The sequence below is a fragment of the Wyeomyia smithii genome, chromosome 1, assembly GCF_029784165.1.
Source record: "Wyeomyia smithii strain HCP4-BCI-WySm-NY-G18 chromosome 1, ASM2978416v1, whole genome shotgun sequence".
NCBI classification, from domain to species: domain Eukaryota; kingdom Metazoa; phylum Arthropoda; class Insecta; order Diptera; family Culicidae; genus Wyeomyia; species Wyeomyia smithii.
The window spans coordinates 17643038-17715126 of NC_073694.1; positions in this window are offsets into that span (position 1 = coordinate 17643038).

Here is a 72089-nt window from a genome sequence, read left to right on the forward strand (position 1 = left end):
GTCTAGTCTATTTACCTGAAATTCACGTAGATTCCATCTGAATAACACGTAAAAAGTACGTGAAAATCATGTGGGGTTTATGCATTCTGTTTATGGTTTCGCCTAAATATCACGTAAAAAGGTGCGTGAAAATCAGGTTATAATTACCTGACCAACACGTAGACGATTGACACTGAAGTTGACACTAACACACTAACACATGAACGGCTTTCGAGAAATCGGCCAAAGTTACGTGAAAAAAAGGTGGATGAGAATCAGTCACTTTTCCCGGTAAATTTTACGTGCATTTTTTTTCAGAGTGTACGGATACGATAGTATTAGAGATACTCAGAGCAGAGCCTATGTTTATAATAAGAGTCCCGGAAAGATGAAACCAAAGGAACCAAATCAGTGTCAAACGAGGGTACCAATCGAGCAATGTAAATAAACAAGGTGATAATGTTGGGAGTGGATGAAAAGTGTTGTAATTGAGCGTAATAAAGAATATGTGTTTTTCTGAAGTTTTACTTGCACATTTTAATCCAACATTAAACCTGTACACTGGTTCACTTAAATTTAACAAAACATTACCGGTGTAACCTTTCAAAACAGTGTACCTTGTGAAGAATTTCAAAAAATGCGATTCGCTTATGTATGGTGAAAAACAGAACTGTATAGTTCTTGGCAACAAACGGCACAAAGACTGTGTTGCCGAAACGATAGATTTTCTCTTTGCGCGACTCCATATACACATAGACTCTGACTCAGAGAGAGAGAGAGAGAGAGAGAGAGAGAGAGAGAGAGAGATAAGCGATGAAAAAAACCGTCAATTTGGCAACTAGGTTTCACATGTCAGTGGTGCCAGATCTCTTCCCAAAGCGCAATGTTGACTAACTTTTACAATCGACTCTTATAACTGATGGTGACGGTGAAAATCCTGGAGAATCATAAAGTGCATCACAAAAACCGTAAAGGTGTTAAATTCTATGTCTATTTTTAATTTTATATGTTTTCACCATAATTGATCATCATTTTGTTGATCATACAAAAAGTTTGTGAACCACCAGTTAAAATCACTGTGATAAACCAATTCTGGAGCATTCTCAATTCATTTTTCAGCAATAAAACATGAAAAACGTGTGAAAATAAATACATCCTTTATTGTACTTGTTTGCAACTAAGACAAGACGCGACAGCTGGTCACCGTTACATTCAACCAATTTGAACCGGCTGCCGATTGGCTGAATCCGATAACGCAATCGTCACGTAGAAAATACAACGAGGTTACTTTTCACTGTAAAGCAGTGATGCTGGAGAGTCATAATTTAGCTATTATAATTGTTCATAAATAATGATGCAAAAGTATGCAAGGTACATGATATTACCGAGTAATATATTTCACTGTTATAACTTTAAAAATGCATTGATTAATCGTTTATTACTATTTCGGTTGCAGTCCAAGAAACTTAGAAAGAAAAAATTTGGGTACCAAGAAACTTAGGAAGAAAAAATTTGATAATAGAAGTATGCTTTATTGAACATAAGATAATAAATAAGAATTGAGTATTATTCGCCTATATAATGCAATTTTAATTTGTTTTATTTTCATTGACCTGCAGAAATTGTTAAAAATAATCATTCTTGCATCAACGGTATGGAACGTTCAAAAACATTTCGACGGGGATGACGGCCGTTACGAAAAGAAAAATAAGAAGCCAGCTGTCGCGTCTTGTCTTAGGTATACACGCTCGTGAAAAGTAACACAGCGAATGAATTAGTTTTAATTCAATTTCATAAGTTGCATGGAAACGTCAAAAAATGAATACCGCATTTGGTGATTCTGTGTAATTTTTACACTGATTTTAGATTAATCTAGAATAACTTATTTTTGAATTTACCATTACAACTCATTTTGAGTAGCAAGCATGAAAAAACGACACCATTATTTGACACGAGTGAAAAGGCGGCACCATGATTCAACATTTGTGCGCCATTATTTAGCCTTTGCGGCCGTGTTATCTATTCTTGTGGTTGTTTGAGTGATTCCAAAAAATGAGAAAATCGCTGGGAAGGTGGTCACGGACATTTTAAAAAGCTTTAAGGTACTTATATAAACTTTTTTCATTATTCATTCTAAAGAACCAAAAGTTTTCAGGTTGTTCGTGTCATCAGGAAAATTGTGGGAGAGTAAAATATCAAGTGATGCATCACAAAAAAAGAGCAAAATATACTTAAAAAATAAATATAATTAGACACCGTTCAGATTTTGTTTGTTTTGTTCTGACTGTTACCGGCACAAACCTCCCTCTCTACGCTAACATCGCAATTCAAAGTGAGTGGTTTTCAATTCTTAAACTGAGTACTTTTAAATTCTGAAAATGGTTAGTTTTAAATTCAAAAATGAATATTTTTCTATTCAAAAATTTGATAGTTTCAAAATCTAAATCTGTGTAGGTTTCAATTTTAAAACTGAGTAGTTTTAAATTCAATAAATGGATAATTTTGTACACATAAACTGATATTTTTTAAGAACTAAATGAGTTTTATTAAACACAAAATATGAGTTCAATTGTATACATCATTCTGAATAATAAATACACAGTATTTGCCCATACTATGGTTACACAATTTTGAATAACAACAGAGTTACTCAATTTTCGTGTTGTTCCACTTTTTATGAAAATGAATTGTTTTCTAATCATTTTTGAATTCATTTTAGGGAGCGTGTAGACCATTTTACGAACTGACAGGTGTCACGGATCCTGCTGATATTGATGCTGCTTTTACGTGCGTTATGTCCAAGTATGATGACAGTTCTACAAGGTATGCTACATTTTTGTCTATCCACGCACACAAACAAATCTCGTTATGAAAAATTTCGCGTTTTGTATGGAATTCAGAACATTTTTGGAAATTTCTCGTTTTATGTTGTTTTATATCTGATTTTTTTAGTTGGAGAGTGAATCTCCAGTTGAAACACACTAGAAATTGATATTAATTTAGATTAAGTGTGAAAAATTGCGACAATATGTCGAAATAAAATTTATAAAAATGCTTTATTTCTAATAGTTGGAGAATAATCTTAGTCATTGTCATAGCTCGTGACTTTTGTTACTGTATGAAACATAAGCGACTCTATTTAGAAGCGCTATTAGAGTACAAGAATGTTGAAGGAATGTTCAATAAGTTTAGTTTAAAATGCAAAATCAATTCAAATTTCATACAAAATTGGAAAAAGTTCATAACGATCACTAATACTAATGCATCGACGTGAATAGCATACCTTGTAGAACTGTCATCATACTTGGGCGTTATGTCCAGGGGGGATCTATCTGTCAAAAATCGTGTAACCAACATATTCGGCAACATGGTGTTTGTTTTGGTTTTTGTTCCTTTTGGTCATGAAATTGATCGATGTGAAATATTATAGAATTGGAATGTTTTTCATCAAAACTCGAGAAACCGCGGAAAACTTTCATGAATGTTGTTTAGCTATTCACATTTTTCTCCCATTATTGTTCATAGTTACAAACATCATGGACCAACAAACGTCATGGACCAGAGTTGATCTGCGATAACACACACATATATGAAATTTGACAGCAGTGAATCCCCTCTGGTTATGTCAGCGGTTCCGAGCTTTCTGTCAAAATTTCATTCATGAATTGAGTTCACAAACGTCTCGTAAAATGGTCTATATCATGCTCGTGGAGTGCATAATTTTAATTATATCCTTGCTGCTACCGACCAGTATGCATGGCAAACTAGACTGCTTAGACGCACTGACGTCACTTTTTATGCAAAACGTTGAAATGGTTTTGCTATTTTGCAGGAGAAGTGACGTTAGCGTTAGATCTCAATGCGTTTACATAAATGAACGTTTCAAAGCAATGGGATACGTTTTTCAACATATTTACTTACATTCTATCAGATCAGATTGCGTAATAAAGCGCTTCTGTTAATTTGCGACCGATTTAGACAAAATCGCTTCTGGAGCGGTTTTGTGCTTCTGGCGCTTACGTCAAAATCATAGCTCACGGCCGGCTGTTTTCGTCTAGTGACAACCTGCCATAGCAAACTGTTTCGCGTCTACTTTTCGGTCAAACCGTCTTACCATGCATCATATATTACGAGCCTATGGTCATAGCACAGACTAACAGACGTAACACTGGAACCAAGCTCCATCGCCGCAAAAAACGTTCATTTCAAATTTTCAATCGAATAACAGTCATCGCGCGAAAACGTCGTTTGAGGCGCTGGCATGCAATCTCATATATATATTGTAGTTCCCCACTTGATACATGCAGTAACGCTGGCGCTGATGTCGAAATACATGACGCAGCGCGAACACGACAGCAGATGGTGCTAGTGTTACTAACGTAAAGTACTGTAATCATCCAAACGATGATTTTATTGAAAATTTGTTCGACGTGTTATGTCTGTTAGTCTGTGGTCATAGTTTTTGCAAAAATAAACTGAATCTGCTATCAAATATGATTAAAGAATATAGTAATTGGAATATGTATCAAGTGTTCGGAAAAAAGTCTGAACACTTAAGTGTTATTATTGAAGCTTGAATGCTTTTCATAACCAAAATCATGCTAAACCATCACATGGAAAAGCGAGAAGAACCATTTCCCTCAGTTAGCACGAATAACAAGCTAATTCAAAATGTTCAATCTTTGTGCTGCCATTCTCCTTGCTAGCGCTCGGAAGACACTTCCAAGGATTCGGTGTGAAGTCTCATTTTTCCGACGTTTGTTTTCGCATTCCTGGCCCGGGTAAGCACGGAATTGTGTTGCCGTTTTGTGTCGTCAAGTGAGGTACCTATTTATTGTACTGTAATTCTTTTATTGCTGCACTGCGGCGCTGACTGTCACACTCGACTCGAGCAGTAAGAGAGAAAAAGCTTCAAGACGTGATCCTTGTTTACGACACATCCGCACCGAGACTGTTTTGTGGTTCAGGATAAAAGGTATCTTCCCTTTCCAAAAGCGACACAATCCAACCTTGTGACAGCTTTTACGGTCGTACCAGCCACAGAAGACGGAGACAAAAGCCATCCAGCGCGATCCATCGCTCAATCTCACAACCGGGCACACAATCGTTACTGTGAGTGAAAGAAAAACAGCGAAAGCGGAAGAAAAATAAGCGAAAATTGATCTAATTTTCCGGGATGAATGGAAAAACGATTCCGCTGGGTGCCATGCAGCGGGGGGAGAAAGAACAAAAGGACCAAAACGTGGAACTTAAAACGCGACACAATTATTTCTTTTGTTAATCCAATTATTTCACCGCCAACTGAGCTTCTCCTGGAATACTTTCGAAACCAAACAAAAGTTTACGACACTGTCAAACGGAATCGAGAGGGGTTCTCGCATGATTAGCATTCGCTGATGCCCGTTAAGACGGCGGCGGCGGCGTGTAATGAAATAATTAATATACTTAAATTTATTGCCGGTTTTCAACCCCGACTGCCGGACAAATCGGAAACAATTCCGAGTTTCCCCTAGGAGGAGTTCTCGTAAAAATCCGTGTAATGAAGTCGCGCCGAGGTTTTAATCTGCGGCCACCCTGAACAGGAAAAAAAACTAAATGTAGATGATTTGGAGAAAAAAATAGCTAGGGGAACACTGCGTGATAAACGTCTCGCGAACACGGTGGCATAATAATTAGCCTGTTTTTTGGGTACACTTTATTAGTTTTGGAACAATTAATTTGTGTAATTTTACGATCCCGAATTTGACGGATTAAAATGAATTTTACGGACTGCTTGCGTTTTAATCTGTGGCTGGTTTTTCAGGGGGGACTATCGTAAATAATCTGTGCATGATTTTCCAAGCTTTACCGTTCGTTTTTACAGGTCTCTTACGCAAGTGTAGTATAAAATGATGGATTAAATTTTTGTTAGTAAATGTTCTATATTGTCTGTGAAACTTGCTAGAACTGTTTCTTCGTGGTCATTGCCCAATAGTCACACGGCTATTCACTCGACTTCATCAAGCAGCAGATTAATAGAAATCGATTAAAAGCTTCAATTTATTCACCCCTCGTTAGTTACAGGCCCAGCATTTGGATACCACTTGAGGTGAAGCCCAATCGTCATTTGTTCAATTCTACTCGTCCGAATCTTGACCACGGCGGCGGCGACGGTGGCAGGAGGTGGTGATTAATAGCTAATTGGATTCTATTTTCCAGTCGATTTTTCCTGACCAGCTTCATCGACTCAATCCTAAACTCGATTGATCTCTTAATCAGTAACAGAGAAGCAAAAGTGGCAGCAACGCAAACGCCGGCTTGCCATCGGGTTGGTCGGATTGCAGCGGCCAAAGCAAAACAAAAGATAATTTACCCGGTTCGAGCCGTGGAGGGGGAAATAAATAACCCACAGTGACACGCACGCATCCGGGTCCGGCCGGATTGGATCGTTTCGTCCGGCAAATACCAACAGAACGTTCCTTAAAGAGCAACGATTTATTTGGCCTGTTCTATATTAATGGATTAAGTGTTTTTCCATCAATTCCCCCCTCTGGCGTCCAATGTGAGACAGCGATAATAAATATGTTCTAGTTTATCTCCCTGGCGTGAAACAAATCATTCGATTTGCTTTCGCTCGGTCTCTGTTTACCACGTTCCGGGTGTCACACCGGAAGGCATCATCCTGTGCTGCGTTGTCGACCATTCCGGCGCAAATCACATAATGAAAATGATGACAAAACATAATTCCGACTTTCCTCACTCTGGAGCAGCGGAGCTGCCTGGTATTAGGCATCGATTTATGACCCCCTTCCGCTACAGAACACACAGTAGCGAAACGAGAACGGAACGGGCGTTAAATGGTAAAAAATGAGGTTAATTCCCGTCGGCCGTTCTATCCTTGTTGTGTCCTCCTAAGAATCTGCCGGAATCCGCCTGGTTAAGATTTACGACGTGATATGTGTGCGCTCATTAGGAAGTGTCACCAAAGATTCATTCGGATGCCATCGAGAATTGGGAAGCGGGTTAAGATGAAGTAGCAGGCTGTGACTGGTGCTTTATTTTCCTATTTTGCGGGGTCGTTCCTTAATCACCTGATTATTTGAAAAGTTACGTTGTCTTCTGTAAAATCCATTTTACAGGATTCAAGTGAACTTTTGAGTCCTTCGTCCCTGTATTTTTTGCAAAGAATATTTCATAACGTCAGTTTGGTCATTTTCAGGAAATATTTTTCAACAAAAAATAGTTTCTAATATATAAGCAAAGTTCGATTTTCACTTGTTCTACAAATTTTGGTACACGATTTGGTCAACATCACAAAAGATAAACTGTTTTGGAATGTTAAGCTAAGAGCAAAAATATAGGAAAAAAGAAAGTACAAGGTAGAACAAAAAGCATGAATAATAGAAGTCAGAAAACAAAATTTTTTAAAACCACAAAATAAATAGAAGAACAACAATAAAACAAAAAATTAAAAGAAACAGAGGAAATACAAACGTGTATAACATTATCACAAAAAACTGCACCAGATGGAAGAAATACAATCAACATGAAAAACGTAAACCAACAACAAATCATGAAAGACTAATCAACAACGAAGAGAAAAAAAACTTGGAAATTTGAACCAAATAAGAAATAGGTTTAAGAAATGGCAAACAAGAAGCAAAAGAATCAGCAATTCCTTGCAAAAAGGTCCTCTACGTCATTTCTTGGCTCGGATCATGCTCAAAATCGCTATAATTGGTCTATATTGACAAATTTTAGAGACGTATTTTTTTGTTTGATCCTTAGAGTAACACTTCCTGAAATTGGATGGCCAAAAAAAAACGATTTTTTCCAAAATTCGTAATTTAAAAAATTGTGTAACTTTTATACCGTTTGACCGGTTTTAAATATTTTGGCCTTAAATCGGATGCAATCAGTGCGCATTTCAAGGGGAAAAACAAACTGTACTTCAAAGTACAATAACTATGCGAAAATCATGATAAAAATCGTAATTTGCCTCTTTGTTGGGTTGTAAACCAGGCAGACCCTATCGTTTATTTTTTTATTACTTAGGAAATTTTACATAAAAACATCAAATTTTAATGAAGAATTTTTTTTTCTCATTCTGAAGATTAAAGTTTTTCAATCTTTATATCCACTATCACCACCAAGCGTCGCCATTAGAAGAGGCTTCCTCAATGCAAAAACGATAAAGTCTCCAGGATCTTGAACACTCTAAAACGGTAAAATAGGGTTTGTATCATGATGCATTGCAATAACTTTTTTCAAGAGAGACGCATGGTGGTGTTGGTGAATATTGAAGATTAAAAAAATAGCCTTTGAGAACATAGAAAACGCAAAACAAGCAACCACAAATTTGGAAATGGATGAACTCGGAACAGAAAAAAACATAAAAAATAAAAACTTGAATTTGCAAAACATGAAACATAAATAGTCGGAAATAATAAATATTCAGCAAAATAGTACGTACCAAAGGAAGGGGAGCAAGAGAAAATATCTAACATTAGGACAAAAAGCAAAAATGCAATAATAAAAACTAAGAAATTAATAAAAATTAACTAAAAAACAACGCGTTTTATCCATACAATGCACCAAATTAATATACCCTGCTATCTGCTTCTACCGACACGAACAGAATTTTGTTGTCCCCGGCGGGGCGCAGCGTATTTTGCGGCACCCGAATAGTCATATTAAATTCTCATATTTGCTACTATACGAAACAAGATGAAGAAGGAGACAATTCGAACGACAATTCTATGGTGTTATAGATCGCAAAACGACACCCACGCGCTAACCCAACACGCCTCACTATGCGTCGACAGCGGCAATGTAGTCTTCATTTGGCATGGCTGCACACAAATGAATATCGAGTTCTTCTGCACTGATAAACGACGAGTGACCAGCGCTCTATTCATACATTGTTCGGTGCAGTTCTGTTGCCTGTGCCAGCATGTTTTCCTTCAAGACATCAATTTTAATAACATTTTGACAGCAGAACGTAAAACTGTCTGATAGTGGAGGTGGTTACGAACTTTCCGAAAAAGCTTTACCTTCAAGACATCGGAATAGTCTAGGCTCATGAAAGCAAACATTAGTTGACCTATTGAGACGGGGAGACTCTGTCATTTTTTTTTACCATTGCTATATGAAATATCACAGCAGGCAGTTGGAGTCTACTCATGGAGTTTGTGCCAGGTGTGCTCGCATGTGATTGGTACATTGTTCGTGAAAATTCGACCTTGAAACTTTTATAAATTTTTCACTGTTTATAATGATAACTGAGGAATCACAAAATTGTCCATCATTTTATCAATCCAACGACATATTGATTATTGTGATCCATCATGTGGTTACATCAGTATTACCGTTTGAAATCTTCCATTTCAACGTTACACCTTGGTTTTAGTTTCCACAGAATGTATCTCAATATATTGTGGTAAGACGTAGCCCTACGTCAAAACAAATTAAAAGAGTTTCACATCAAGAAAAAATACAAAAGTTTAATATCAGCAGATGAAAAAAAAAAATACATGAAAAAACATTACAGCAACAATAGATTAAAATGGAGAAATGATCATCAAAAAAACTTACTACATGTTGTTAGAATAACTAAAAAGAAGCCTGTTTTTATTGGTAGAACGGATATACTGGGTAATACTGGATCAAGTCTGGCAGATGCCATTGGAGATTGAACTACATCGAGTAGGATTTTCCACGGTAGTTGCTGCGTCTCTCGAAGTGTCGTTATCGTGGCGCGGTCGCATTTGGTTGATATACGAACTCTTAAGCTTCGGTTGTCCAATCGTGTCCAGTGCAACGATAGAGTTTACCGAGCTTTTTCGTTCGATAAGTCAGCCAGGAACCGAATACTTGGCGAGTGGTTGTTGCTTAAGCTTAACTACGCCACATCGTTATCGACATTGAGCATTAAGTTGACATCCGGACCATTACAGGGTGTTCACGATGTGCCTGATGAATAATCTGCATGCGAAAATTCGCTGGCACGACTATCCGATTACCGAAGTCAACACACTCATGGACGACTTGAAAGATATCGAGAATTGCTTTCTACAGGAGCATCAGCGTTCTAAATTTGCCCGTCGTGTTGGGAAACAGTGAAACAACCCCCACTGCAAACTACACTGGAAATAAAAAAACAAAAATAAACAAATTCACGTCAACGATATACAGCCAGCGCACAGTGGTGAGTTGTCATTCTCAGGTTGTCATGTAGCTCATAGGGGAAACTGCTAACAAAAATTGACTCAAAAACTGGCCCTTTTTGAAACCTGAGGCCTGTACTCGGAAATATGGTAAAACGTAGCCCCCGTAGACCCCTCATTACATTTTGTGCAATGTTGGAGCAGACCTTGTTGGTCACTTTCATCGATTCTTTCCTTAACTCCCACTCGTTCTTAAACACCTTGAACAATTATCGAACTTTGGCCTTTATTAAGACTCGAAATATTTCCACCGGACGAATCACTGGTGTATTTAAGGGGTTGACTGTTTTTTCGGTACCAAAAGGGCGTCACTGTCTCAGTACCAATCCAATGTCAACCGCGCGTAATGGCACGATGCCTGGTGCGGCCAAAATAATGTCTCGCCTTCGCAACAGACGCTTCTAGAGGCACTCGGTGCGGTAAATTTCGCTGTTGATGGTACCCGTTGTGATGTAGTTTACCGCATTGGCATATGGCCTTCCAAAGCAAGTATTTTTTGACGAATTTACCCACTCTCTACTTCCATATGTTTTCCGCAACATCAAACCGTGATTTGGCAACGTAAATGGCCGGAAGATGCGTAGAGCGCTCTACACAATCTCCCTTAACGACTTCTAAACGGCGAATCGACATGAAGGAAGACCCGATGTTGAAACGGAAGCCTTCTACGCACAGCTGGAGGACATCTACGACAGCTGCTCACAGCGCGACATCAAGATCGTCATCGGAGATATGAACGCTCAAATTGGAAGGGAAGACCTGTATAAACCGGTGATCGGAGACGAAAGTCTTGTCGAAGAGACGAATTTCCCGAGGATTGGTAGCCCGAAGTACATTCTTCCCCTGCAAGGACATCACCGGACCAACAAACAACAATCAACAAATCAAATTGATGATGTGCTCATCAAAGGACGGTTTTCCTCGGACATCACCCACATACGCACCTACCGAGGTGCAAACATTGACTCGGACCACTACTTAGTGGCGGTTTGTATGCGCTCAAAACTGTCGACTGTCAATCAGTCACGGTAGAGCCGATCCTCGCGACTTAACAACAAGCAGCTCAACAGAATCCGCAAGCTGGCGAAGTATACGCGCAACACCTTGAAGCGACATTACCCACGGTAGAGAAGTTCGGCATATCCACATGGCTATCAGCGAATCCGCGACGACGACACTAGGAACAGAGGCATCGAGTGGCAGAAACGACTGGTACAATGGGGAATGCGAGGCAGCGGTAACAGAGAAAAGCCGGACCTGAGTGAATTATCTCAGGGTAAGGACGAGAGAGAACCTGGTGAAGTACAGACAGCAAGGAACGACATGACCACGGTCCTGAGACGTAAAAAGAGCCAGCAGGAAGACCGTGACCATGATGAGCTAGAAGAGCTATTCACTGCTAATGGTACACGGAAGCTCTACGAAAAGATAAACCAATCCCGTAAAGGCTATGTACCGTGAACCGATGTAAAAAAGTGGTGCATGGATGTGGAAGATAATCTCATCACGAACGATAGCGAGGTGGTCGACAGATACAAGCAGCACTTCGATGAACAACTGAATGGCGATGCAACAAACAGAAGCAGTAGATGGCCGGGTATCAGTCCCCGACCTCCACGAAATTCTGAGGGAGATTGGGAGGCTGAAGAACAACAAAACCACCAGCAAAGACAGGGTGAGCTCTACAAAGATGGTAAAGAAACACTAGCTAGAGAGCTGCACTGAGTCATTCCTAAGATCTGAGAAGAGGAAAAACTGCCGGAAGAGTGGATGGAGGAAGTCGTCTGCTCTATATGTAGGAAGGGCGACAAGCTGGAGTGCTGAAACTATAGCATAACACTCATCAACGCTGCTTATAAAATACCCGCTCTCCCAAGTTATATTCCAACGGCTAACACCTTTAACCAGGACAGGGTAACGAAAAGGTTTCCAATGCTAAATTCTCTGATTTTCTCTGATATTTTTCAGCATTCGGCACAAAAAAGTGCAACGTAGACCAACGCAACTCTGAAATCCCAGTGAAAAAAGTATTCAATCGGATACCCGAACCGAATCCGAATTAGCCTTTTATACTAAAAAAAATCAGGTTTGCGCTAGAGAGTCGTGTCTCGGATAAAAAATTTTCCCTGAATATTTTTCAGTTTTTTCTGACATTCCTTGATTTCTCTGATCGCCACCCTGCAAGACGTTCGTGGGGCAGAACCAGGCAGATTTTATGGGAGCTCGTGCAACCACGGACCGGATATTTTCAATCCGACTGATTTTACAATAATGTCGTGAGTACAACGTGTCCACGCCATGCTTGTCATTCTCCTCAGTATGTGAAAGGAGAGGAGAAAAAATTCACCGCGCACTTCCCTTCCAGTATATGCCTGCGTGTAGCAAATGCTTTCACCACACTGCTTCATTCTCCACGCCAAAGCTTACAGAAAGATAAACACACTTCTAGCTCCCCCCCCCTCCACATCTGATAGAAACAAGAGGGGTGAATCACTCTACAGAGAAAACGCAGGAGTACACAACCACTGTCACTGGCGAGTAGTCCGGAAGGTGAAAAAAACCTACCGGTCAAAAGTGTAGTCCTCTTGTAGCTACACTGCGAAAACGAATTCCACCAGAGTAAATTCGACCGGCACGAGCAACGCAGTCTATTTTTTTTTCTCCCAATCTCTTTTCCTCTTCTGCCATGCTCAAGAAACCAACTGTGAAACGCACCGCAGATAGCTCTGCAGTGTAATTTTAGTGCGTGATGTCCACACGTGTGAGAAAGTACTCCTTAGTTCATTGTCTCGCATCATCGTCAGAGGTAAAGATGACGCAACTCTGTCGAGCGGAATGCAAACGGCTCTGAATACCACCATGTCATGGTGTTTACAGGAGGGTCTAAACATAAACCCCTTAAAAACAGTCCTAATTCCATTCGGCAGACGAAGGAAGATCTCCATCACTCCTCCAATACTGAATGGAGTTAGACTGGGTTTCAGCAATGAAGTTAAATATCTCGGAATTATTCTGGACAAGAAACTGAACTGGTCTGCACAACTGGATCATGCCGCTAAGAAAGCGATCTCAGCGATCTGGGCCTGCAGAACTCTGTTCGGTAAGACCTGGGGACTGAAATCAGATTTGGCACTCTGGTCTTACAAGACCATTGCCCGACCAAGAATCACCTATGCTGCCCTAGTGTGGTGGCCTAAGGTGAACGAAGTGACTGCGCAAGCCACACTCAAAAAAGTTCAAAGACTTGCATGTCTTTCGGTTACCAGCGCTATGCGAACAACTCCAACTGCAGCCATGGAAGCTATGCTTTGCCTACTACCTCTACATCTTCATGTGAAAAAGGAAGCAGAGCTTGGCGCTCTAAGGTTGCAAAGGAGGGAAACTACACTTGAAGGAGACCAAATCGGCCACCTTCGCATACTTAGGGAGTTCAAACTAACTCCGCTATTAACCACAGTCTCCGACTGGATGGACGTTAGGACCAACATGAATATTCCATATAGTGTGATTGAAACGAACCGCTCTATGTGGAACAATGGAGGGCCTAATCTTCCACCTGGCATCATCAGTTTTTATACGGACGGCTCGAAAATGGGATCCCTAACGGGATCTGGTATATACGGACCCGGTAACAGGGAAACGTTTTTCCTGGGAAAATGGCCCACCGTTTTTCAAGCAGAGGTATATGCCATATATATCTGCGCAAAAATATATCTGCAATGCAACTACAGACATGCGAAAATCGGTATATTCTCGGACAGTCAAGCAGCACTACTAGCACTTGAGTCCGTCAAATGCGCTTCCAAACTTGTTTGGGAATGCATTGAAACTCTACGGGAACTTTCCCGACAGAATTCAGTTTTTCTGTTTTGGATGCCCGGACACTGCGGAATCGAGGGTAATGATTACGCTGACTACCTAGCAAGACAGGGATCAGCTCAGCGGTTTATTGGCCCCGAGCCGTTTCTGGGTACGTCCATTTCCGCTATCAAAAGCAAAGAGTTCAGAGCATTTGCTTTGCTCTTGCGAAGCTCTTGCTTCCTCTAGGTACAACTTCTTAGGCAGTTACATTTTAACTCCATACCAAGCGTGGAGCTCTAATCCCGAACAGGTAATTAGTTTCATCAACTATGTTGTACCTAATTGGGGTACAGGTTTTCAACAAAACAGTTCTACTCCATCAATGAGTACGAGCAATCCGTAACCTGTGCACAGCAATCGGGGCCCGCCACAAAAGACAATCAGCAAGAATGTCGCAGTGGCATTTCAGTACCCAGTGCCCTTCAGGCATACAGAGAGATAAAAGCGGGAAGTCGTTGTTACTTTGCACTTCATAAGACGCTAAGATACAACCGAGTGCACCGCCTGTACGAAACTGAAGCTGTAAAAACACTAGTTAGACCGGGGGGCCTCTATGGGCTAGAGACGACAACACTGCGCTCAGAGAACCTCAGCGTCCTTGGATTTTGCAAACTGAAGACGGAGAATGGCGTAGTCGCATGAACCTCGAGCATGCGCTGCTAGGAGAGACCCCGATTGCACATCTGTTTAAAGTTAACAGATTGCGATGGGCCGGACACGTCGCAAGGATGCCGGACGACAACTCGGTTACAACGATTCTTTTCAGTAATCTCTCCGGCACCAGAAACAGAGGAGCGTAGCGTGCACGATGGCTTGATCAAATTGAAAGTGACCTACGAGTAGTGATGGGAAACTTATCGATACTTATCGATAATATCGATAAATGCTGGTCATCGATATTATCGCTATTTTTTTGACGTTAACGATAATTATCGATATTTAAGGGTGAGCACAAGTCAGTGCGGTAGGCTACTGGAGGAGACCCAAAAGAAGGAGACCTCACCTACCCTACCCCAGGAGTTGCTTTTGCCGCTAGGTCAGGGGCGACTCGTCCATAGGTGCAACCTGTGCAATGCACATGGGGACTTCAGGCGAAAAATGAATCTAAAATCCAAATTCATGCTCTTATTTTCTTATTTTTTAGTTTTATTTTTGAATAATAACAAAGGGAATTACTTGCTTTTATTCGCGGATAAAATTGTAATTACTTCCCCAAACTCTGATTTTCAGAATTTATAGTTGAACAGGTAGGTTCAGCAGCCTCGAGTCGCCCCTGCGCTAGGTATTTGTTGAGTGCTGCTATTCGACAAGATTTAGCATTGTTGGGGGTGGTGTAAAGGTTCACCCCGGGTGTCACTGAGTTTCTGAGAAATAATGGTAACTAAAAAAAATCACAGGAGGGTTGTGTGCAAGGCCACGACCGCAAGGTTTAAGTAGAATACTTTTACACAGCTCCACTTACGGCTGTAAATTAACCATCGGCCGGCGTATCGGTTCGCGCCGCTTATCGCGTTTAGCCTGGCAGAGGCCCAATGCGCACGGCCAACACCATAGAAAGGTGTTTTCACATTGAAAATTAGACACTGCTTTACTGGAGTAAGTGAAATGCATCTACCGCTAATACCGCCGCTATCGTACGAAAAATGACGCGCGTCTAAGAACACCAGAACTGTTTCGCCGTGCCGCTTCCATTTACTTCCTTATTACATCGGCCTTAGGGAAGTACCGGCTGCACCTACCGCTGAGGCTGTTACCATACTGCTACTGGTACCCAAAGCTATTAACTCTTCAAATTAAGTGTTTTATTTGTCCTCAAAAGAACAATTGTTCAATTCCATATCGGATATAATGCAATCGCATCTCTGTAATATTACCGACAGTAATATTCTTCTAAACAAAATGATCCTACTTTTCCATTAGAGAAAGTGCCGGCTGATGTACCGCAAAAATCTCGCCCGATCGCTCGCGTTGGCTTTCAGCCTGGCAGAGGCCTGAGACGTGGTGACCAACCACAGGGCAAGTGATTTGTTTAAGTTGAAGGCAGCCACAGGCGCGACCCGCTGCTATGGTCTGTTCCTGCTGAGTGCCGATATATGCTGCTACTGCTGTCAACGTTGTGGACGGTCCATCCAGTTCACCTTCCGACTAATGAATGTAGCTAGTTTTCCCAGAAACACTCTTTTATATCCGAAGGGTGCTACGTAATAGGCCACGCCTTTCAGTTCAGGTTTACCATTTCCTTATGTTCTTTAGACGAGTTATTCCACAATTCGCATTTGATTTTTGTATCCAGCGAATAAACACCGATGGTGCTCTCACACACGCAACGGTTTTAACCCGTATCTTATTGCGGTTTGTAACATCAAGCGATTTCGTTTGCTCGCTGTTGCGTGTTGCATCATGTTGCAACTTGGCAGCTGGGAGACGACGAAATTCTGTTTATGCTGATTGATTGAATCGACTTCATATTAGCTCTGCATAGTCGAACTAACTGCTTTTGTGAATGCGTTCTAACAGGGCAGTTTATTATTCAATGTCGGTTATGCTGTTCGCAGCCTTTGCGCTGCCCCTACAGTGGGGGGTTTACTAAATAAAGTGAAAATTTGACAACTACAACAGAATTTGATTGCATCCCGCACAGAATGTCTGCTTGTGTTGATGCCAGAAAATTGTTAACCTTCAATTATTTTTTTATTTGCCTTGAAAAAAGCATGTTTCGGTTCAAAATCGGTTGCTAATTACAACCTTTGAGCTGCCCTAACATTGGGGGAGTTAAGATACACGGACAACATGCTCTGTGGAAGCTATTTCACATTCAGTAAATTAGACGGGTGCGACAAATTTAAATTGCTAGGATGCAACACAGAATGCTTGCTTGCGTTGACAAAAATTATTAACTTTCAATGACTTCAAATCTAGAAAATCTATAACGAGCGTCTTAGCAGAGTGATTGACATCAATCAAAGAAATAGTTATCGGTTTCCGTTATACTCTACTAAATTTTTTGGAAATAAATATTGAAATTCAGTCCGCAAATATACTTCGACTGTGACGTACAGTCTTCCTCAGTGCTTATGTGGACTGGTCCTGGTCCACATAAGCACTGAGGAAGACTGTACGTCACAGTCGAAATATATATTTGCGGACTGAATTTCAATATTTATTTCCAAAAAAATTAGTAGAGTATAACGGAAACCGATAACTATTTCTTTGATTGATTTCAATGACTTGTTTATTTGCCTTGAAAAAGGCATTTTGATTTCCGAAATTGGATTTCCTGATGGCAATCTTCATGCTGCCCCAACACGGGGGGAATAATGGCTGTCTGGCGACACACGCTGAGAAATACCGCGCTACTCCTGAGACGTGGTGAGCAACCACAGGGCTAGTGCTGCTGCTAAGGAAGGACGACTGCTGTTGTCGCTGTCTAGAACTATTATGAGCGGCTCCGGCTGAAACACGCTTTTATATAGGCCAAATAGCATGTTTTCAATTGCAAGGTATATGATCCTGTCGACCGTGCTTGGGAAGCAATCATATAACGACCAATCAGAGGTCGAATTTTTCGTTTTGACAAGGCTTGACTATTTTCAATAGTACAATAGTGTGAATGATAAAATTACAATTATATTATTTTGGGAAGAATCTTAGAAGATTTTCCAATCTATTGCTGCAAGAACGAAGGAAATCCATCGAATACTAACCGATTTATTAGCATTTGAAATTGGACATATTTTTCACTTTTTTCGGTTTTAGATTTTCATTTCACATCCCTATGTAGCCGAACTTCCTGAGAGAAGTATTCTACTTCAAAAGTATTTATAGTTTTTAGTTTCCTAAGAACAGATGAGTTCGACAACTCAGTACTGGAGTACTTTGAAAAAATATCCAAACTTTTTGCAACATCTCATAAAAAGCAATGATACGAAATTGTAATAAAATGCATTTTCTTTGGCTTGCCAACTCTTATAATGTGATGGACATGCATGTGTTTGTGTGTTTTCGCTCTCAAGTTTTGGCCATTTAAAAATTGACAGAGTTTTGCCTGCATCAATTATTTCCCTTATTATACAACCTTCAAAATGAACTTCGGCTTGAAACTACTTGTAGAAAGCACTCCTGGCGTAAAACCCGAAGACTTTCCAAAACAAACTGTTTAACTCGTACGGTTGCTTGAATTTTCATTTGCAGTACCGTAAGATTTGTCATTCAAGGCCTTAACACAATGGATACGTTGCGGCTGCGTTTGCGGCAATTTGACAGTTAGCCCATACATTTACTGTCACATTGACGTCAACGCAACGCAAACGTATCCATTCTGTTTGGGCCATCACGGTCTCTGTTTTTAACAAATTTATATAGCAAAATTGCATTTGTCGAATAACGTTTGCGGTAAAAAAGTTGACAAAAATTGCCGATTTTTCATGGGTTTTCCTTTAATCGCATTGACGAAACTAGCAGTTAGCAAAAAAAAAAAAAATTGTCAAACTCTAACTGGGATGGCGAAAAAAGTGAAGTGTGCGCGTTCGAAGAATGGTACCCCGCCGCGTCAAAAACGGACATCGTGCGGCACTTTGTGAACGCTGGGTATGCCGGTTCTGGCATCTACAACATCTTGACACTATTGGACAACGATCAGAGCATCGAAAGAAAGCCCGGTTCCGGGCGGCCAACGACCCTGAGCGACAAAAAGCTTCAATGGATGCTGAAGAGGAAGACCGAGGGAAAGGTGGCTAAATTGCTGCGTGCACTTGGCCGAGAGGTTGGTGCTTGCTCTAAAACAGTGAAAAAGCATCTGGAGAACATGGATATACATGCAGGAAGCGGCAGTCCCGTTCACTGGTCTCGGAGCGGCAGGCAATGACGCAGCGACAGCGGTTGAATAAGATGGTCAAGTCGATTTTCCCGGCAAATCGCGAGGTGGCAGTGGTATTGGACGACTAGACCTATCTCACCCTGGATGGCAACGACTAGCAAGGTTCTTCGTATTTTACCTCCCCCACGAAGGAAGTGAGCACCGAGGTAAAGTTGATTTCACAGACCAAGTTCCCCAAGAAGGTGCGGCTGTGGCTAACAATCAGCGAAAAAGGGATGTCAAAGTTGCTCTTTTTTCGCTCCGGTCTGGCCGTGAACGGAAAAGTTTATAGTACGAGTGCCTGACAGAAGTTGCGTCGTTCATCAAGAAATACCATAAGCGCGAAGACAAGTGTTCTGGCCAGATTTTACGTCGGCCAACTACTCGAAGCGATCGGTGGAGGAGATGGAGCGGCTGAATATCGATGTGGTACCGAAATCGGCGAATCCGCCCAATGTCCCCACCTGCTTCCCATCGAGAATTTCTGGGCAAACTTGAAGCGCAAGATCTATTCCAACAATTTTGTCACGAAAACGGAGGAGGAATTAATAAAAAAAACGAAGAAAGAGCTTAACAACATGGCTGCACGCATGTTTTCGTCCGCCATGGCGAATGTTCCGGTTAACTGCCGGAAGGCTGCACGCAAGGACCTAATATTTTTTTGTGAGGAAGCTAACATGATAACCTTCCATGGGAAATTTATCCAACTCAATTATCCGTCCTAAATAGTTTTTTTTTTCATCACCATCTGAAAAAAAATTTTTTTAACGCAAACTTTAGCTTTCAAATTATCGATATTTATCGATAATATCGATAATAGCCCCGGAATTATCGATTGTTATCGATGTCCGTTTTGGGCGATATTTCCCATCACTACCTACGAGTGATAAGACGCCTGGGAGTATGGCCTAGAACCGAATGGAATGGAGACGACTTCTTGATACAGTACGAGCCGCGCAGGTTCGGTGCCTTCCGGATCTTGAATATACGAAGCCCAGCTCGTTTCATGGTTCACTGAACGAATCAGGCGAGAGCCGCGTCGTGAATCGAAAGGTTCGGATTACGCTTGAAAAACCCAACACCTTCCAAGGCCTTCACAGAATCAGCTGTCTTCGATTTCCTTCCACTTCCAGCCTGCCGCTTGGTCGTCTGGGACTCCTTGTACAATTTCACTACCCGAGACACAGCTGTATGGGTTATTCCCAGTTGTCTTTTGATCCATCTAATGGTCGCAGTCGGATTTTCAATGATGGTGCGCAAAACTCTCTGGTGATTTTCTTCTTGTTTCGATGAGATCTCTATAACCGTCGAACCGAAAAACATTATGAAATTTATAAAAACCAGTTATGATTCCCTGGAGAAGTTTCAGTGGGCGTCATTGTGGCCAGTTTTATTATAAGAGCGACTTATGTTTGTAAAAAAGTAGTCACATCAAGGTATTCTACAGTTCAGCGTGAAGATGTACTATTCATATTAAAGCACAATACAAAAATTACAGGTTTTTGTTGTTGCTGAATTGCTGCTGGTTTTATTGTTTCAGTTGGCGTTTAATATGAGTGAAAATGAACAAATCTTACGAAAACATTTTCATTTGCAATAATAATTGTGGTAAATTTTATTATAACGTAAAACTTTAAAGAATTCCCAAACCCAAGAATTAAGCGAAATCAAAGCCCGTGTGGCACAAACAACGGACCCGCAGATCCCGCAAAGTTAAAGCGCAGAAGGCTGTCGGTGCTAGCGTAGGGCAGCGTAGTTCCGCACACTCAACCGCTCAAGTGGCCGAGGATTAGCGAAAAGGGAAAATAAATTTAGCGAAACCGTGCTGGTAGCAAAAACAAACCGGTCGTCGTAATTCGTTTGAGAAGTCGGTCGGCACTCGGCACTAGGCAGCCAGCAGTAGGCTGGAATCTATACATATAAAAATGCAGCTCTGTCTGTCTGTCTGTTCCATATAGGCTTGGAAACTACTGAACCGATCGGCGTGAAATTTTGTATATAGGGGTTTTAGGAGCCGAGAAAGGTGACTAAGATAGTTCGAGACCCCTCCCTCTTCTGGAAGGGAGGGGTCACATACAAATGAAACACAAATTCATGCACATCTCGAAAACTAAGAGAGCAAATGGAACCACATTTGGCAGGTGGATGTTTTTGGGGCTAACAAATATATCTATAATAGTTCGATACCTGTTGGGAATAAAAACTTCTCTGCAGCGACTTTGTGGAAATACGCTCAAAGCTAGAATATATTACGAAATAAAGGTTTCTTAATCTAGATGACATTTTTAAGGTTATATGAAATGGGACTTACAATTTTAGTTTCCTCCCAATAATTCAGCTTTCGCTGGTACAATAAATTTTCGCGTCAACTGTTTGCGTATGGCAACGTATTTCTTGCTCCTAATCCTAACAATTGATAGAATATAATTCGAGTTTCATTTTAATAAAGATTTACCATACCGTTAGTTTGCTACCTATTACTAATCGTCACGTTTGCCAATGATATGATGAGTCATCGTTTAACTGACATCTACTTATAATAAGTGACATAATTAGAGGGCCTGTCAGTTGACCGTTTACGAGTTACGTCGGTTGAATGCAGGGGGTAGTCAAGTGGAGTTTCTTGGCGGATCGAACAATACCCCTCCCTCTTCTGGAAGGGAGGGGTCCCATACAAATGAAATACAAATTCATGTACATCTCGCAAACTAACCAAGCAAATGGAACAAATTTGGCAGGTGGATGTTTTTAGGGGTAACAAATATAACCATTATGGTTTGACACCCCTTCCTCTACGGAAAGGGAGGGGTTCCATACAAATGAAACACTAATTTCTGCACATCTCAAGAACTAACCAAGTAAATGGAACCAAATTTGGCAGGTGGATGTTTTTAGGGGTATCAAATGTATCCATAACAGTTTCACACCCCTCCCTCTTTTAAAACGGAGGGGTCCCATACAAAAGAAACACTCGCACAGCTCGAGAACCAATCCACCAAATAGAACCAAATTTGGCATGTAAATGTTTTTAGAGGTAATAAGTATGCATATAATGGTTCGTCACCCCTCCCTCTTATGTGAGGGAGGGGTTCCAAACAAATGAAACACAAATTTCTGCACATCTCGAGAACTAACCAAATAAATGGAACCAAATTCGGCAGGTGAATATTTTTAAAGGTAACAAAGATGTCTATAATGTTTCGACACCCCTCCTTCTTCTGAAAGAAGGGGTTCCACACAAATTTTTGCACATCTCGAGGAATAATCAAGCAAATGGTACCAAATTTGATATGTTGAGGTTTTTGAGAGCAAGAACAATTTTTGACTCCAGACGCCATTGTTAAATTTAAGATGGAAACTTCCGGTTTCTATCTGGAAAATGTCTCCAAATATCATTTTAAAATCCAAGATGGCGACTTCCGGTTTCTGAAAAACAGCGGTAAATGTCCAAATATGGGTGTTTCAGGGATTGTTATGATGCGTTGAAGCCACAAACCGACCTCAGACAACATTTTGAATTGTAAGATGGCGACTTCCGGTGACTGGAAAAAAGACGAAAATGACCAAATACCACCCAATATGGGTGTTTCTTTAAGCAGAATGACGCCCAGAGGCCAGAAATTGTCTCTGAATACCATTTTGAAATCCAAGATGGCGACTTCCGGTTTGTGAAAAACAGCGAGATATGACCAAATACCACCCAATATGGGTATTTCCGAAATCGTGATGATGCACTGAAACCACAAATCGACCTCCGACAACATTTTGAGTTGTAAAATGGCGACTTCCGGTGACTGGCAAACTGCCGAAAATGACCAAATACCACCTAATATGGGTGTTTTTTTTTTAACCAGAATGACGTTCAAAGGCCAGAAATTGTCTCCAAATGCCATTTTGAAATCCAATATGGCGACTTCCGGTTCCAAAACAACAGTGGCAAATGACCAAATAACACTCAATATAGGTATTTCCGGGATTGTTATGATGCACTGAAGCCACAAATCGACAACAATGTTGTTCATTCAAGCAACATTGTGAATTGTAAGATGACGACTTCCGGTGAATGGGAAACTGCCGAGAACGACCAAATACCACCCATTATGGGTGTTTCTTCAACAAGAATGACGCTCAGAGGCCAGGAATTGTCTCCAAATACAATTTTCTCCGGTTTCTGAAAAACAGCCAAAAATGGCCGATTTTCATCCAATAGGATATGTTTCGATACCAGAATGATACACAGGAGTTAGAATCGACCACAGACACCATTTTGAATTCTAAGAAGGTGACATCCGGATTCTGGAAAACAGCCGAAAATGACTTAATAACAACTATTATGGGTGTTTCTTGAACCAGAAATACGCTCAGGGGCCAGAAATTGTCTCCAAATGCCATTTTAAAATCCAGGGTGGTGACTTCCGGTTTTTGGAAAATAGCCTAAAGGGACCAAATACCACCCAATATGAATGTTCCTTTAACCAGAATGAAGCATGGAGCTAAAAATTTACCTCAGACACCATTTTGAATTGTAAGTTGGCAACTTCTGGGAAACAGCCGAATACTACTGCATATGAATATTTCCGTAATCGAAATAATGTATAGAAGCCAAGCATTGACCCTGGACACCATCTTGAATTCGAAGATGACCACTTTCAGTTTCTGGAAAACAACGAAAATAACTGAATACCACCCAATATAAGTATTTCCGGAATAGAGGCGATGTACTGAAGGCAAGGCTCCAAATAGAATGAAAAAATCACAGGAGAGTTGTGTGCAAAGCCACGACCGCAAGGTTGAAGTAGAATACTTTTACGGGTAAGATAACCCGGCTGCTTGCGTGTCAGTCATTTTTTCTAGTAAATAAACGTTGACTAATCAGATCAATCGAATTTTGCGCTTCAATAAGGATCGGCCATTTTCAATAATATAGTAAGTTGCTTGTCATGATTGGGGCTTGACAATTTTTATGCAGATAATGAAAATTTTTTTGATATCGTGCTCATGACTGAGGGAAAAGATAATTCAGTACGTTCTGAGACACGGAGATAAAGTAAAATTTATAACTTTTACAAATTTAAAAATGTAAATTAACTCAAGAGAAAATATTAACACTTCAATCATCACGTTTTTATTTTATTCTGAAAAGGACAATTTGTTATTCAATTCAATATCGGATAATATACCGATCGCATCTTGGCGTTATCACTGACAGTGCGAATAAAGTATTCCTTGTGATAAAATAAACAGTTAAGAGCTGATTTAACACTCAAAACTAGACGGCTCACGTGTTGTCAAAATGAGTCAACTTTTCATTGAAGGCATTTACTGTTGCAAGGTATATGATTCTGTCGACCGTGCTTGGGAAGCAATCATATTACGACCAATCAGAGGTCGAATTTTTCGTTTTGACAAGGCTTGACTGATTTCAATAGTACAATAGTTTGATTAATAAAATTACAATAATCTTCATTTGGGAAGAATCTTAGCAGATTTTCCAATCTATTGCTGCAAAAACGAAGGAAATCCATCGAATACTAACCGATTTATTAGCATTTGAAATTGGACATATTTTTCACTTTTTTCAGTTTTAAATTTTCATTTCACATCCCTATGTAGCCGAACTTCCTGAGAGGAGTATTCTACTTCAAAAGACAATTTCTACGTGTTGTAACGTGCTGGAGCACGAAATCTATGTTTGTGATAGGGAACGTTCACGAGGCATGACTGGAGAAACGCGTCTGATAATGCGGTAAAATTTTTAATGTCTTTTTGTGCAAATTATTGTACTCAGACAAAAACCTGTTTTAAATTGGATTAATTTTTTTGTGAATAAACGTTAACCGTTCATTGACAGTCTTGTATGGTATCTATATAGAAGATGAAGTGCTATCGAATTGTAATATGGTGATACCTACATTACTGAACAGGAATGGAACAAACACTATGCGGAGCAAACAGTCAGAGTGTGCATGCAAGGGGTGAAAATTATCTATCGATTATAGCGCAAAACAAGAAAAATTAAATCTTCCTTAATTCATTTGTTGTCCTTATAAGGACAATTGTTTAATTTATCATGGGATGTAGTGTTTATCTTACATCTCTGTGCTACCTCGACAGCGAGGACTAAGGCATCTGCCAGACTAAACGTGAAAACCCGCGCGAACCGATTCACCCGGCCGTAGGTTAATATACAGCTTTACTAACAGCTGTACATTAACATACGGCCGGGCGAATCGGTTTGCGCCGCTTTTCGCGTTTAGCCTGGCAGAGGCTCAATGCGCACGGCCAACACAATAGAAAGGTGTTTTCACATTGTCTACGCTGCTATTGTCTGTTAGTTTTCCCAAAAACACTCTTTCATAGCTGAAGAGCGCTACGAAATAGGCCACGCCTTTCTGTTCAGTTTTACCATTTCCTAATGTTCTTTAGACGAATTTTTCCAAAATTCGCATTTGATTTTTGTATCTATCGAATAAACCGATGGTGCTCTCACACACGCAACGATTTTACCCCTAACCGTATTGCGGCTTGTAACATCAAGCGATTTCGTTTGCTCGCTGTTGCGTATTGCATCATGTTGCAACTTGGCAGCTGGGAGACTACGAAATTCTGTTAATGCTGATTGATTGAATCGACTTCATATTAGCTCTGCATAGTCGAACTAACTGTCTTTGTGAATGCGTTCCAACAGGGTAGTTTGTTATTCGAAGTCGGTTACGCAGCCTTTGCGCTGCCCCTACAGTGGGGGGTACTAAATAAAGTAAAAATTATACAACTACAACAGAAACAACACAACAGAATTTAATTAGCGGGGGCCTAGTGTGGTTGGTAACGTCTCCGCCAACCACGCTCGACGCCTGGGTTCGAATCCCACCGCCGACATAGATGTCGATGGTTGTGAGGTGGCGTGATCCACTCACAACCAACCCAACTGGTCTAGATTCAATCCTAGCCGACACCGGGAGATTTTCCGAGGCGAAAAATCTCTGAGATCACGCCTTCCATCGCATGAGGAAGAAAAGCCGTTGGCGCCGGTCCGTTAATAAGCGGGTCGTGAGTTAGGGTCCTGGGTGTGGAGTCGCCTCCCTGGGCGTCGGTGATTGGCCACAACAGTGGCGGAAATAGACCGACGGAAAATAAGCGAGAATAAAAAAAAAACAGAATTTAATTGCATCCCGCACAGAATGTCTGCTTGTGTTGATACCAGAAAATTATTAACCTTCAATTATTTGTTTATTTGCCTTGAAAAAGGCATTTTGCAGTTCAAAATCGTTTGCCGATCACAACCTTTGACCTGCCCTAACAGTGGGGGAATTAAGATACACGGACAACATGCACTGTGGAAGCTATTTCACATTCAGTAAATTAGACGGGTGCGACAAATTTAAATTGCTAGGATCCAACACATAATCTTGTTTGCGTTGTCAAAAGTTATTAACTTTCAATGACTTGTTTATTTGCCTTGAAAAAGGCATTTTGATTTCCAAAATTAGATTTCCTGATGGCAATCTTCATGCTGCCCCAACACGGGGGGAATACTGGCAGTCTGGCGACACACGCTGAGAAAAACCGCGCTGCTCCTGAAACGTGGTGACCAACCACAGTGCTGCTGCTAAGGAAGGACGACTGCTGAGTGCTGTTGTCGCTGTCTAGAACTATTATGAGCAGCTTCGGCTGAAACAGGCTCTTATTCAGGCCAAATATCATATTTTCAATTGCAAGGTATATGATTCTGTCGACAGTGCTCGGGAAACAATCATATAACGACCAATCAGAGGTCGAATTTTTCGTTTTGACAAGTCTTGACTATTTTCAATAGTTCAATAGTGTGAATAATAAAATTACAATTATCTTATTTTGGGAAGAATCTTAGAAAATTTTCCAATCTATTGCTGCAAGAACGAAGGAAATCCATCGAATACTAACCGATTTATTAGCATTTGAAATTGGACATGTTTTTCACTTTTTTCGGTTTTAGATTTTCATTTCACATCCCTATGTAGCCGAACTTCCTGAGAGAAGTATTCTACTTCAAAAAAACTTGGTTCTGGCTTTCTGCTATCAAGTTTCTTTTTTTTTTGCATATGACGATTCCCCACCCTAATAAACACATCGCAAGAAAAGAAGTCATTGAATTTGGAATATTTGAAATATTTGAAATTATTCAATTAAACACAAGAATGGGCGGGACGAAGTTTGCCGGGTCAGCTAGTGCGAAATAAATAAAAAAAAAGTTTGGAATGAGTGGAATCAGGACAAGCAAACAAGGACAAATATTTGGACCGCTTTGCAAACATCAGCATCAGGAAGCAAGCGAGTGTGGGATCGTACGGTTCTGAAGCGATTTGCCCCCTCATCCTTTGCTGATTATTCTTTTACTCTCGCTGTTCAACACTCGCTCGGTGATGTAATGTGAGAAAGGACAACGTCAGGCTCGTAACAAAAAAGTGGCCAACCGTACGAGATATGGTTCAAACCGAACGGACGGAAATGTGGGTGTGTGTGCCTCGCCGAGATTGCTAATCTGGAAATTTTTAATTACAATGTTAATCCTTTTCCACTGGCAGCTAGGCGGGAATGATTTTTTTCGTTTGCTGGTTTACGATTTCGTGAATTTTTCAAACGACGACTGCGATAGCCAGCTTTTGACATTTCAACCTCCGAAGGAGCGCACGGCTTCCCCGTCTGTTTCGTTCGTTTTTTACGTTCCAAAAATTACCTTCAATTTGAATAAAGCGCCATTTAGCTACCGCAAAACGACTTAAATTGGATCTTTTTCGGCTGTTTTACGTCCCCGCCCCTTGGCATGGTAACATGATAAGGATTTCCACGTAGCATTCCGAGGATGGGCACACACATATATCTTCCGGGTGAAAACAAGGAAAAAACAAGTGTAACAGTTTCTTTTTCTACACCTTTTTCCTTCCCCCCGATTACATGTGTGCTCTTACTTACACGAATAGGTAGGATGAAGCCGAGAAAAATCCCTTTATTGACTGAACTCTCCTCGTTTCGCTTGCCGCACGGACGTGGGTGATGAAGCGATAAAATTGGAACATATACGCGGAACCTGGGAAGTCTTTCCTGGATTCCGTTTTATCACTGTGGAAAAGTGCCGAAAGCACCATAAAAGGCACGTAATCGAAGTTGGCGCTGTCAGTGTAATAGACTGTAAAAATGATTGATGTAACTCGAGCGGGACGGATCGGGCGGGGAGCTGTGGAGGAATGAATAGGAAAAAAAGAACGAGCTCCGTCCCAGTAGGTGATGAAATATTTTCACGTGAAAGAGCAAATTTTTCTCCTCAACGGAGGTATTGTGTCTTTATTATCAATGCATGAAGAAAGAGGTTAATTTATTTTTCAACACCTTACTGCGGAGTACAATTTGGCGTTGTTAGCAAATCAAAAGTCCAAAATGCTCGTTAACTTTTTCTTTCTTTTCGTTTCCCTATCCGGAAAGACAGGAAATGCAACCCAATAACCATTAACATTTATTCGAAGTCCATTGTTCTTCATCTTCTAATCATAAAAAGGAGAACAAAACATCGGGGCTGATGATAACCGCGATTCCGGACGACTGTTATTATCTTTTCGCCATTCCGAACTTTCCTTTTCCCCGGTTGGTGAAAGCGAAAAGGCTAATGTGTCCCTAGTGGAATATCAACCGAAATTAACAATGTTAATATTATGCTTCCGTTGCTTCTGCCAGAAGGAATCGCCGGCTGGATTTTGTTCGACACAGCTCTGTTAAACAAAGATAGATTTCACAAGCTTTGCTTGGGAAGCGATTTGGGCTTGGCGAGAAACTAGAAGTAAAAGTTTAAAATTGGCAATCGAAACATAAAAATCGAAAATTACGAGTCTGAATTCAAACATAAAAATGGTAATTCAAATTCTAATATGTAGAGCAAGTGCAAAACGCTAGAACTGAAAATTACGATTCAGAAAACAAAATGGAATAGGTTATAAACTAATTAAATACAAGAAAATGATCGCCTACTTCAAAAGTCAAAAAAATGAGGTTAGGTCGCTCCGTGCAATTATCCAGGAATTATTTTACTGATAAGTAAAAGATAACTTCATAACCTCAAAGCCGTTTTGCTCAGGCAAAATCATTTCCACTAAAGTACGAAGAAAAAATAAAACAGATAATCGAACGCCAAAGGCTATTATCAGAAGCTATTTTCCATCCAGCGCTTTAGTCCCATTTGATTTACGATTATTTCCGCAAACAAACCGTTTTTTTTTCTATTATTTGCTGTGTTTTGTTGCGTGATACTGCAACAGCATGGTTTGTTGTTTGATTCTCTTTACACTTTTTCGTTTGTCTCTGCCCTCTCTTCGTTTTCCGAATCGAATGATTCGACGCAAAAAAATCCCGTAGCCAAACAGCGTCCCGCTGAAAGGGATAAACCATCCTCCGGAACTGAATGAAGTTAAATTGTCGTCAAAGCTAGAAAAAAAGACCATCATCATCATCACCATAGTCGTCCTCGTCGTCGTCGTCGTCGTCGCAGTAATCGTTCGACGTATGACCGGAGAAACAGGGAAAGAGAGTGAGAAAGCAACGACACTCATTTAACATTCAGCGTATCCCCAGCTCAGCTCCATCTGTCCTCTAGGTTGGGAAGGAACGAAATTGACAACGCAAACAAAAACAATCCTCCAGAGTGGCAATGGCGGGAGAACGGTCAACAACGGCGGACACGGAAAATCTCGGTGTGATGTTACTGAACCGAGTCAAAATAAACAAATCAGTGAACCAGTAGTGTCGCATCCCCTTCGCCTCTTCCCTACATGCTGAAGATCCATCGACAGCGGAGGCTATTAGCCGGAATAAATTCTGGCCTCCGGAATGGACCGGTTGGACACACATACACACGGTCCGGCAAAAGAGTCGAGCGAAGGACGAATCAATTTATGGCCGGGAGCTTTAAATTAGACCGGAGGGCTATCGTCTCACTTGCAGCCTGTACGCGAGCTGGGGTTTTTTGGTCATCGATCCAGTAAATTGTGGCAAACCGGCGTTCAACACAGGTTTGTATGGAAAGGGTGGAAAAGGGGAGACACGGAAAGGACCTCCATCGGGCGCATTTAGCCTATAAACAAATAAGCATCGAGATGTGCGCTTGGTCGCTCGTTCGGAACCATCCGTCGGTCGTCGGAACCTAGTGGTCTAGTGATGAAATGCTTCTTTCCGGCACGGACTGGACTGGACTGGACAGGAGACTGGAAGCAGGTCTGCGGTACGATGTCACCAGATGGTGTAACAGAATTTTAAGTATTAAGTGATGATTTATTTCAATTTCCTCCTCGTGTTGCAATGTGATGTTTACACTCGGTGCCTGTCCGAACCGGAAAGCCGTCTGCGAGCAGACACTGTCCGAGAACGCGACATGTCTGGACAACTAAATGAAGCCTTGTTTGATGGATGTTGTGCATCCTTTCATCTCGAAAGGTTGCTGATTTTACGATCAGAGCTGAAGCCTTCATGGCAACACTGCACTACTTTTCAAAGGAAAAAATCAGTTTGATAAATTGCTAAAGTGAGAAAGCACTGGACTTAGCCGAAAGGGAATAGGCCTGAAATGTCTGAAACATCACGCACGCACAGACTATGTAACTGATAGCGTTGTTTTGGTTTGTAATTAAAATTTGCTTTGCTTCCATATCGCCCGGTTGCTACGATCGAAACGCGTCTACCAGCAGCACTGCAGCAGTACAGTAATAACGAAGCTACACTGCTAACAAGCAAGAGATAATTGAAATTTGCTTTGAAGATGGCTGCAGTGGTTCGTGGTCTAATTGTTACACATATACAAAGTGGTGCTATACTCGTACATTCCTTTCGCAGATCAAATCCCTATTTGAGGCGTGTTTTGTTGTTGTCGTTTAACAGTTTATTGCAAGCAAGCTGCGCAAAACTAGTAGAGAAAAATGTTTGATCTTCAATCATTCTTTTAGCTGCTCTGGGATAAGAACAGTTTTCACTACTGCTGAGATGTGGCCGTCTTTCGCACCATCCGCTAGTAAAATGATGTTTGTCCCGAAAGCATACGCTTTTCAGCCCCCCCAAGTCTACTTTAGAGAAAATAACCACAACTCTCTCGAAGTATTATTGGTTGGGATAATTGATGTCACTAGATATGTTTCGGTTTTTACTGGACACCGAAAAATATCAATAAAAACGATACACATCTTTCAGTATATTGTTTGGTTGTCCTGAGAAGGACAGTTTTTTGTTTCATCTGACATCGGATACGTTAATTGGCAATTTCTGCTAAGACGTACCGATCCGTGGCATCATCTCTGCACCAACGCACAGTGGTCTAAACTCGAAAAATCGTGATCGTTTAAGATTTGACTGTGGAATATTGATTTGATGTACCCAGTGTCTTCAGCAAGTTTGTTTCATATAACAAGGCCTTTTTTTTGGCGTTTTCGGTTTTTTGATCAATCCCCCTAGTAGTTAGATATAAAGAATATTTTTTCTAATTTTTAAAATACTCGATTGCTTTCTTCAGAAAAGTTGTGGAAAAATCTATAATAAAAAGAATTGATGAACATTGTAATCTTCTATCTGTACGTCTGATATGACGAAATAGAGTTTTACGAGGAACAGTCCTCAAAATTAGTATTTTGTCCATAACTTTTTCTGTAATAGTCGAAACAGTTCAAGGTGTTCTAAGATTCCGTTCATTCTGCCAAGCCTCGCATTTTTGTAGAATATATTGGTTTAATATTTTCATTTGTTCTAGTTTTTTGCTGAAAATAGCCATATTTCGAGTCCATATTTCTCCGAAGGTTGCAGATAGTAGCAAACCAAACTGTATGCATTTGAAGGTTTGTCAAAAGAACTGCATTACTTATAAGAGTTCAACTGTTTCCAGTTGTATCCAACCGAGTACTGAATGAAAGGAAAACACCCCTCAAAATGAGTTTTTTGTCCATAACTTTTTCTGTAATCGTCGAAACAATTCAAGATGTTCTAAGATTTTGTTCATTCTGCTAAACCTCGCATTTGTGTGGAATATATTGGTTTGATATTTTAATTTGTTGTAAAGATATTTATAGTTTTTTGCTGAAAATAGCCATATTTCGAGTCCATATTTCTTCGAAGATTGCAAATTATTTGCTTGCATTTATAATCCTGTATTTTTTCCACAGGACTTGATATAAATGTACTGAAGCGTTGTGGAGCCATCCTACAAGCGGTTGCCTTTGGTAGAAAGTTGAACACTGAAAAATTCGATAAATATTGCATCGCACGGTGCGAAAATTAGTGGAGTTATATCCATTGTACTATCTACCTGCGTCAGTACACAAAATACTGATTCACGGTTCACAGATTGCTGACCACTTTCTGGTTCCAATAGGACAGCTCTCGGAAAAAGCACAGGAAGCATTGAACAAAATTATACGGGAAACACGTGAACATCATTCTCGTAAAATTTCGCGGGTGGCTACAAACACCGATATTCTTCACCGCTTGCTGTAGTTATCGGATCCACTTATTTCTAGCAAACGTAGCATCATTTGTAAAACTGAGCGAAGTTTATCAACTGATGCTTTATATTTGTTAAATTTAACTAAAACAGAAAAAGATTTGGAATCATCGGAAGCATCTGACGTAGAGTAAATCATTAAAAACTGACAACATAAAGTATAAAATAGTTTTTTTTTACTAAATACTTCAACTTTATATGTCATAGCTGTTGAATATGACTGTTACGAGGGGTTGTTTTCCTTTCATTCTGTACTCGGTTGGATACAACTAGAAACAGTGGAACACGTTTGAATAATGCAATTCTTTCGACAAACTTTCAAATGCATAAAGTCTGGTTTGCTACTATTTGCAACCTTCGGAGAAATATGGACTCAAAATATGGCTATTTTCAGCAAAAAACTAGAAATATCTTTAGAACAAATGAAAATATCAAACCAATATATTCTACAAAAATGCGAGGTTTAGCAGAATGAACGAAATCTTAGAACATCTTGAACTGTTTCGACTATTACAGAAAAAGTTATGGACAAAAAACTAATTTTGAGGACTGTTCCTCCTAAAACTCTATTTCGTCATACCAGACGTACAGATAGAAGATTACAGTGTTCAGCAATTCTTTTTATTATAGATTTTCCTAAAACTTTGCTGAAGAAGCAAACGAGTATTTTGAAAATTAGAAAAAATAATTTTTATATCTAACTACTAGGGGGATTGATCAAAAAACCGAAAACGCCAAAAGAAGGCCTTGTTACATAAAACAAACTTGCTGAAGACACTGGGTACATAAAATGAATATTTCACAGTCAAATCTAAAACGATCACGATTTTTCGAGTTTAGACCACTGTGCAACGCCACAAACGCTCCAATCATATACTTTGTGTTGCCCCAGTTGATGATAAGTCCCAACCTCGCTGCGCCTCTTGTAGAAGGCCTTTTTTCGGTGTTCGTTTTTAATTTTTATTCTGAAATTTTACCTTCACCATTCCTTCTGGCATCATTGTTCCATTTATGGCACTTCCGGCATGTTTGGGACATGTTCGAAATGAGCGAAAATAATCAATGTCCAATTTTTTTTTTGCTTCTCAAGGTTTTACCTCTTTTCGCCTCAGAAATATTTTTTGGTTACGCCACTCATCCAAGTAAAATGAAAAAAGAAAAGAATTACACAGTGCAATAATTTTTTTGCCTTGACTTCTATGTATGATTTTTTGATGAAGTTTGATGCGGAAATAAATTTCCCGATGTTTTAACATATTTCAACAAAGGCGCCATTTTTAATTTTTGAGAAACTGGAAATTTTTGATGTTTTTTCGACGCCATTTTGTTTTTAGACCAAATATCAAAATTCTAAGAGTTTGCCCACATATTAGCATCTTTTTACTCATCTTTTGAAAAAAAAAAAGTAGGAGGGTGGTATTCAAGACACGACCGCATGACGTCTACCGTATTCTTATAAAAAAAAAAATATTCCATTGAAGCAAATAGTAGAGGGAATTGCAACGCTTCTTTTACAAAACTTCTGTAACAAAATTTCGAGGCACCAAAAGGTACCAGTTGCCGATTATTCTCGTTTACTGGTTAGTCCGTCCAGAATTCCAGCCGTTTTAGTATTTTGCAGTAGCCATTTATTACTAACAGCCACCAGCATAACGGGTGAAACCGGCACGAGATGACCGGTACTATTTTGTCTTTCCTCCTTTCAGCTGCTAACACCTAGCGCTGTCGTGAAATTAACATCAACACAAACATGCATTTTTGCAAGGTTTTTTCCGCTAGCAGCAGCATTTTGTAAAACATAAAATTCAACTAACCGCTTCTATTATAAAACTGCGAGGCACCAAAAGGTACCAGTTGCTGATTATTCTCGTTTACTGGTAGTCCGTCCAGAATTCCAGCCATTTTAGTATTTTGCAGTAGCTATTTATTGCTAACAGCCACCAGCATCACGGGTGAAACCGGCACGAGATGAGCGGTACTATTTTGTTTTTCCTCCTTTTAGCTGCTAACACCGAGTGTCCGTATGTATTCGGTACGGTTTAATAATGAAACTGATGGGGTGAAATGTTCGAACGATACGTTTTATACCAAGGCTTCGTCAGATAATTAGAAAGAAGGAGGGGCTACATAGATTATGGAATGGTAGAGACAAATGTTTCTTGAAAGCTGCGCCGGCCGCTGTCGTAATATTAACACCAACACAAACATGCATTTTTGCAAGGTTTTTTCCGCTAACAGCAGCATTTGGTAAAACAGAAAATTCAATTAGCCGCTTCTGTACCAAAATTTCGAGGCACCAAAAGGTGCCAGTTGCCGATTATAGTTTCCTGGTTAGTCCGTCCAGAATTCCAGTCATTCAAGTGTTTTGCAGTAGCCATTTACTACTAAAGCCACCAGCATCACGGGTGAAACCGGCACGAGATGACCGGTACTATTTTGTCTTTCCTCCTTTCAGCTGCTAACACCTAGCGCTGTCGTGAAATTAACATCAACATAAACATGCGTTTTTGGAAGGTTTTTTTCCGCCAACAGCAGCATTTGTAAAACATAAAATTCAACTAACCGCTTCTATTATAAAACTGCGAGGCACCAAAAGGTGCCAGTTGCCGACTTCTTGTTTACTGGTTTCCGTCCAGAATTCCAGCCATTTTAGTATTTTGCAGTAGCCACCAGCATTACGGGTCAAACCGGCACGAGATGACCGTTACTATTTTGTTTTTCCTCCTTTTAGCTGCTAACACCGAGCGTCCGTATGTATCCGGTACGGTTTAGTAGTGAAACTGATGGGGTGAAATGTTCGAACGATACGTTTTATACCAAGGCTTCGTCAGATAATTAGAAAGAAGGTGGGGCTACATAGATGATGGAATGGTAGAGACAAATGTTTCTTGAAAGCTGCGCCGGCCGCTGTCGTAATATTAACACCAACACAAACATGCATTTTTGCAAGGTTTTTTCCGCTAGCAGCAGCATTTGGTAAAACAGAAAATTCAATTAGCCGCTTCTGTACCAAAATTTCGAGGCAACAAAAGGTGCCAGTTGCCGATTATAGTTTCCTGGTTAGTCCGTCCAGAATTCCAGCCATTTAAGTGTTTTGCAGTAGCCATTTACTACTAAAGCCACCAGCATAATGGGTGAAACCGGCACGAGATGACCGGTACTATTTTGTATTTCCTCCTTTCAGCTGCTATCACCTAGCGTCCACATGTCACTGGTGCGGTTTTGGAATCAGAATGATGGGGCTCCGGCCGCTGTCGTAATAGTAACACCAACAAAAAAATGCATATTTGCAAGGTTTTTCCGCTAGCAGCAGCATAAACATCGGAAACAGAAAGTGACAACAACAATAACAACAAAGTCAGATCGATTGTATCCGTTAGTGTCGACTGTGCTTGGGAAGAGAGGTAGTGATTGGCTGCGCGGTATGATTTAGACAATCGATATTAATTACCAATTTTTCAATAGTGTATCTCAAACAAAAGTTTGTTTTTGTTACATAAATTTAACCGTAGAAAGAATTTCTGATCGATTGATGCCAAAACCTCGAAAACCTGATTATAGATGACTGCAAAATAAGCGCTCAAAACCTGACCACTTTTCTCTGGTTTTCCCCTGTTGAATTACTAGATTTTCAAATTCAGGGGCCTAACTTCGATATAGACGTTAGTCAACGTCAAAAAAAAAAAACGGATCGCTAGACACCGCACTCTGTTTGCATAAAACAACCCTTTTGATGTTTGTTGTCGTAATTTTAATAATGTTTCGAACTATTATGATTTTAACTTGTCCAAATCTACTTTTAAACTTAGAGTAAGTTGTCATTAGAACAGTCTGTAAGATTTTTTTTTTCGAAGACTTATGAATAAATAAATCGGACAAAAACTGAGCTCAAAACGGTGATTCTACGAAACCGGTTTTGGCATAGTTTTAGTGTATTTCACAAAGCAAAATAATATCGATTATTTCTGAGCATGAACGGTAATTCGCTAATATCTTAAAGTGGTAGTCAAATTATATCTTATCTTGAGTAAAAAGGTCTCAGAAATCGAATGATAGGTGTTTGATCTACGTAAAATGTCAATTTTGCCCCAATTCCCCTACAATACAAAAATAGGTTTATCTGCTGACATATAACGTAGATCAGACCACTCTATCACCGTTTTGAGCTCAGTTTTTGTCCGATTTAAGATCTGTTTTTTTTTTTTCAAAAGATGGGTAAAAAGATGCTAATATGTGGACAAACTCTTAGGAGTTTGATATTTGGTCTTAAAACAAAATGGCGTCGAAAAAACATCAAAAATTACCGGTGCCTCAAAAATTCAAAATAGCGCCATTGTTGCCCCTTAAATTGAAATATGTCCAAACTCGGGGAAATTTAGTTTTGCATAAAAATACACAAAAAATTATATATAGAAACCAAGGCAGAAAAAAAAGACAAATTTTGTTGCACTGACGCAATTTGAGGTTTTTTCTGTGATTCGATTATCTCGATTATCCAGAATGAAATTTTTTTGATGTTCCGGATAATCGAGTCCGACCGAGTATCTGCAGTCGACTTTTCTTGTAGAATCGACAAATGAGGCCTTCCAACATATGTTTTTCCAGCATACGGTTCTTTTTGGATATCTCCAGGCGCGCTTCCGAAAATTCAAACATGCAGCTTTTTTAAGAACTCGTCCTCGACATCGTTGGGTTTATCGTTTGTGAAAATCGTACCCCGCATGTTGAACGCAATGTTATTCACGGCACTTTCATAGCATCTGCCGCAAAGTTAAGTGCTGGTACATCGTTGACCGGCTTTCTACGAATCCAGCTTGATAACCCCCCACGAATTCATTTACTAATGGCGACAGAGGTTGGAAGATGAATTGAGAAAACATTTTGTAGGTGGCATTCAGGATGGTGATCGCACGATAGTTCTCACGGCCCAATTTATAGCCTTCTTGTACATAGGCCAGATAATTGCATCCTTCCACTCATCCGGCAGTAGTTCGGTATACGGTTCGGATAAGTTTCGCTCAGAGAGAATTTTGGCTAACGTTTGCGGTAAAAAATGGACTTTTTCAGATGGTGATGAAAAAAAAAACTAAGACAGATAGTTGAATTCGATAAATGTCCCATGGAAGGTAATCATGTTAGCTTCCTCGCAAAAAAATTTTACGTCCTTGGGTGCGGCCTTCCGACAGTTAACCGGAACATTCGCCATGGCGGACGAAAACATGCGTGTGGGCATGTTTTTAAGCTCTTTCTTCGTTTTTTTTTATTAATCCTACCTCCGGTCGCTTCTAGTTTGCCCAGAAATTCTCGAAGGGACGCAGTTTGGGGACGTTGAGCGGATTCGCCGACTTCGGTACCATATCGATATTCAGCCGCTCCATCTCTCCAACGATCGCTTCGAGTAGTGGGCCGACGCCAAATCTGGCCAGAATACCGTGTCTTCGCCCTTATGGTATTTCTAGATGAACGACGCAACTTCTGGCAGGCACTTCGTACTATCATTTTCACCGTTCACGGCCAGCCCGGAGCGAAAGAAGCGCAACTTTGGCATCCCTTTCTCGCTGATTGTCAGCCAAAGCTGCACCTTCTTGGGGAACTTGGTCTGTAAAATGAACTTCACCTCGCACAGTAGTCGGAAAGGACTGAAATCAGAACGAAATTAATAACTACTTAGGGGTGCCTCTTAAATGAACGATGTCTTCTCGAATATTGATCCTGAAACTATTGGCCAACTTTTGATGATGGCTAGGCAGTTCAAAATTCCACCGCTAGGTCGGCGCTGTCGCCAATTTCTCAAGGAAGCATAATAGAAGGATAATGTCTGAAGGAAGTTGGTAGAGAATAGTATTTTGAGAAACTCGTACTTGGATATAAAATTAGTACATGATGTATTTTTTGAGAAATTTAGCAATTAAGCTTAAAAAAACATGATTTACGGCTACCTATAGCATGTCAAAGAAGGAAACCCCGAAAAATCTCGAATTTTACGAGTTAGATATATCAAATAGAGTTTAGGTATGCGTAACGGCTATTAATATGTAGGTAGTTTAAGTTTTAATTCTATGAGTGGCGCTCCAAACTAACTTTGCTTGCTAAAAAATGGCCGCTTGCGCGTCGCACGGTCGGTTTTGTTTTTGATATTGTGAATGTTTAGCTGATAATTGCCCAGAAAACTTTTTTGTTCCTGTCTCTATGAACACGAGGGAACATTGTAGTTTTTTAATGAGCGCAGGTATCGGCGGGGATACCGTTTCAAACTCTACATAAAGTTGGAGTGACAAGTATTTTATTATACTCATTTTCATGAAACAGCTATAAATAGGATATCGGAAGTTGCTTGAATGCTAGAGTAAGGCCATATAATCATTTAGACACTATTGTAACATTCATTACTACATCTTCATTCTGTAATAAATCACCTGGGTAAACAACGTGAAAATGGAGAAGTCTTGAGTGCAGAAGAAGCCTACTTTTTCGACTCAGTTAAATGTATGACAACATTAATAATCCGAACATTCTGATGATTTTTCACTAGCCTTGACTCTGCAGAAATGATTCCCGAAGAGGGCTTGCTCCATGCATTAAGTTGAAAAATTGAATTTTTTCCGACTTTATGCAGTTTCCGACCACTGTGCCTTGGTGCTCACTTCCTTCGTGGAGGAGGTAAAATACGAAGTGCCCTGCCAATCGTTGCCATCCATCCGGGACTGCCGCTTCCTGACATGTATGTCCATGTTCTCCAGATACTTTTTTACTGTTTTATCGCATGCACCAACGGGCTTACTTTCGATGCTCTGATCATTGTCCAATAGTGTCTAGATGTTGTAGATGCCGGAACGGGCATACCTGGCGTCCACAAAGTGCCTCACGATGTCCGTTTTTGACGCGGCGGGGTACCGTTCCTTGAACGCGCACACTCCTGAACGGAGAAGCTTCACTTTTTTCGCCATCACAGTTTGCGGTTGACTGATAGAGCTGTCAATTTTGTTTTTGCTTACTCATGGTGTTACCAAGGAAGCAAAGGAACTGGCAACTTTGCTCGCCGTTAATAAACGGCTAGTGCCGTAATCGCTGATCGAGGATCAGCTCATCTTCTTGGTCTTTGAGAAGACAACGTCAGATGTGAAAGTAGAGTAGGTTAGCTTAGAGAATTTGTTCGAGATTTCGTTGAGTGAAATATATTTGAATAACTTAGAATTTATGCTGCAGGTAAATGAATGATTAGGTTACCATCCTTATTAATAAATAACATATATTTCCATAAAGTCAAAAAGTCATATAAAATCAATACAGTTTTTCGGATACACGTGTGTAACGCTCACTGCTTTGTAACTACTCACTTTCACTCGACTCAGTACACAACATTTATAAATTTATATTTATAGCTTTGAAGCTTTTTCTACTAGTAAACTGCTATTAAACATCATTGCGGGCTCTTACTCTACGATCCGAAATAACACATGGGTTACTATGATTGATGATGCATGAGTAGTTTCGTCAGTGCGATTAAAAGTAAACCCATGAAAAATCGGCAATTTTTGTCCATTCTTTTACCACAAACGTTAATTTGTTGTTCTTCGGTCGCTTGATGGCATCCTTAACTTTGCCTATCGTTGGAAGTGGCACGTTTTTGTACTCTGCTGCATCGACGATTTTATTTCCAACGCCGTCTTGGTCCTCCTGCTTTGCGCCATTCAAGTGTTGATCGAAGTGCTGCTTCCACCTTTCGGTCACCTCACGATCGTCCACCAGAATACTTCCTTCTTTATTTCTTTAAACCAAACTTCTCCTCTTCTGGCGGCGCTTCTTCTCCAGGAATATTCGGTTTTACTGTCGCCTTTACTGTCTATATCGTTCCAATTTCTGACGGGTAGCTCGACACAACATTAGTACCCGCGGGTCGAACCACTCATTTCGTCGGTTTCGTTCCACATACTCATGGTACTTCAAAAGTCCTCGAGAGGGGCTTTAACCAACTCGCCCTCTTCCGGCAGCAATATTTCGAGCAACTGCGCGTAGTTTTCGACGACGTCTACTTACTTCAGTCCCGGAGATTATAGAGTGTTGTTCTCAATGGAGAATTTTGAGCGCATCTGTTGATCGATGTTTACACCACGGCAGACTCTGACGTCGGTGAAATCCGAGAATTGCGAACCATCTATCGATTTGCGATTCTGCCAGATTTGGTAACCTTCAGGTACACTGATGTGGGAAGTTCTGTAGGAAAAAGGTACTACTTGCGGCCATTATCTTGGAGGCGGCGGAGTCGATGAATCTTAGGCCGTTTTCATTGGTCAGCTGGGGCACGATGAATTTTCCTATTAGCAGTTTAAACTCCTCCTGGCCGACCTGAGCGGTATAATCCCCGATGATGATCTGGATATCATGTGCTGGGCAACGGTTGTATTCGCGCTCCAACTGTGAATTCATCCTTATCTTCCGAGGTGATGGCTGTGCAGATTGATGAAACTGACATTGAAGAACTGTCCTTTGATCCTTAACCGGCTTATTCGGAGTGTGATCGTTCACCACCCAATCACCCGAATTTGCATCTCGCCCGTATATTTTTCCAAATCTGTATCATATTTCCAGTTCGCTTATTTTTCGCTTTCCCTACTGCACACATTGTCTGCTTAATGAACTTGAATGTTAGCGAGCAAAAGCCGTTGTTAAAAAATATAAATTTAGTTCGAAAAGTGACAGCCTAGTTTGCTCATTTTGAAGATGTCCTGTTGGCTTGGCTTGCGCTGTTGACAGCCTGCTGATCGGCTGTGGCTGTCATCGACTCGCATTTTTTCGTTTCTCCTTTTTCATAGGCCGGTGGCATATTGAATACAAAGAAAACCGTTTCATGGGTGTTTCCATTGTTGATGTTATTCCCCACGTGAGAAAAAACGTGCTTCGCACCATCTCGATTCACGACTCGTGAATCACAGGCACCTGACATCCCGCTCGGATTCGTGCCGAAGGATGTCGAAGATTATAGGCTAAATGAAACATAACAGCCCATTTGGCATTGCATGACGGCCGAATCAGTAAAAAACTTGCTATCATGGATATGCAGTCTTTTTCATAAGCTTGAGCAGGGCGTAGTATCACTGTTTTAAGTCCCGAATACCACCAGGACTTTGGTGTTTAGAGTCATAGGCGCACTAACAAGACGGCAGTTCAACCGCTCCTAACATGGAGAACAACCGCTGTTTCCAACATCCTCTTCTACGTTCAAATTAGTGTCAGAAGTGTTATACTTCTCTAATTTTAAAAGACATAATAAACTAACAGTTCTATACTTACGCTAAGCTGGTAAAAAATTGTAAGAGTCGACCAGTCTCAGCTGCGAGCGCTAAATGAACTCCCTTAACCAAAACCTCAGGGTCGGTACACTAAGCTCGAATTTTCACGGATTCAAGGAAATGGAAAGGAATTGTCGCAAATGCAACGAGAAAGACAGTTTCCGATTCAATAACGTTTTATTTAGGTTACTCTAGTATACGGTAACGCAATTCAAATTAGCGTACGTAATGTATCGTACCAAATTGGCGTTAAAAAATTCCTACCGGAGAAACAATCACGGTATAGCATGAGTATCAGGTTAAGTATATATCTAGTTTACATTTTTATATAGTTTACATCGGTTATTATAGTATTAAGTGTATATAATGCATGGTTAAGAATAGTGAGGCTATAATAAGTGTATATAGTGCATGAATAACAATTAGTTCAGAAAACTCACGTTTAGTGTCCTTTCGTGTACCTATATCAAGCCAATCGGTAGTGGCGATACTACTAGCACTCTTAGGCAGCAGCGTAACGCTATAATTTAGAACTATATTAGATTTTGCTTACTTTTATAAATACCGCATGTTCCAACCGTACTTTAGTTCGTAAGTTCCAACCGTACTTTAATTCATAAGTTCAATTCACAATGAAATCAATGCGCTCACAATTTTATCTGTTTTCACTTAGTTTTAGTTAGGGTAATACAATTTCCAAATAGTTTTAAGTAGAAACAGGTTTTCTTATATATAAATATTGTAAGTTTTAATAAGCTTTGGTCGCCGCACGTTTTACTTAGCACCTTCAATCGTCAGTACCTTTTTTTTTCTCTCTCCCGTCCTTCCGTTTCACTGACGTTTTGTTGCCCGGTCATTGGCGTGCGAACAGCTGGGGGCACTTCGTGCCGCCAAAGCAAATAGAGTTAAGGTACCTACCGTCGCTGTGCTTGGTTGAGTTGACGCGTCGCAAATAATGGTTGCGACAGGAATCGTCAATGGAAAGACTGCATTGCACTACGTAATTCAAAGCTTTGATTTCACCTTCACCTTCTCCTACTTTCTTAAACCTATCTAAACTTTTTTGCTACTCGTTGGATTTTCCTACGGGATCCCGTTTTCTGCAGCTGCTTAGGGTCTGTTCTGCTCTACTTGCCCTCGAACTGTAGGTGTGCTGAGAGTACCATACTAACAAAAACCAACCATTTTATTCTTAAAAAACCTAAATTAATCCACCTAGCGGTCAGACCCAGCCTTTCTCATTCAATTTTTTATTTGTAAAAATAGATTTACATGAACGCTTCAATCCAATAAATGTATATTCACTCTTTAGGTTCTAAAATATCGATGTTGTAATCTTTACATATAAAAATGCAGTCAAGTCTGTCTGTATGTCTGATCCATATAGGCCCGAAAACTACCGAACCGATCGACGTGAAAATTTGTATGTAGGGGTTTTTGGTGTCGATAAAGGTTCCTATGATAGTTTGAGACCCCTCCCTCTTCTGGAAGGGAGGAGTCCCATACAAATGAAACATAAATTTCTGCACAACTCAAGAACAAACCAAGCAAATGAAACCGAATTTGGCATGTGGATGTTTTAAGGGGTAACTAATATGTCCATAATAGTTGGATGAAACACAAATTTGTGCACATCTCGAGAACTAATCAACCAAATGAAACAAAATTTGGCAGGTAAATGTTTTTAGTGGTAACAAATATGTACATAATGGTTTGAAACCCGACTCCCTCTTCTATAAGGGAGAGATCCCATGAAAATGAAACACAAATTTCGCACAGCTCAAGAACCAATCAAGAAAATACAACCAAATTTGGTATGTGAATGTTTTTAGAGGTAACAAATATGTCTATAATGGTTTGACACCTCTCCCTCTTCTGGAAGTACATGTTTCTTCACAAATTTCCGCACATCTCGCGAACTAATCAACTAAATGGAACCATATTGGCAGGTGAATGTTTTTAGTGGTTACAAATATGTTCCATAATCGACCTCAGACAACATTTTGGATTGTAAGATGGCAACTTCCGGTTTCTGGAAAACAGCCGAAAATGGCCGATTTCCACCCAATATAATAATATCCGGATCTAGAATAATACACAGGAGCTAAAATCGACCACAGATAGCATTTTAAATTCTAAGATAGCGACTTCCGGTTTCTGAAAACAGCAGAAAATGACCAAATACCACCCAATATGAGTTTTTCTTTAACCAGTATGCCGTTCAAAATCCAGAAATTTTCTCCAAATGCCATTATGAAATCCAAATTGGCGACTTCCGGTGTCGGAAAAACAGCGGCAAATGACCAAATACCACCCAATATGGGTATTTCCGGAACCGTAATGATGCACTGGAGCCACAATTCGACTTCAGACAACATTTTGGATTGTAAGATGGCAACTTCCGGTTTCTGGAAAACAGCCTGAAATGGACGATTCCTATCTTAGTATTTCTGGAACCAGAAAGATGCACAGAAGCTAAAAATTGATCACAGACACAATCTTGAGTTTTAAGATGGTGACTCCCGGTGTCTGGCAAACAGCCGGAAATGACCAAATACCATTCAATATGAATGTTTTCGGAACCAGAGTTACGCCCAGATGACAGAAATTGATTTCACTGGCAATTTTAAAGTCCAAAATGACGACTTTCGGCTTCTGAAAAACAGTCCAAAGTGACCAAACATCACCCAATATGAGTTTTTCTTTAACCAGTATCCTAAATACCATTTTGAAATCCAAGATGGCGACTACCGGTTTGTGAAAAACAGCCTAAAATAAACAAATACTATCCAATATGAGTATCTCTGGAACCAGAATGATGCAAGGAGCTAACAATTGACCTCAGGCACCAGTTTGAATTGCTAAATGGCAACTTATAGGCAACAGTCGGAAATGACCGAATAATGACCGAAATAGAAACCAAACATTGACCCTGGACACTATTTTGAATTTGAAGACGACCACTTTTAGTTTCTGGCAAACAACCAAAAATATCTCCCAATATGGGTATTTCCGGTGTCAGATTTATGCCAGAAAGTCTGCTGATAATGACAGAATACCACCCAATATGAATATATTCAGAATTAAGGCGATGTACAGAAGCCAAAAGACGAGGATGTTGTCATTTCGATAAAACCAATCATTTCAAACGATTTGTTATTTGACTTTGATCATATCCTATTCGTCGTGCATTTGCAGACTTCAAACAAACCGCAAGGAATCAATGAACTTGGAACGTTCAAATAGTACGACACCACATTTAAATTATGTTGAGGCCACATATATCGATCAAAGCAGGTATAGTTTTAAATAGTCTTTGAATTCCTCTTCTTTCCATAACTTTTGAGCCACATATCAAATTGTTATGAAGTTTGTTATTTGTAAGTTTGAGAGATGACTCGTTCGTATGACACTAGTTATGTTCAACTAAGTCATGTAATCATTGAGATAATAGACGTTGTTTTATTAAATTTTATTAGATTTTATTAAAAATCTGCACATACACACACACACATACAGAAAATGCTCAGCTCGTCGAGCTGAGTCGAGTGATCTATGCCAATCGGCCCTTTGGAGCACTTTTATACTTTCGGTTTTGCAAGTGATTGCTATACCTTTCTAGGAGAAAGGCAAAAACACGTGATAATTACAAAATACAAAAAATATCCATAAAACCTTCGTAACGGAGATTATAGCAACGCTTACAAATAGCAACTTTTTTGACCTGTGAAAGGATCTTTATTAATGAATGATTATGACTATACATACACAAGATTTTTTCCCTCCTGTGAATTTTGAGTCGCATTTAAAGACAATTTTTCGTTTGACTTCTTGAACCAATTTTTAGAAGCATTTTTTCCTCGTATTAGAGGATCGTTGGCTTTCTCACGCAAACTAACTCATCTTGGAAATGCTTCATGAAATACTTAACCTGCAATTATTTATTACTAAACTGCAACTAAAGCACCAAAGCGTCTTATATTTTCGGATTGCACTTTTGAATTGATTGCAAAGCCTTAAACTCTACTAAGTTGTCTCAGCACTGATTTTTTTCCTCCAGCTGTCGTTTACAACTTTACGCTGGTGATCACTGGCATATTTTCACAAGTACGGATAAATACGAGTCACATAACAACTCAATGTCTGTATACTTATATTTCTACACTAACAAACATCGCGATCGTGATTAATTTCTACGAAAATCGATCAAAACCGTCCAAAATTTGCCTCAAAAATGTAGCGCGTCGCAAACTAACGGTTTTTTGTTTTTTTTAATCTATTTTCGTGGGTCAAGTTGTGCGTAAATGTTGTCAGCAATGCCAGTACAGTCAAATTTCGCTCGTTGGGCTATGTTTAGTTGGGCTACGTTTTAGTTGGGCTCCCGCTCGTTGGGCTATAGCCCAACTAAATCGGAGTCAAACATCATTTCTGACAACACTGATTTTCGTTTGAGGGGTTTGTGGATACATTTTTTGAACGCAGAAAGAAGAGTTTATTCGAATAAGAAAATTAAATGAAGCTGAATATAAATTTATGAAAACAATATTTGAATAAATTGTTTGAGAAACAGTATAAGTTTATCTGGCGTAATAATGCAACGTAGAGCTTTGCCTGTTTTTGAGAGTATTTGAGAACACGTTATTGTTGAGCACTTCTCTGGCTTGAAATAATCACACAGGCTTAAGCCAAGCAAATTTTGAATTTGGCCTTATGCTGAACTTTCCGTATTCCTTTGTAGATTTCGACCTCTTGAACCTTTTAAACGAATCTATATTAATATGGAAAACAATCATTTATGAACAAAACTCAGAAAACGTAGGAGAGAAATTAGTATAAGCAGTAACATTCTTAAAGAATGGTTTTGCAGTTTGTCAACCAGCTATAACGATTTTGCAAAACTTTGCTGCGTTTCCAGTAACAACTCCAACAACAAGAAACAATCGGTGTGCTCCTTGATCGATTTGCAACTTTGACAGCTCAGCCCAACGACTGAAATTCTTTCACTGGATGGGCTACGGATTTAGTGACACGAGCGAAATTCGACTGTAGTTGCGTGCACGAACGTTCATAGCAAAAAATTCTGAATAAGATCAGGCTTGAATATTGGTTATGATCCGTACTTCAAAATAAGTTGTGAATGTAATATCATTTCGCTCAAAATTTTGTATAACTTGACAAATCGACCAAACAAATATTCATGTGATCTCAAATATTAATCATCCGTCATTTATCAGTGAAAACGATTGTGCAAACAGGTTAAGGTAAGCATAAAAACGTCTAAAATAAATAACCAGCCAGTTTAGTAAAACTCTTACTAGCCATCAAGTTTGACATTTAAAACCAACGCCGTCAGACGGAGTTAGAATGACAAGCGTTTTGCGGTAGGTGGATATTTATTGTAGATGAAATTAAACTGAAAAAGAACTCTCTGACAGTCTCACTACCATTTATGCTCGTGAAACTATTGAACAACATCGCTGTGCAGAAAACGATAATAGCATTTGACACTGCCTGCCTGTTAAAGGGTAAACCCCAAGGCATACCTACTTTTACCTAGTGATTGATAGCTCGTACGAGGAGCTAGAGGAGGGCATTTCAACCGACTGCAAAGTCAGTTCGAAGTAGGCCATGACGGTTCAGGACGAAGAAATCGAATTAAAAGTTTGTTTGCCTTTTCCAGTTAGCACAAATCGAAACCAAACTGGTTCACAGAAAGATAAATGGCCATAAACAATGGCGTTACCATTGGCAGTCCGAGAACAAAACCCGAAAACTCACCCGTAAAATGTCTAATTTCCGCTATAAATCACACGTCCCAGCAGCAGAGACGTGGCCTAGCCTGGGCTGACCGGGCTGGACGGACGGAGTGTAACAGTTGTTTGTAATTTCCCATTCTCCTCTGTCGGAGCCAAAAACTTGTTTCGAGCTCTCGACCGCGTCAAGTTTGAAATGCTGCTGCTTTTTTGGGACGCAAAACTTCTTATCACACGGCAACACTATTCGGTTACTTTCGCTTCGGCAACCCTTCCGCTTAGAGCGGCAGGACATTTGCCACAAATTATTATGTGTGAGACATCGAGACCAGAGCAACAAAAGCCTTCCCCCGAAAAAGGGATTATCAAAAAACATAAAATTTAACTTCTCAACCGACTTCTACATGGGCTTTTGATGGTGCGGTGCTGCAGGAAGCTCCCACTTGATTAAGTTATAAAATCCCTCTTGGACTATCTTCCGCTCCTGGGGGTTGTTGGTTTGCCGCAGGACGAAAGCCAAGATAACAGCAGTCGGCTTCTTCCAGAATGCTCACATGGCAGCTATTCAGCTCCAGCGAATCTGCCCATACCGGAAGAGGGATGCGAGGTACTTATAAAATCTCCTTCCCCTCGCTTCACCGGCACTAAGCGCGATAATATATGGCCAGGGCACTTTGTTCAAACACAAATTGTGCCCCATCCTAAAATCGCGTGGCCATACGTGTGGGCTTCCGGTTGGCCATGATGTACTCGGCCTGGCCTGGATAATCGGATGGAAACTTACGGACACAGTCTGTCCGGGCTCGGAAAGTCTTTCGGTCGTTTGCTAGAAAAAGATTAAGATAAATTACTTTAACAAACTAATTATTAAGCCGTTCTATCAAAATTACCGCAGCTGGAAAAGGGTAAACACCCCGCTTGACTTCACTGGGGAGGGATTTTACGCTAACTCCAGTAAAGTTTCTCTGAAATCTGAGAAAGCCCGCCAACAACGATTGAGTGAACTGGCGCGAAATCCCTCCCCTGCTGCTACGGTTGCTCTGATGTTGGGTTCCGTTTTTGATGTTGCTCTTTTCGCACCCTTCGTGGTGCTTGCAAATTCCTTCCGCGGATGAAGTCGGAGGGAGATTGCCCTAATGGTCAGAGAAAACAGCCATAAAGATAATTTTGAGGTTTGATACAAGCTCGGGAATGGGAGAACGGAAACCCTTTTTCCGGTTTTACTTTTCGGTTGCCGGCGATTGACTGTGGACCATCGAGAAATGTTTACGTAAATTTCGATTGTCGTTAAACAATTGGTCACCCTGTAAACGAAACAATAACATTTGTTCAGTTTGGCATGGTAGCAGCTAACTTGATTGACATTTATGCCACCCATCGGGACAGAAAATGTCAAACCGTTCTACTTGTCTTTTACTGTGTTCCATCTCCATCCGGTTTTTAGCTACACATTAAGTTTACGTACCTACCGAACGTCCCATCTTTCTTGAAAACTAATTGAATATTTATGTACCCTTTCTCAAATGGGATAGCGGGGGTAGGAGACTTCCCTTCAGGTATTCACGTGTCCTCCCATAAAACACTTTCAATGTCATTATAAATCTTCTTAAGATTTTCCAGATCTTGGCTACCGTCACTAAACCGTTTCGCAACGTCAAGCTCCCACCACACGGAAAGCGATTCCGTGTTCATGTGCGTTCATTCAAATCGCGCGACCTTTGGAGCGAGTCGAGAAAACCGGTTGCAGGAGGGAGGGGAGGGTTTTGTTTTGTTTCAAAATTCGATGACGCCTGCTTGCTCGCATGGCTTGCTTTTTGTCTTCGCGGCAATATTTTAGCAATTATACATCAAGTGGTTTCGGGCGGGAGAGGAATGATTTTCTAAAGGATAATTCAATTGTGTCGCAAGTATAATGGAATTATCACGCGACGGATGAATCCTAGGCGGTACAATATGGAGGTTACATATACGGCAATACTTTGCGTTGCCTGCGATTGATACTGACGGGCAAGGCGACTAGTTTCAAGACTTCTTCGATGCAACACGCGAGACGCTGACATAAAACCAAAAACCAGATCAGAAACAACCATAGGCTATAGTAGAGACCAGAATAGAATGGATTTTGCCTCGTGAGCGCTCAAAAACGCCAATCAGCCGATAAAGTGTTGAACAGTATTATCGTACATTTTTGAATTGTTTGGACGATGGAATCAAGGTAAAACGACCGCTTATAGATAACTAGAAATCCTCAGAGGGAGAGATATGCGAAGAGAGTATTGTGAGCCAAACGAACATGTCAAAATTCGAGACAAACGAACAAGAAAGGTAACACATTGAAAGGTATTGCAATAAGGTTCTATTAAGAATATATTTATATTTACACGTTTTTGATGTTCTATTGCTAAAACATGAATTGAGAATGTTCCAAAGTTGCTTCATCACAGTGATTTTTAACTGATGGTTCACAAACCCTTTGTATGGTCTACAGAATAATGATGAAAGTATATAAAATTAAACATAAACATAAAATTTAACACCTTCACGGTTTTTGTGATGCACTTTATTATTCCCCAGGACTTCCACCGTCACCATCAGCTATACGAGCCGAATTAAAAAGTTAGTCAACATTGCGCTTTGAGAAGAGATCTGGCACCTCTGATATGTGAAACCTAGTTGCCAAATCAGCGGTTTTCTTCATCGCTTATCTCTCCCTCTGAGGATCTCTATAGATAACAGCAGTTGGCTTTTTTTTAAGGGGGGGATTTGTTAGTAGCTTAAGTATTTATGATAAATATTAGTAAATAATGAGTATGTGTGTCCAATCACAAATGGTGACTTCTCAACACTGTTAGAAATTTGTAATTTCAATTGTTAGGATTTGTTTGCTTTCGCAATTAGGACTTATCATTCGTAGGGATTTAAACCTATTTGTCAGAAAAGGGGAAGTAATCTTACAACTAACTTAATTGCTAACTTATTGGCTATAAAGAGAGCTTATCGTAGCAATTGAGGATTGCAATGATTTTTGTCGGAAATTGTTAATAATTTTATTTGACATAGCTTCTAATGGTTCAACACCAGTAAGTCTATGTAATTCGACTGTACCAAACCAAGGAGGACGCTTCAAAATCATTTTCAGAATTTTATTCTGAATCCTTTGGAGCGTTTTCTTCCTTGTTGAACAGCAACTTGACCAGATCGGTAAATCAAAAGTTTGTTCTTTAAACAAAGTTTAGAATTCCTGTTAATGAGAGGATATAAACATCTCGTATATTTGATGCTTGTATACTCTCAATGTGCTCTTTGAAAATAAGTTTTTTATCGTAAATTAGTCCTAAGTACTTAACCTTGTCAGACCAACTTAAAATAACCTCATTCATCTTGACAACGTGATTATTGTTTAGCTTGAGGAAGAAGCCCTAGGCTTATGCGGAAAAATTATCATTTGAGTTTTAGAAGCATTGGGAGAGATTTTCCACTTTTGCAAGTAGGAAGAAAAAATATCTAAACTTTTCTGCAATCGACTGCATATGACACGAAGACTTTTTACTTTTACGGAAATGCTTGTGTCATCGCAGAACAACCAAGACTGAACCTTGAGGCACACCTGCTCTGACAGGAAATCTATCAGATTTTCAATTCTGATAGACAACCTGCAGAGTTCGATCAGTAAGCTAATTTTTTAAAATTTTGATTAGGAAAATTGGAAAATTAAAAGTTTGCAATTTCGCAATCAAACCTTTATGCCAAACACTGTCGAATGCTTTTTCTATGTCTAAAAGAGCAGCTCCAGTGGAATAACCTTCAGACTTGTTAGCTCGTATCATATTAGTAACTCTGAGCAATTGATGAGTTGTGGAATGCCCATGGCGAAATCCAAACTGTTCATTTGCAAAAATTGAATTTTCGTCGATGTGTGACATCATTCTGTTAAGAATAATTCTCTCAAACAGTTTACTTATTGAAGAAAGCAAACTGATTGGTCGATAACTTGAAACTTCAGCTGGGTTCTTATCCGGTTTTAAAATGGGAGTAATTTTTGCATTTTTCCATAATTTGGGAAAATATGCAATTTTGAAGCAGCAATTGAAAATTTTCACTGAAAATTCCATTGTGCTCTCAGGGAGATGTTTGATTAGTATATTAAAGATTCCATCGTCACCAAGTACTTTCATATTTTTGAAATTTTTAATAATTGATTTAATCTCATTCAAGTTAGTTTCAATTATTTCTGCAGGTAAAAAAATCTGGGAAGAAATTAAATCAAATTGACGTGTGACTTCATTTTCAATTGGACTCACAAAATTCAAATTTGAGTTATGAACACTCTCAAACTGCTGAGCAAGTCTTTGAGCCTTTTGTTCATTGGATACAAGAAAACGTTCACCATCTTTTAAAACTGGAATAGGCTTTGAAGGTTTCTTAAGAATCTTCGACAGCTTCCAAAATGGTTTTGAATATGGTTTCAATTTTTCAACTTTAGTCTCAAAATTTTGATTTCTCAGAAGAGTAAATCTATGCTTAATCTCTTTCTGTAAATCTTTATAAATAGTTTTAATAACAGGGTCACGAGAACGTTGATATTGACGTCTGCGGACATTTTTCAAACAAATTAGAAGTTGAAGATTTTCGTCAATTATTGGTGAATAAAATTTCACTTGAGCCTTTGGAACAGAATAATTCCTGGCATCAACAATTGCACATTTTAATGCTTCCAAAGCGGAATAAATATTCACTTCGTTTTGCAAATCAAGCTCATTATTGAAATTTCTCTCAATATGAGTTTTGTATCTTTCCCAATTAGCCTTGTTATAATTGAAAACAGAGCTCATAGGGTTTAAAACTGATTCATGTGATAAAGAAAAAGTTATTGGAAGATGGTCAGAATCAAATTCAGCATGTGTAATCAAATCACTACATACATGACTTTGATCTGTAAGCACCAAATCAATTGTTGAAGGGTTTCTTACAGAAGAAAAGCATGTAGGACTATTCGGAGACAAAATAGAATAGTATCCTGAAGAACAATCATTGAATAAAATTTTGCCATTGGAATTACTTTGAGAATTATTCCATGAACGATGTTTAGCGTTAAAATCGCCGATTATGAAAAATTTCGAACGATTTCTGGTGAGTTTTTGTAAATCACCTTTAAAATAATTTTGAGCTCGCGTGTGCATTGAAATGGTAAATATGCTGCGGCAATAAATAAAATCCCAAATTCAGTTTGAACTTCAATACCCAAAGTTTCAATAGCTTTCGTCTCAAGATGGAGAAGAGCACGATGTTTGATTCGGCGATGAATAATAATTGCAACTCCACCGCCGGAACCCTGAACCTATCATATCAATGAACCACGTAATTGGGATCATAATTTAATTTAATGTTAGGTTTTAAAAATGTGTTAGTAATAATTGCAATATGCACATTATTTACTGTTAAAAAATAAAAAGCTCATTCTCATTGGCCTTCAATGAGCGAGCATTCCAGTTCAAAATTTTGGTTGGTTTATTCAAAATCATTTGCTAAATTTTAAATTAGAAACAATTTTAATTGTAAAATTTGTACCTATTTGGATGGCTTCAAACATTGATTTTGCCTGCAACATGGCGTTCATTAAACGAACATTGCTTGTTGCAGAAACAAAAAGTTTACCTGCCGTAATAGGCCCCAGGCAGTTGACGTTAGAAAAAATATTTTCGGTAGCAATATTAGCTGGGATAATAGGTGTACAATTATTTTCTAGCGTGTTTTGCCTACCCATGTTAGCGGTCATTTTCGAACTACCAACATTAGGCGGTAGAATGTTCGAACTAACTGTAACCTGTGCATAAGTTAAACGGGTATGCAAAGGAGTAGGTAAACTATGCGGCACTGGTACGCTTGGAGAATTTTGTTTTGAAGTTTGTTTTGAATTTTGTTTACCTTGCCTTGCCTTAACAATTGCTAAACGGGCTGGGCATTGATAAAAATTCGACATATGGTTGCCGTTACAATTCGCACAGCGAAAATTTTTACTCTCTTTCACAGGACATGTGTCCTTTTTGTGAGAAGAGTCTCCACAAATGAGGCATTTTTGGTCCATGTTACAAAACTTTGAACCATGGCCATCACGTTGGCAAACACGGCATTGGGTGATATGCTTTTCACCTCCGCCAAACTTTCGATATAATTCCCATTTTACACGCACGTTTTATAAAGCATGTGCTTTTTCAAAAAAATTTAAATTATTAACCTCACTGCGTTTAAAATGATATAAATAATTTACAAGGGAAATTCCAGTTCGCTGACTGTTTTCGCCTCGTGATTTTTGTTTCATCAGAATTACTTGGGTAGGAGCTATACCAAGTAATTCTGTCAAAGTAATTTTGGTCTCATCAACGGTTTGATTGTTGGTGAGACCTTTCAATACGACCTTGAACGGCTTGGCGCTCTTCGTATCATATGTAAAAAATTTATACATCTTTTCAGTTAAATATTGAATAAGACGATTCCAATCTTTCAATGTTTGGGCCAGTAAACGGCATTCGCCTCTTCGGCCAATTTGATAAGTAACTTTGACGTCGGAGAGAAACGTAGAAAGTTCTCTTTTAAAAATATTAAATTCAGAAGCAATAGTTACCACAATAGGTGGAACTTTCTCCTTTTTTACAGAAATTTCACTTTGAATAGTTCTACTTTCGAACATTTCAATTTCGCCGGCTTCTTGCTCAGGCAGAATATCATATAAATTTTCACTGCATAAGCCAGTTTCAGAAAGAGATGCCTCTCTTTCCCTCCCCGTAGCGATGCGTGGTTTCTTTTTTCGTCCTGCCATTTCAGGTGATACGGTTCAAAAATAATATCAAATTGCAAGTATTGAGAAAGAAAGAAATAGGTAGTCTTGAGAAAGACTGATGTAAGTTAACTTCCAGGTAATCTTTAAAAGACACACTGACAAAACACAAACTTTGAAGCTATAGGCATTCAAAGACCAGTCCACAAGCACCGCAAATACGTCTGATCTGTCGGGCAGCTCAAGACGCACTGAGTCGGCTGTGCTCTTTCGTTAAGACAACGCTTCCGCTCACGCGATGTGACCGATAAATTGAATGAATAGTGCTACGAAATGGTATTCCAAAAATGTGGCTCTCTGGCGAGCAATTCCACTGGAATGAAGATGTAGAGTTGGAAACAAGTGAGTATTTTAAAGGAATTGGCGCGCAGCACTACGAACCTGGCATCGAGATGTTAGAAGACCGTATATAAGTGCGTTACTCTGGGTGGAGACTATGTCGAAGAATAAAACTACAAAGGAAACTTTGCAGAGAATAAAGCGTCTCGAAAAAAAGCTTCATCATTGCAAGCTCATCATTGTTGATCGTGGTACCGGTGACGTTATCTGTTGGCAGGGTTGTCCTTACCAAACCTCCCCATTCTAGTAGCGGTTGTACGGTGGCCTTTGGGTCCTTGAAGACTGACGAGTAGAAACTGCTATCTGCGGATCGCGTAACGGATTGCGTAACCAGCTGAGGTTTCGCAGCCTGCAAACCCGTACAAAACTTGCACTCTATAAAACACTGATTCTTCCGGTGAACCTCTACGGTCATAAAGCATGGATACTGAAAGAGGCTGATTTTCGAACTCTTGGTGTTTTTGAGCGTAGAATCCTGCGGTCAATCTTTGGTGGCAAACTGTAACATGGCGTTTGGCGCAGACGTATGAGCCGTGAAGTATACCAGGCATACAAATCGTTGGATATAATCAAGCAGACAAAACACGGCTGTATCGAAACAAAATCCAAGTCCGCAAAATTTACCCTCCTGAACTGTCAAAAGACGTCATCGTACAATGATCTATAGATCATTGCATGAAACGGCCATGTGACTATAGTCACTGTATGTTTTACTAGTCTGGCGGAGTGGATTCGGGAACCAATTTTAACTGTTATAACGGGAACCAGTCGTATTGAATTTCCATTGACTGGTTCCCGTTATAACAGTTAAAATTGGTTCCCAAATCCACTCCGCCAGACTAGTAAAACATACAGTGACTATACATGTGACAGGTCCGGAATGTTTGTTTGCACGGGGTTAGAATTTGGAGCGACTATTCGATGTTTTTTTTTTTGTTTCTACGATCATTGTCGCCTATTCCATTAGAAAAATCACGAGAAACTACTGATAATGAATACATTTCTATTAGAGTAAATCAATCCCGAAAAACATAACAAAATTTACCTTCCAGAACTGTTATACGACGTCATTGTGCAATGGATCATTGCACACGAAAAATAACCTCACTTTTCTGACACTTCCCATGGGTTTGTTTATAAAGTGTTTTTTTTTCCATTCACTGTTTAGCGATAGGAGTGAAAATGAATGATACGAGTACGAAAAAGTTGAAGAGGTTGTTCATGAGACACGACCGCAGAGTTAACGTAAAATACGACAGCCTTTCTTATGTCCATGTATTTCTTGGAATAGGTTTAGGGATAAAATAAATCGGGGTTAATTAATTTAATGGCCTCTCTGCTCCAGATGACGTTTACCTCTACAGACTGCACCGGTAACGACAATGAACAACAGCAGAAGCTATGTGTAGCTATGCGGTTTCACTTGCTGCTGTATCCAAAACAAGAATGAAATTGAATTATTTTGAGGCTGCCTTTTGTATCAAGTTGCACTAAGATATCTTAATTTAGGCAGTGGCTACGAAGAAGCTATAGACGAGGGCAAATAGTGTAGGGATGGAAAATATCGACCAAAATTGCTATCGGTAATTATCGATAATTTTCTAATTCTATCGATAACTATCGATACTTATCAATAGTGTGACAGTTAGAAGCACATGCAGAAAAACAACAAAATGTTTCTTCCGTTGTAGGCAGGAACAATATGAAAAAGTTACCGATAATTATCGAAAGGTTTTCCATCCCTAAAATAGTGCATTCCCCATCTATAGTATAACAGTTCAAATAACAATTTTCTGCATTCCACGATAGCGTAGATAATTTTACAACTAATTGCTGCAAATAGCTAGACTTCAGCGAAAAACTAGCTCGAAAATTTTCCAGATACACATTGAGGCTTAGGTGAAGTCAAAAAAGGTTAATTGTGCTTGTTAATGCCATTTATTGACAACTGAATAATTTTTTTCAACATGGCAAATTTTTTATTCAGTTCTGAATGATTTACAGTGATAATTAAATTCAACATGAGGCGATTTATTTGCAATTATATATGGGTCATTCCACACGAAATGTACATGCCACTTGGACACGACCATCACAGAATTTGCTCAAAGTTGGGGGAATTATTTATCTACTCTCTCTTTGGAAAAATCCCAGCTTCGGTGTCGATTGGAGCGGGGGGTATCGCTCTGTGAGACCCCATTTTTTGTTCAAAATCTCTTTTTTCTCTTTCTCATAATTCATAGACGTAAGATGTCCGAAAAATACTGATAGATGATTTTTGAAGAAAATAAACCAAGGAATCCAAAAAAAGTATAATTTTTGGCCGGAAGTGTTGCCAGATAGATTGTTTTTGTATTTGAAAACTTAATTTACATTTTTCGGCAAATGCAGCCATTTTCATTTTAAATTTGATAATTTCATCGTGTTCCTTGAAAAATTTCACGTAAGAAACAACTATCATCCCGAGGTAATATGAGCCAATCTCGAGATATAACATTTTTACGAAAATAGTTGTAAATTTCGTAATTAACATTTTTTTTCCACCTATCCTCGTAATTAACTTATTTTATAGTTTATAGCCGTAAGACACCCGAAAAATAGTGATGAGGTAATTTTTAAGAAATTTAACAAAGAATTATGAAAAAATATTATTTTTGACCGGAAGTGTTGCCAAATAGATTATTTTTCTATTTTAAAACTAAATTTGCATTTTTCGGCAAGTGTAGCTGAGTTTATTTTAAATATGAAGGTTTCTTCGTGTTTCTCGGAAAATTTTACGTAAGAAACATTTGTCACCCCGTGGTAATATGAGCCAATCTCGAGATATAGCATTTTTACGAAAAACTAATTACGAAATTGAAACCATTTTTGTAAAAATGCTATATCTTGAGATTGGCTCATATTACCACGGGGTGATAGGTGTTTCTTATGTAAAATTTTCCGAGAAACACGTTGAAACCTTCAAATTTAAAATAAACTCAACTACATTTGCCGAAAAATGCAAATTTAGTTTTAAAATAGAAAAATAATCTATCTGGCAACACTTCCGGTCAAAAATAATATTTTTTTCTGGATTCCTTGGTTTATTTTCTTCAAAATTCACTCATCACTATTTTTCGGGTGTCTTACGGCTATAAACTATAAAATAAATTAATTACGAAATTTACAACTATTTTCGTAAAAATGTTATATCTCGAGATTGGCTCATATTACCTCGAGATGATAGTTGTTTCTTACGTGAAATTTCCCAAGGAACACGATGAAATTATCAAATTTAAAATGAAAATGGCTGCATTTGCCGAAAAATGTAAATTTAGTTTTCAAATACAAAAATAATCTATCTGGCAACACTTCCAGTCAAAAATTATATATTTTTTGGATTCCTTGGTTTATTTTCTTTAAAAATCATCTATCAGTATTTTGGGGACGTCCTACATCTATGAATTGAAATAAAAAGAAAAACGGAATTTTGAACAAAAATTGCCATACTTTGTCACAAAGAGGGGGGTCCCATAGAGCGGGGGGTATTCCAATCGACACCAAAATTGGGATTTTTTCATAGTGAACCTAGATGAATAATTCCCCCAGCTTTGAGCCAAATCCGTGATGGTCGTGTCCAAGTTTATCTTTTTCCGTGGTCACTTCGTATGGAATAACCCATATATAATCTGGCGAAGGTGAAGGTGGTGACTATAGCTGCCTTTACCGACTAAACCAAATCCTGCCAATCGAATTCAGTATTTGTTACAGCTAGAAGAAAATTGCGGACTATTTAACCCTTAACAATATTCACAAACATAACAAAAAAAAAACATTAAATATGTCGAATTCAGCACTTTTTAACAGCTAGAAGAAAATTACGGTTTATTTAACACTAAAATTCATCCACAAATATAACAAAAAAAAAACAACACATCTGTCAGCGCAAGTGGTAAGTGGTTGTCATGTTGCGTACACGCTCTTATAGTAGTACCCAAAATCAGGGTAATTTTCCAGTGGTTACAATCATAATTAAATGGTAAATTTCGTGTCACGGAAACGTTTTCGATTCGAAGATAGGTGACAGAACTCATGTTATCTGATACCACACTATTGTAATTTTGAGCTTAATTGAGCTTCAGATATCGTAAAAAAACTAATAAGAGAAAAGATTTTTTTCGGATTGGATTAGATTTGGATTCTATTTAAACTAGATTTATATAAGTTTTCTACATTTGCAGAAAATCAGTATGACGTATTTAAATTCCCCCGAAAAATGCGTAACCCTATCTCAAAATTTAGAACGGAGTTTCCTTTCCCTCTTCCACTGACGTTCAGTGGAAGAGCAGGTGGGGCGAGCAAATCTAATTACTAATAAAAACCTCAAAAACAAGACTCTGCATTCTACAATGTTATCTCAATCTATTTAATTTTTATGCGGACACTTTTTCCGTCCAACCCGCTTACGTAGACTTTCTCTTCCATTCCGTCGCACGCGCTATTGTGTGACATTTCTGACGCAGGGTACATTCTGGAAGGGGAGCTAGAAGATACCAAGCAAATATTCGTACCCATTTTGAATTCAAATTGTCTGGTTGTAATTTTAATTACATTTTTTGCCTCGTTTGATAACAGTCAAGTAGCACTGAAAGGACAGAGTGTGATTTGTACTGTAGTGCAGTAACAGAGTTCGGACAAAATGTGAAATGTGGAGAGTTTTTAAAACTATTTGATATCATTCAGTTTTATTCTACAACCAGAAACCAGTAGTTATACAATCCAAATTACCAATCGGATTTTTTTGCATTGTTTCAAACAGCACTCCGTAACGAATTATTCCCACTGGCATTCAATGAGGCTTACACAGTCCAATTCCAACAAGTGGACCCGTCGGTAAGTGCCAGAGATTTCCATAATTAATGCAGCTAGCAGTTAAATATTTTTTAATCACTGTTCAAATTAATCCCGACGGTGTCGTGGTGCCATCGGTCGATTTACATCGCCAATCAGCTGTGAACTAAACACCCGCGGCACCGGAACACAGACCCTTGCGGGTGAAGCATATTTAAAAATTCAGTACCACCATGCTAAGCCGCATCGGAACAAAGGAACCATCGAATCAATATGCAAATAAACGACACCCTCTTGAGAAATTTATTCCCATTTATTTAGTTTTTCTTTTTTTTTTGTGGTGCTACAAATTTATTCGTCCTCTTCCGATTTCTTATCTTAACGGCTTCGGTTTGGTGGCACCCGTGGCGAACTTGTGGTTTTGTTGTTTTGGATTAATTGTAATTGAGTGTTGTCAAGGGATTTTTTTGCTCGCACCAACTGAGAGAGGAAACCAGGTGGGAGTCAATTGACAAGGTTTAATGGTGCTTGATAAAAATTTCCACATTTTCTTTATTGTCACAAAAAAAGTGCGAAATTATTATTCGCATATCTCGAGAACTCCAGCACTGGATGAATGCCCAAGTGGGTCTTTCAATTATTCCATTCGGATGATACCACCAAAGTAGGCCATCCATCTAGCTGACGGTCACGGAGGAAGTCAATTTTTCATTTCCCGACAAACCGACTGCTTGGACCTGCTGCCATGTCGTGTTTCCTTTTTACATTTCCAATCCCGGTCGCAAGCGGCCCCACCGATTTGGTTCCTTATCTCGTCAGTAGGTCTCATTTCGGGAATGATTTATGATGCGGTCTTATCCATTGTTGCAAAATATCCGAACAAAATTCAATTGTTGTTGGTCCCTACCCGCACACACGTCCGAAATTGAATTAAACGCACTGTGACCGATTCTTCAACTTGGTTTCCTAGCTTTGCTGTTCACGACGGAGGGATGAGGTGGAAGCGGAAATCACCTTGCCAAGAAAACGAAATAGCAAGAAGAAAAAAAACTACAAAACCCATAAAACCTAATGTGACAACCGCAGGACAAAAAGTTACAGCAGCGCATACATATTTCTACCAGTGTGTGATAAGATCTACCCTTCTTGTCGTTGTTCGCCGGCTCAAATGCCTGTGCTTAAGGCCACCCTAAACGACGGCACCCGTGTTCCACAAATCAGAAGTGAAACCACATGAAAATAAAAAGTAATCATATTTATTTATTCCCGCTATGACTTTTTATCAGGCATTATTTATATTTATATACATTTTTCAGTTGTCGTTTGCCGCCCCGGAGGTGCCTACTGCGATGTGAAAAAGTTTTCCCCATCGTACCTCAGCTGACGCACGGTTCGGTCCCGAGTGCCACCCACATGGCCACATGTGGGTGTCTGCAGGACTACTTTGATCGTTTCTTATCTCTCTACACACCCCCGAAGACTAAAGAGCGATTTATTTATCTTTCATTAGGAAACTTTTGCCATTTTTTCTTGCCTTTCGTCGGCTTTGTCTTTCGGTAAACTGCTGCAACGAGCAGAAAGTTTCGGCTGAAGTTTTGATCCTTTTTGCTAGACCCCCTTCCTATATCTTCAGATGTCAACCACCGGAGAGGCCATTCATCACCGCATGTTTTATTAAATTAAGTCAATCATCGAACGAAAACAAAAGGATCTCATGGCTAAGTTAAAGAGAAGGATTAGGCTGGCTACTTGAGACGCTGGCCAATTAGTTTCCAGTTGTCTTCAAACAGGCCACAAGTGTTCGTCTTTCCTTACAAAGAAAAAACAAGGTCTCCCTTTCTTCGCCATCGCCAAAAAACGACACGTTGTCAAAAAAGTTGGTGAAAAGATTAACTCACCACTTATCTCGTTTCGCCGCCCGAAGACCAACACAATAGACTTCGGTCAATCGGCCGTCAACGACGACGATGGGGTGACACCGGAAAATTGACCGGATCCCTCGTATCCACCTTTGAGCAGCCTGATGTGGGTTGCCAAAATTGACTGCTTCTGCTAAAGGGAGAAGTTTTCCTAAAACTGTGGTCGAAGAAAAATCCGGCTACTTTCATGTATGTAAATAAACTGTAAGAAGCTTAAGCGTTCTTCGTCTTGAACCGGTTAGTGGCGGCCAGAGTTTATCCTTGAAGGATACAAGTAAAGGATCAAGTTTGCCTGCCTGTCCCTCATGTCAATGTGTTTTTATTTTGGGCGTTTCGTGCTGTTTACGGATGAGTTCCTTATAAAAGTGGACATGCATGCTAATGACATTCGTTACTGCACGGTACTTTGAAGGCAGAACATGATGGATTATTTTCATCTAGGAATGGCTATTTAAAAACTTTACAGATTTGATTTTTGCCTAGCGACAACTGTGAAGATAGTATACTCGATTCTTTCTTTTCATTTCCGTTTTGAGTTACAGATAGTAAGATGGCCTTACTGTCTTACAACGTACTGTTTCATGTTGCATTCTCCAGATGCGGTTGGAGTAAAACATCCTTTTGTGATAGAAAAAGCCAGAGCGATCTTGCATTGAGATTGCTCTTAAGGGGTTATATACCTTTTTGGTCGAGAAAAATGAGGGAAGTTTGAATTTATTTTCAAATGCATAACACCATTTTTATTGCCTCAAAGTGGTATTTTTCTGAATGTACAGTTTATCATCAACAAAGAAAATACGTTTGAATTTGAGATATAGGTACCAATTATTACTGAAGTAATGGCCGTTTCTCCGAAACGCTTTTTTTTCGCAGAGGCTTGCGGTGATCCTGATAGAGACTCAGCGTGTCAACTGAATTCAAAAAACTTATATTATTTCATTAGTTTAGAAGTGTGCAGTGTCCTTGAACGATCGCTTTTATGAGTATTTTGTTTTCAGTGCAAACGGGAACGTTTTTCTCAAAAAATGCAGGTTTTAAGCGCTAAAAATTGAATTAATTTTTTTTACGGCAAGATGTAACTGTATGTTTCAAAAGCGATCGTTCAAGGACCGGCGAATTTATTAACGAAAATTTAAAAAAAAAAGATGAAGGAAATCAGTTCAGTTGTTTTTCCGCAATCAGGATCACGGCAGTCATTTTTCGAAAAACACAATTTCGAGATAATCGCGTTTAATATTTCAAGTTAAGCTTATGCGGACGTAGCGAGGCGTGTTGCAAATCGCTCTAACTTTCTCCCTATTGCTCAAATCTTTATGAAAATTTGTAAAAATGTTCTCAAGATATTGTAGTTCAAGATAATGAAAAAAAATTTTCAATTTTTTGAAAACTAAAAAGGTATTTAACCCCTTAAGCCGGCAAATGAACAGTATTTGTCAAGACGATATAGACGAGTAAAGAATGAAGCTTGATTTTTCTCTAACGAATTCCGCATTCCCTGCAAAATACGTAAATTAGATCCAAATTTCGTATGTAATTCCCATTATTTGGCACAATATCGACTTTTGATGAACAACACTACTGGGCATGTATGGTGGACTCAGATCACAGTTTCAATTTATTGAAAAATCATATTCACTAACCGCTTCTAAATATATGTAGGGTGGTTTGGGTTAATGTGGACCCCTGCACAGTGGGGAATCGCCGGCCGTTAGCCAAAAAAAAATTTTCTCGTTGGCTGTTTCATATTATTTTTCCTTTATTGCTATAACACTCAAGTGTCCAAATCCAAAATTTGAACGCAATATCATGAAATCTGAATTTTTTATGATTTTTCAAAGCTTGCCATACTGACGTTTTTTGACATTTTTTTTTTAAAGTACATTACTTTGAAACGTTCTGTAGCCTCAATGATAGCTTGGATTTTTTTGACGTCAAAGGAAAAGTTGTTGTAAATATTGTGCAAAATAAACCCCTTTCATTATATATTCTGAAATTTGGTCATAGTAGGCTTGACACTAAAAAAATAGAAAAAAAACGTGATTTTATGTAGAAAAGCAGCTTGAAAGTTTAGTTTGCCACGGTTGTGACTACATTCAAAATTTAGGTAAAAAAGTAAGCTTTCAAATGCATACTGTCCGCTGCTGCGCAAAACTGCGCAAATTGTCACTTTAGTGAAAAAAGCGATGGCAGTTTGAATGGCGAATTTGATGGCGTTGAAATTTCATCCAGGATTAATTTTAATCATAACCATGATACCCCATTAATGCAAATTTATGATATTGACCTCAATCCGTGAGAATAAAATAGAAATTTGAGCAAAAATTATAAAATTTATCAATAAAAAGTTATAAAAATACGTGTTAAAAAAGAAAACATTAAGCAAATGTTTATGAAATCTTAATTATATCAAACTAATTTATCACTTTCTGCATATTTGAAACAATATTGAAAACATTCAACCCTTTTCAATTTATGATCATGAAATTCGCTAAACTGATTGAAGTGTCAAGCCCTAGCAGCAAATTCATACCATCAAACTCCGGCTAACAATAGCTCGTTTTCAGCTTGCTTGTACCTACTTCGCACTCGTTGGCATACAAACGTAAAGCACACAGTTTGCTGTATGAGAATAAAACAAAGAACATTCGTCGCCTTCCGCATCTTTTCGTATTCATTTAGAACGTTATGTGATTCCAGTGTCTTGGTTTTCAAACTCATAAATTCGTTAAATTTTATTATGGAGCCTTCAACTTCAGCGGCACCACCTAATTCAATGCCTAGTAAGTTGTCAATTCATGGTTTTATACCTGTATTTGAATGTCCTCTTTTAACCATAGAAACCGGATTAGAAAGACAACATATATATGAAACAACGAAACATCGAAAATCACTAGAAGAAATGAAAATAGCAGCGAAAGAATTTTTTCCTGCTGATAAATATAATGAATTTCAAATTTTCTGGAAAAATTCCAACGGGAGATTTCAGAAATCACAGCGGGAGACGATGATGATGATGATGGTTTTTTTCAGTTTGTAATTAGTTTGTGTTACTTATGTTGTTTTAATTTGAAAAAAAAAAAAAAAAAATATATATATATATATATATATATATATATATATATATATATATATATATATATATATATATATATATATATATATATATATATATATATATATATATATATATATATATATATATATGTATAGACCATTTTACGAACTGACAGGTGTGACGGATCCTGCTGATATTAATGATATTACGTGCGTTATGTGAGCGGTTCCGAGCTTTCTGTCAAAATTTCATTCATGAATTGAGTTCAGAAACGTCTCGTAAAATGGTCTATATATTTAGGCAAAATTTGTTTCCTTCGAGGGGTCGTCCATAAATTACGTATTTTTTTCAATGAGAAGGATGGCACTACTCGTGGTCAAAGATCATATTATTCTAGAAAAAAAACGTGGAGAAAAAAGTACAAAAAAAAGTAAAAAACGGATGCCAAATTCGTGTTCAGCGCCCCAAAATTATGTAAATATCAAGTTTTTGTTGCATTTATCGACACTTTTTTTGCTTGGCCAGCCTTTGTATGAAGTCGCCCCACTGTGCCCTGGGGTGAAATGGACAGGTGATTTATCTTGGAAAGTATTACTTTTTTGGGTTCCATGTACTACTTCATACTTTCCTTGAATTACTAAACCCTACCTAACATAACAATCTCATGGTTTGCTGTGATAGGTGAACCGCAGTGCCAATGTAAACAAAGGAAACATCAAAAGTTTATATTGCTGTAAGTTTTACGCTCGTGTATTTAAAGTTTTATGAGAACTTCTTCAAAGTTTTCAGTCTAATCAGCTTTGCAGCCGTGTTTGTCTAGTAAAAGGCTACATTTTGATGAAATATTACGATAACATAGTGGAAAAATAGTGGAAGGAATAGCGTTTTTTGTATGGCGCCCCTACCACGCTTAACATGAGACTGACCAAAATTAATATTTTTTTCATCATTTTAGTAACAAACATAACTTTTTCTTGTCATTTTTCGAGAACACACGAGCAAAATCATTTCAAATGATCTGGAAATACGCGAAAATTTAATCGACCATTTTTGATTCGAATGAAACTTTGCACACGTATTTGGCTTAGCCAACTGAGCATTTTTCACAGGTGGAGTGATTTTTTACACCCATGAGTTACATTCTAAAAGGGCGTATGTCTTTTGGTATAGGTTTTATTCGAAGCATTGTAGTACAGAAACTGTTGGTTGTATAGAAAAACTGTCTGATGAATGAGTTGTAGGGAATTGAGAATGCATCATAAAAAAATTATACACTGTACAGTTTATTTTTTTTTATCAAAAAACATTAAAAATAAACATTAAATTTCAATTTAAAATAAAAGAGTTGTATTTTTTTTTAATTAACTTGATGTTAAAACACAACTTTAAAAAAAAGCCAGGATGGAGAAATGAAAAATATTTTTTTATGGTGGATTGTTTTTTTTTGTAAAAAATTCTAATTCAAACATTTTTCAAAAAAAATTATTCTAGTGATTTTAAGAGATGCAGAGAGTCATTTTAAATCAGAAAGCTCTTGGTAGTTAACTTTCTAAAGGCATTGGCTTTCGAGTTATTTTTAATTCAAGCTCGAAAAATTATCAAAATTTAGGAAAATACACGTTTTTCTTAATTTGTCCGTGGTTCTCCAGCAAAAACCATACATTCATTGGAATGCTTGATCAGAAATATACAATTCATTCTTTGACAACAAGACGATTGGGCGAACGGTTCTCAAGAACAGAGCTCTGAGAAATCACACAAATGAGCTTGACTGTTCAATATTTTTAATTTTGCAATAACGTTTTCGTTTAATTTGCGTAAGTTTGATGAGCACCGACGATCAGGAAAGGGTTTACAGCACTTGGGCTTGGTGTATTCCATTTTCACTTTATTCATGTTCACAAAATGCAAACTGTTACTAACAGTGCAATCGTATTTATATACGAAAACAGATATTATAGGATATTGGTAGCGTACTTTACAAGTAGGTAGTGTTGCACGACAAACATATTTTTTTATAAAACATTCGGCAAAGGGGAACGTTGTTTATCCAATCGTTTTGTTGTCAAAGAATGAATTGTATATTTTTGATCAAGCATTCCAATGAACATATGATTTTTGCTGGAGAACCACGGATAAATTAAGAAAAACGTGTATTTTCCTGAGTTTTAATAATTTTTCGAGCTTAAATTAGAAATAACTCAAAAACCAATGCCTTTAGAATGTTAACTACCAAGAGCTTTTTGATTTGAAATGACTCTCTGCATCTTTTAAAATCATCAGAATAAATGTTTTTTTAAAAATGTTTGAATTAGAATTTTTATAAAAAAATCAATCTACCATAAAAAAATTTTCTTTATTTCTCCATCCTGACTTTTTTTTTAAGTAGCGTTTTCACGTCCAGTTTATTTAAAAAAAAATTCAACTCTTTTTTTTTAATTGAAATTTAATGTTTATTTTTAATGTTTTTTGGTGAAAAAAATTTTTTTTTGTACATTGTGTAACTTTTTTATGATGAATTTTCAATTCCCTACAACTCATTCTCAGACAGTTTTTCTATACAACCAACGGTTTCTGGACTACAATGCTTCGATTAAAACCTATGTCGAAAGACATACGCCCTTTTAGAATGTAACTCATGGATGTAAAAAATCTCTTCATCTGTGAAAAATGCTCAGTTTGCTAAGCCAAATACGTGTGCAAAGTTTCATTCAAATCAAAAATGGTCGATTTTCGACCATCGGTCATTTGGCGCGATTTGTCTCACACGTTATGTAAAGAAGTTTCTGAGGTTTATCTCGAAACTGATGAAAATTCAAATGGGACTGTTATGTACATGGGTCATTCCATACGAAGTGACCACGTAAAAGCACAAACTTGGCATTACGGATTTACCCCTGAACTGGGGGAATTATTTATCTAAGTTCACTTTGAAAAAATCCCAATTTTGGTGTAGATTGGACTGTCCCCCGCTCTGTGGGATCTCTCTCTCTCTCTATTGTGCAGTAACGCATTTTTTGGTTAAATCTTCTTTGTTCTCTTTTTTACATTTTATAAACCTAAGACGTCCGAAAAATACTGGTAGGTGATTTTTGAAGGAAATAAGCTGAGAAATCCAGAAAAAATATTATTTTCGACCGGAAGTGTAGCCAGATAGATTATTTTTGTATCTAGTTTGCATTTTCCAGCAAATGTAGCCACCTTTATTTCAAATTTGATAACTTTATCGTATTTCTCAGAAAATTTTACGTAAGAAACACTTATCAACCCGTGGTAATATGAGCCAATCTCAAGTTATAACATTTTTACGAAACAAATTATAGTTTATTAATTTATTTTGAAGTAGAATACTTCTCTCAGGAAGTTCGGCTACATAGGGATGTGAAATGAAAATCTAAAACCGAAAAAAGTGAAAAATATGTCCAATTTCAAATGCTAATAAACCGGTTAGTATTCGATGGATTTCCTTCGTTCTTGCAGCAATAGATTGGAAAATCTTCTAAGATTCTTCCCAAAATAAGATAATTGTAATTTTATTATTCACACTACTGTACTATTGAAAATAGTCAAGCCTTGTCAAAACGAAAAATTCGACCTCTGATTGGTCGTTATATGCTTGCTTCCCAAGCACGGTCGACAGGATCATATACCTTGCAATTGAAAACATGCTATTTGGCCTATATAAGAGCCTGTTTCAGCCGGAGCCGCTCATAGCAGCAGCACTAGCCCTGTGGTTGGTCACCACGTCTCAGGAGCAGCGCGGTTTTTCTCAGCGTGTGTCGCCAGACAGCCATTATTCCCCCCGTGTTGGGGCAGCATGAAGATTGCCATCAGGAAATCCAATTTAAGAAATCAAAATGCCTTTTTGAAGGCAAATAAACAAGTCATTGAAAGTTAATAATTTTTGTCAACGCAAGCAAGCATTCTGTGTTGCATCCTAACAATTTAAATTTGTCGCACCCGTCTAATTTACTGAATGTGAAATAGCTTCCACAGTGCATGTTGTCCGTGTATCTTAATTCCCCCAATGTTAGGGCAGCTCAAAGGTTGTAATTAGCAACCGATTTTGAACAGCAAAATGCTTTTTTGAAGGCAAATAATAATATAATTGAAGGTTAATAATTTTCTGGCATCAACACAAGCAGACATTCTGTGCGGGATGCAATCAAATTCTGTTGTAGTTGTCTAATTTTCACTTTATTTAGTAAACCCCCCACTGTAGGGGCAGCGCAAACGCTGCGATCAGCATAACCGACATTGAATAATAAACTGCCCTGTTAGAACGCATTCACAAAAGCAGTTAGTTCGACTATGCAGAGCTAATATGAAGTCGATTCAATCAATCAGCATAAACAGAATTTCGTCGTCTCCCAGCTGCCAAGTTGCAACATGATGCAACACGCAACAGCGAGCAAACGAAATCGCTTGATGTTACAAACCGCAATAGGATACGGGTTAAAACCGTTCGTGTGTGAGAGCACCATCGGTGTTTATTCGCTGGATACACTATCTACTGTCTACTGAACGCAATAATCTGCTTACATGCGACATGGGGACGGGAACATTTTCTTCAACCAAGCTACACAACACGACACAAAACATGTTATTTTGTTGCTTCAATGAGAGTGCTATCGGTCCGGCTCGACAGAATGTTCACAAGAAATCATTTTTGTGCATCCGTGCTACGAAACTGAGGAAAAACTTTAGAAACTGAAAAAAGAGGTGGAGCTTATCAAATGATCGCTCTGAACCAGAATGAAGTCACACATATTTTTCAAGTTTTATCATTCCACCACGTACGTAAAATAATTCATTCCTATTTTCATCCCTATATAAGAGCCTGTTTTAGTCGAAGCCGCTCCTAGTAGTTCTGAACAGCGACGACAGCAGTCCTGCGAATAAGCGTAGCAGTTTCAGCGGATCTCACCATCGATAGCAGCTGGGCCAGCAGATGCAGGTACAGCGGATACCAATGGCGGCCACAACTGTGGCATGGCTACGGATAGCGTTGCAGGTGCTCAGCAGTTGGGCCAGCGTATAGCGGCCACAACTGTGGCATGGCTATGCATAGCGTAGCTGTTGCAGCGGGTAGATCAGCATCGATAGTAGCAGGGTCAGCTGATGCAACGACACTCCCTTCACTAAAATGCTGTTTCAGTGTGGTAGCGGGAAGCATCAGCAGCAGGCTTGCATGAAGTGAATACATCAGCCAGCAACTTTCTCTAAGGCCTCTGCCATAGTAGACGCGAAAAGCGGCGCGAACCGATTCGCTCGGCCGTAGGTTGATGTACAGCTCTACTGATGGCTGTACATTAACCTACAGCTGAGCGAATCGGTTCGCGTCGCTTTTCGCGTCTATTATGGCAGAGGCCTAATGGGAAAGTTGTATCAGTTTGTTCAGAAGAATATTATTGTAGGTAATATTACAGAGATGCGATTGCGTAAATTCTTGCGTTCTTTTGAGAACAAATAACACACTTATTTGAAGAGTTAATAGCTTTTGGTACCAATAGCAGTATAGTGACAGCCTCAGCGGTAGATGCAGATGCAACCGGTACTTCCCTGCAGGGGGGAGCAGCACGGCGAAACAGTTCGGGTTATGCTTAGACGCGCGTCATTATTCGTTTTCGATATTCCCCACATGAAACGACGCGCTTTCGTATGATAGCGGTGGTATTAGCGGTAGATGCATTTGCCAACACTTCCTCCAGTAAAGCCGTGTCTAGTTTTCAATGTGAAAACACCTTTCTCATTGTGTTGACCGTGCGCCTTAGTCCTCACTATCAAGGTAACACAGAGATGTAAGATAAACACTACATCCTATGATAAATTGAACAATTGTCCTTATAAGGACAACAAATGAATTAATGAAGATTTAATTTTGAATTAAAATACTTCTCTCAAGAAGTTCGGCTACATAGGGATGTAAAATGAAAATCTAAAACTGAAAAAAGTGAGAAAAATTTCAAATGCTAATAAATCGGTTAGTTTTCGATGGATTTCCTTCGTTTTTGCAGCAATCGATTAGGAAATCTTCTAAGATTCTTACCTAATGCATGAAATTGCAATTTTATCATTCGAACTATTGTACTATTGAAAACTCTTAAGCCTTGTCAAAACACAAAATTCGACCTCTGATTGGTCGTTATACCGCGCTTTCCCAAGCACGGTCGGCAGAGTTATGGACCTAGTAAATTGGGAATGCATCATTTGGCCTATATAAGAGCTTCATCAGATAATAAACAAACATTTCATCGGATATTAAATTGAACAACTGAAATTTGAAGAACACAAATGATTATTTGAAGAGTTAATATTTTCTCGTTTTGCGCTATAATCCAAAGTTAATTATCTTCATCTACATGCATACTCTGACTATTATTACGTGTTTGCGTCGCTTAGTGTTTGGCTACGGTCATGCAGAACGCAAATAACGGCGCGATGCGATTCGGCAAGACGAAATCTGTTGAAATGTATAGCTCTACTTCGCCTTAAAAAGAGCTGTACATTTCACCACGGTAAGCCTTTGTTCCGTTCCCGTTTAATGATGTCGTATTAAATGTGCATATTACAATTCGGCAGCACTTCAACTTCTCATTTGCACAAAATTAAAAAATATCCAATGAACTTCATTCAAAATATCAGACAAAAAGAAATTACAATACTGCCAATGAACGGTCAACGTTTATTTACTAGAAAAAATGACTGACACGCAAGCAGCCAGGTTATCTTTCTTGTAAAAGTATTCTACTTCAACCTTGCGGTCGTGGCTTTGCATACAACCTTCTTGTGATTTTTTCTTACAATTTTAAGACGTAAGATGTTCGAAAAATACTGGTAATTGACTTTAAAAGAAAATAAACCAAGGAATATAGAAAAAACCTTTTTTTTCGACCGGAAGTGTTGTCAGATAGATTATTTATGCATTTAAAAATGGAACTTGCAGATTTTCGCAAATGCAGTAGATTTTTTTTAAATTAGGTAGTTTCATCGTTTTTCTCGGAAAATTTTTCATGAAAACGCTTATTACTCCGAGGTTTTAAGAGCCAATCTCGAGTTACAGACCTCGTTTGATTTTAGCACGTTCCAGTTTTGGCACGCAGTTCAATTTTGGCAACATAAAAACTTTGGAAGTGTTGCCACCAGCAACTATCCAAGCGTTGAATTGAATTTTCGCTTCAGTCCGGTAAACATCGGACAACATTTGTTCAAATCGGCTATATAATTACCTTTTGAATTTTTTCTTTAGTCCGGTAGGCATCATAAAAAAATTAATTCTAGACGTGTTGCCAAAATCGGAAGGGGCCCGTATAACATTTTTATGAAAATCGTTCTAAATTACATTACAATTCATAGACGCGAGGCATCCGAAAAATGCGGATAGGTGATTTTGGAAGAATATAAACCAAGGAATCCAAAAAATATTTTTGACAGGAAGTGTGGCCAGATACATTATTTTTGTATTTAAAAACTTAATTTGTATTTTTAGGTAAATTCAGATTTTATTTCAAATTTGAAAATTTCATCGTGTTCCTCGGAAAATTTTACGTGAAAAACACATCACCCCTAAAAAAGATAATATAACATTTTTGTGAAAATAGTTTTAATGTTTTTAATTTTCAATATTACCTCGGGGTAATGAGCGTTTCTCACATAAACTTTTC